Raw genomic sequence first — 72,089 nt, forward strand, 5'->3', positions numbered from 1 at the left:
AACCCTAACCCCTAACCCTAAACCTAACCCCAGTTATCTCTGTGCATCCACTATGTCATTGGAACCCCAGTTATCTCTGTGAGTCCACTATGTCTCCCATTGGAACCCCAGTTATCTCTGTGCGTCCACTATGTCTCCCATTGGAACCCCAGTTATCTCTGTGCGTCCACTATGTCTCCCATTGGAACCCCAGTTATCTCTGTGCATCCACTATGTCTCCCATTAGAACCCCAGTTATCTCTGTGCGTCCACTATGTCTCCCATTGGAACCCCAGTTATCTCTGTGAGTCCACTATGTCTCCCATTAGAACCCCAGTTATCTCTGTGCGCCCACTATGTCTCCCATTGGAACCCCAGTTATCTCTGTGCATCCACTATGTCATTGGAACCCCAGTTATCTCTGTGCGTCCACTATGTCTCCCATTAGAACCCCAGTTATCTCTGTGCGCCCACTATGTCTCCCATTGGAACCCCAGTTATCTCTGTGCGTCCACTATGTCATCGGAACCCCAGTTATATCTGTGCGTCCACTAGGTCTCCCATTGGAACCCCAGTTATCTCTGTGCATCCACTATGTCATTGGAACCCCAGTTATCTCTGTGAGTCCACTATGTCTCCCATTGGAACCCCAGTTATCTCTGTGCGTCCACTATGTCATTGGAACCCAAGTTATCTCTGTGCGTCCACCATGTCTCCCATTAGAACCCCAGTTATCTCTGTGTGTCCACTATGTCTCCCATTAGAACCCCAGTTATCTCTGTGCGTCCACTATGTCTCCCATTGGAACCCCAGTTATCTCTGTGAGTCCACTATGTCTCCCATTGGAACCCCAGTTATCTCTGTGAGTCCACTATGTCTCCCATTAGAACCCCAGTTATCTCTGTGAGTCCACTATGTCTCCCATTAGAACCCCAGTTATCTCTGTGCGTCCACTATGTAATTGGAACCCCAGTTATCTCTGTGCGTCCACTATGTCTCCCATTAGAACCCCAGTTATCTCTTTTTGTCCGCTAAGTCATTAGAACCCCAGTTATCTCTGTGCGTCCACCATTTCATTAGAACCCCAGTTATCTCTGTGCGTCCACTATGTCTCCCATTGGAACCCCAGTTATCTCTGTACGTCCACTATGTCTCCCATTGGAACCCCAGTTATCTCTGTGCGTCCACTATGTAATTGGAACCCCAGTTATCTCTGTGCGTCCACTATGTAATTGGAACCCCAGTTATCTATGTGAGTCCACTATGTCTCCCATTGGAACCCCAGTTATCTCTGTGTGTCCACTATGTCATTAGAACCCCAGTTATCTCTGTGAGTCCACTATGTCTCCCATTGGAACCCCAGTTATCTCTGTGCATCCACTATGTCTCCTATTGGAACCCCAGTTATCTCTGTGCGTCCACTATGTCTCCCATTGGAACCCCAGTTATCTCTGTGAGTCCACTATGTCTCCCATTAGAAACCCAGTTATCTCTGTGCGTCCACTATGTCTCCCATTGGAACCCCAGTTATCTCTTTGCGTCCACTATGTCATTAGAACCCCAGTTATCTCTGAGCCCACTATGTCTCCCATTGGAACCCCAGTTGTCTCTGTGCGTCCACCATGTCATTAGAACCCCAATTATCTCTGGGAGTCCACTATGTCTCCCATTAGAACCCCAGTTATCTCTGGGAGTCCACTATGTCTCCCATTGGAACTCCAGTTATCTCTGTGCGTCCACTATGTCTCCCATTAGAACCCCAGTTATCTCTGTGAGTCCACTGTCTCCCATTAGAACCCCAGTTATCTCTGTGAGTCCACTATGTCATTGGAACCCCAGTTATCTCTGTGCGTCCACTATGTAATTGGAACCCCAGTTATCTCTGTGCGTCCACTATGTAATTGGAACCCCAGTTATCTATGTGAGTCCACTATGTCTCCCATTGGAACCCCAGTTATCTCTGTGTGTCCACTATGTCATTAGAACCCCAGTTATCTCTGTGAGTCCACTATGTCTCCCATTGGAACCCCAGTTATATCTGTGCATCCACTATGTCTCCTATTGGAACCCCAGTTATCTCTGTGCATCCACTACGTCTCCCATTGGAACCCCAGTTATCTCTGTGCGTCCACTAGGTCTCCCATTGGAACCCCAGTTATCTCTGTGAGTCCACTATGTCATTGGAACCCAAGTTATCTCTGTGCGTCCACTATGTCTCCCATTAGAACCCCAGTTATCTCTGTGTGTCCACTATGTCTCCCATTGGAACCCCAGTTATCTCTGTGAGTCCACTATGTCTCCCATTGGAACCCGAGTTATCTCTGTGAGTCCACTATGTCTCCCATTAGAACCCCAGTTATCTCTCTGAGTCCACTATGTCTCCCATTAGAACCCCAGTTATCTCTGTGCGTCCACTATGTCATTGGAACCCAAGTTATCTCTGTGCGTCCACTATGTCTCCCATTAGAACCCCAGTTATCTCCGTGTGTCCACTATGTCTCCCATTAGAACCCCAGTTATCTCTGTGCGTCCGCTATGTCATTAGAACCCCAGTTATCTCTGTCAGTCCACCATGTCATTAGAACCCCAGTTATCTCTGTGCGTCCACTATGTCATTGGAACCCCAGTTATCTCTGTGCGCCCACTATGTCTCCCATTGGAACCCCAGTTATCTCTGTGCGTCCACTATGTCATTGGAACCCTAGTTATCTCTGTGAGTCAACTATGTCTCCCATTGGGACCCCAGTTATCTCTGTGAGTCCACTATGTCTCCCATTAGAACCCCAGTTATCTCTGTGCGTCCACTATGTCTCCCATTAGAACCCCAGTTATCTCTGTGTGTCCACTATGTCTCCCATTAGAACCCCAGTTATCTCTGTGTGTCCACTATGTCTCCCAATTAGAACCCCAGTTATCTCTGTGCGTCCACTATGTCTCCCATTGGAACCCCAGTTATCTCTGTGAGTCCACTATGTCTCCCATTGGAACCCCAGTTATCTCTGTGCGTCCACTATGTCATTGGAACCCCAGTTATCTCTGTGCGTCCACTATGTAATTGGAACCCCAGTTATCTCTGTGTGTCCACTATGTCTCCCATTAGAACCCCAGTTATCTCTGTGCGTCCACCTTGTCTCCCATTGGAACCCCAGTTATCTCTGCGAGTCCACTATGTCTCCCATTAGAACCCCAGTTATATCTGTGTGTCCACTATGTCTCCCAATTAGAACCCCAGTTATCTCTGTGCGTCCACTATGTCTCCCATTGGAACCCCAGTTATCTCTGTGCGTCCACTATGTAATTGGAACCCCAGTTATCTCTGTGAGTCCACTATGTCTCCCATTGGAACCCCAGTTATCTCTGTGCGTCCACTATGTAATTGGAACCCCAGTTATCTCTGTGAGTCCACTATGTCATTTGAACCCTAGTTATCTCTGTGAGTCCACTATGTCATTGGAACCCCAGTTATCTCTGTGAGTCCACTATGTCTCCCATTGGGACCCCAGTTATCTCTGTGAGTCCACTATGTCTCCCATTAGAACCCCAGTTATCTCTGTGCGTCCACTATGTCTCCCATTGGAACCCCAGTTATCTCTGTGCATCCACTATGTCATTGGAACCCCAGTTATCTCTGTGAGTCCACTATGTCTCCCATTATAACCCCAGTTATCTCTGTGCGTCCACTATGTCTCCCAATGGAACCCCAGTTATCTCTGTGCGTCCGCTATGTCATTAGAACCCCAGTTATCTCTGTGCGTCCACCATGTCATTAGAACCCCAGTTATCTCTGTGCTTCCACTATGTCTCCCATTAGAACCCCAGTTATCTCTGTGCGTCCACTATGTCTCCCATTGGAACCCCATTTATCTCTGTGCGTCCACTATGTCATTGGAACCCAAGTTATCTCTGTGCGTCCACTATGTCTCCCATTAGAACCCCAGTTATCTCTGTGTGTCCACTATGTCTCCCATTGGAACCCCAGTTATCTCTGTGAGTCCACTATGTCTCCCATTGGAACCCGAGTTATCTCTGTGAGTCCACTATGTCTCCCATTAGAACCCCAGTTATCTCTCTGAGTCCACTATGTCTCCCATTAGAACCCCAGTTATCTCTGTGCGTCCACTATGTCATTGGAACCCAAGTTATCTCTGTGCGTCCACTATGTCTCCCATTAGAACCCCAGTTATCTCCGTGTGTCCACTATGTCTCCCATTAGAACCCCAGTTATCTCTGTGCGTCCGCTATGTCATTAGAACCCCAGTTATCTCTGTGCGTCCACCATGTCATTAGAACCCCAGTTATCTCTGTGCGTCCACTATGTCATTGGAACCCCAGTTATCTCTGTGCGCCCACTATGTCTCCCATTGGAACCCCAGTTATCTCTGTGCGTCCACTATGTCATTGGAACCCCAGTTATCTCTGTGAGTCAACTATGTCTCCCATTGGGACCCCAGTTATCTCTGTGAGTCCACTATGTCTCCCATTAGAACCCCAGTTATCTCTGTGCGTCCACTATGTCTCCCATTAGAACCCCAGTTATCTCTGTGTGTCCACTATGTCTCCCATTAGAACCCCAGTTATCTCTGTGTGTCCACTATGTCTCCCAATTAGAACCCCAGTTATCTCTGTGCGTCCACTATGTCTCCCATTGGAACCCCAGTTATCTCTGTGCGTCCACTATGTCATTGGAACCCCAGTTATCTCTGTGCGTCCACTATGTAATTGGAACCCCAGTTATCTCTGTGTGTCCACTATGTCTCCCATTAGAACCCCAGTTATCTCTGTGCGTCCACCTTGTCTCCCATTGGAACCCCAGTTATCTCTGCGAGTCCACTATGTCTCCCATTAGAACCCCAGTTATATCTGTGTGTCCACTATGTCTCCCAATTAGAACCCCAGTTATCTCTGTGCGTCCACTATGTCTCCCATTGGAACCCCAGTTATCTCTGTGCGTCCACTATGTAATTGGAACCCCAGTTATCTCTGTGAGTCCACTATGTCTCCCATTGGAACCCCAGTTATCTCTGTGCGTCCACTATGTAATTGGAACCCCAGTTATCTCTGTGAGTCCACTATGTCATTTGAACCCTAGTTATCTCTGTGAGTCCACTATGTCATTGGAACCCCAGTTATCTCTGTGAGTCCACTATGTCTCCCATTGGGACCCCAGTTATCTCTGTGAGTCCACTATGTCTCCCATTAGAACCCCAGTTATCTCTGTGCGTCCACTATGTCTCCCATTGGAACCCCAGTTATCTCTGTGCATCCACTATGTCATTGGAACCCCAGTTATCTCTGTGAGTCCACTATGTCTCCCATTATAACCCCAGTTATCTCTGTGCGTCCACTATGTCTCCCATTGGAACCCCAGTTATCTCTGTGCGTCCGCTATGTCATTAGAACCCCAGTTATCTCTGTGCGTCCACCATGTCATTAGAACCCCAGTTATCTCTGTGCTTCCACTATGTCTCCCATTAGAACCCCAGTTATCTCTGTGCGTCCACTATGTCTCCCATTGGAACCCCATTTATCTCTGTGCGTCCACTATGTCATTGGAACCCCAGTTATCTCTGTGCGTCCACTATGTCTCCCATTAGAACCCCAGTTATCTCTGTGTGCCCACTATGTCTCCCATTGGAACCCCAGTTATCTCTGTGCGTCCACTATGTCATTGGAACCCCAGTTATCTCTGTGAGTCAACTATGTCTCCCATTGGGACCCCAGTTATCTCTGTGAGTCCACTATGTCTCCCATTAGAACCCCAGTTATCTCTGTGCATCCACTATGTCTCCCATTGGAACCCCAGTTATCTCTGTGCGTCCACTATGTCATTGGAACCCAAGTTATCTCTGTGCGTCCACTATGTCTCCCATTAGAACCCCAGTTATCTCTGTGTGTCCACTATGTCTCCCATTAGAACCCCAGTTATCTCTGTGCGTCCACTAGGTCTCCCATTGGAACCCCAGTTATCTCTGTGCGTCCACTATGTCATTGGAACCCAAGTTATCACTGTGCGTCCACTATGTCTCCCATTAGAACCCCAGTTATCTCTGTGCGTCCACTATGTCTCCCATTAGAACCCCAGTTATCTCTGTGCGTCCACTATGTCTCCTATTGGAACCCCAGTTATCTCTGTGCGTCCACTATGTCTCCCATTGGAACCCCAGTTATCTCTGTGCGTCCACTATGTCTCCCATTAGAACCCCAGTTATCTCTGTGAGTCCACTATGGCTCCCATTAGAACCCCAGTTATCTCTGTGAGTCCACTATGTCTCCCATTATAACCCCAGTTATCTCTGTGCGTCCACTATGTCTCCCATTGGAACCCCAGTTATCTCTGTAATTGGGGTTCCAATTACATAGTGGACGCACAGAGATAACTGGGGTTCCAATGACATAGTGGACTCACAGAGATAACTGGGGTTCCAATGGGAGACATAGTGGACGCACAGAGATAACTGGGGTTCCAATGGGAGACATAGTGGACGCACAGAGATAACTGGGGTTCCAATGGGAGACATAGTGGACGCACAGAGATAACTGGGGTTCCAATGGGAGACATAGTGGACGCACAGAGATAACTGGGGTTCCAATGGGAGACATAGTGGACGCACAGAGATAACTGGGGTTCCAATGGGAGACATAGTGGACGCACAGAGATAACTGGTGTTCCAATGACATAGTGGACGCACAGTGATAACTGGGGTTCCAATGGGAGACATAGTGGGCGCACAGAGATAACTGGGGTTCTAATGGGAGACATGGTAGACGCACAGAGATAACTGGGGTTCCAATGGGAGACATAGTGGACATCCTGCTTAAATGTTTGGCTGGTCTTGATTGACTACAGTATGTAGGAAGTGTGTATGTAGTGTTCAAGCCTGTATTTCATGTACACTACAGTATGTAGCCTACTAAGTGTATGTATAGTGTATGTATAGTTGTACTACAAAATGTATAATATGGGGAGTTGGAGGGGATTTGGGGGATGGGGAATGGGGGAGATTTTGTTAGAAGTTAGTAGGGCTCTTTTTTCTTTTTTTCTTAGTACAGGTATGAGGGTTTATTTGTTCTTAATGTTTATTTCGTAATTCAGTCGGTAGGCTGTGATTGACACGCCAATACCATAGATGGCTGCCTTCACCTCTGACGTTTTTTTTTTTTTTTGCAGACTGCCATAATACCATAGAAGAAGACAGTGCTGCCAGGTAGTTAGCTAACATTGGGCGCGTTCGAGCGGGTCACTATTGTCAAGTCGGTGACTGCTCTGTGACCCTCTAGCACTGCCCCGGTAAGAGGGGAATGAGGCGACCTCAAGAGTTACACACAAGGATACAGACAGGGAATCGATGTGGGAAGGATGTGGTTTTCTGCACTAAGTCCATCTCGCAAGTCCACTCAGAGGAGTGAAGAGACCACTGGCCTGCGCTGTCAGAAGAGTTGTCATGTGTCCTGCCCCCTAACCACATGCCCCCTTAGCAACCAATCTGGGCCCAGGTCACACGGTTCAGAGAGAATTTGAAAGGCCAGTTTACGGTACCCCCCCCCCCCGGACTCTCAGGCTCTGGTCGTGGGGGATGGGTAGGGGAGTCTACAGCTTAAAAGGGTTGTGAGACGCTGATAACAGTTATCATGTAACTGGGATGGAACACAGAACTTTCTGAGCCGGAGTCATGAGATAACACTCACTCACCATTCACCATCCACAACGCCCGAGCAAAACCAAAGCCTACTTGATGGTAGCAGCTCTCTCACTGTTACCCCTTAGAGGCCGGTTTTGAAGGCATTTCCCGACGTCTTCAGGACATGAATAAAGGTCAAATTTTCGATGTCAATCTTGAATGACCCGGCTGTAAGTGGAGGCCTCAGATTTTCACTTTATCACATGTAGTCGGGCAGTTGAGGATGGGTTATTATAAATTGTGGGCGGGTGAACAAACTGCTGACCCGTGCACCACTAGTACACACATACTGCTGACCCGTGCACCACCAGTACACACATACTGCTGTCCCGTGCACCACTAGTACACACATACTGCTGACCTGTGCAACACTAGTACACACATACTGCTGACCCGTGCACCACTAGTACACACATACTGCTGTCCCGTGCACCACTAGTACACACATACTGCTGACCCGTTCACCACTAGTACACACATACTGCTGTCCCGTTCACCACTAGTACACACATACTGCTGTCCCGTGCACCACTAGTACACACATACTGCTGCCCGTGCACCACTAGTACACACATACTGCTGACCCGTGCACCACTAGTACACACATACTGCTGACCCGTGCACCACTGGTACACACATACTGCTGACCCGTGCACCACTAGTACACACATACTGCTGACCCGTGCACCACTAGTACACACATACTGCTGACCCGTGCAACACTAGTACACACATACTGCTGACCCGTGCACCACTGGTACACACATACTGCTGACCCGTGCACCACTGGTACACACATACTGCTGACCCGTGCACCACTGGTACACACAAATAGTGTATGATATGGAGGATGGAGATAAAGAACCCATTTTAAAAACAATAGAAACAATGCCATGTTTATTCAATCCCCCCCGTTTCTTGTACCACTCTGCCAGGTCACTGACCTCCTCCCTGTAGGTTGTCTCATCGTCGGCAGTGATCAAGTCTACCACCGTTGTGTCGTCAGCAAACTTGATAATGGTGTTGGAGTCGTGCGGGGCCACACAGTCGTAGGTGAACAGGGAGTAGAGGAGGGGACTATGAATACACCCCTGTGGGGGCCCCTGTGTTGAGGGTCAGCGTGGCAACTGAGAAGAACCTCCCACTGTCCGATATACAGGTCATCGGCCCGTGTTTCCCAAACTAGGGGGTTGCACCCCCAAGTGGGGGTCGCTTGATTTGAAAATAGGGTCGCAGGAGAAAAATCGGAAATTAAAAACTGTGGGCTTGGTTCATAGAACCAGGACTACATCATTAACTTCTAGCTGCAGTTATAATAAAACAACAGAGCTTTGTCTGTTTTCTTTCTACAAATGTGGCTCTATCTTTTGAACAGTTTAAGCTACAAAATATTAGAATTTTTTAACACCATCACTGAAGGAGAAGACTCCCAGGAACACTCATTAGAGTGGACAAGACCAGGCACTAAATCAGCTGTCGAGGATCTTTTCTACACAGAAGATCTTACAACTATATGGTCAGATGCTCTTCTGAACTTCCCATGACCTTTCTGATGCTCTTCTGAACTTCCCATGACCTTTCTGATGCTCTTCTGAACTTCCCATGACCTTTCTGATGCTCTTCTGAACTTCCCATGACCTTTCTGATGCTCTTCTGAACTTCCCATGACCTTTCTGATGCATTTCAGTCACTTCAAACCATACGGATTTCAAATCAAATCAAAGTTTATTTGTCTCGTGCGCCGAATACAACCTTACAGTGAAATGCTTACTTACAGGCTCTAACCAATAGTGCAAAAAAAGGTATTAGGTGAACAATAGGTGAGTAAAGAAATAAAAACAACAGCAAAAAGTCAGGCTATAAACAGTAGCGAGGCTATAAAAGTAGCGAGGTTACATACAGACACCGGTTAGTCAGGCGAATTGAGGTAGTATGTACATGTAGATATGGTTAAAGTGACTATTGAAATTGAAATACTGTCAAAAGTACGATCAGACTGATTTGTAATAGACTGCCATAGCTCCAAATTTAAAACGTGGAGGTGAAACAGAAAGACACAGGCCCTAGTAACGACCCAATATTCTGTCCTTCCTTCCCGAAGTGTGAATATGATCACTTGTATGCGTTGGCGATTTTAGCATGTAGATCTTGGTGGGGCAAACTCAACAACAACAAAAATTGTAGATGCATGCCAGCAAAGCCACTACACAACACAACACTAAACAATACATTCATTGCACTATAACAGTGATAAACGGTGCCCACAAACTGTTAGGGCCTACAGTACATAAAACTGTCCCAACAGCAGAGCTTTCTATTCAGCACCATGGAGTGAATCCTTACCACTGCTACACCTGGTTATCAGCGGAGCCTCGTCTGGCAGCGACACAGTTCATTCAGCCTCATTTATATAACATGATCACATTTCTCAAAAACAGGTTATAGGCTCGATGTGCACCATCGAGTCAGAACAGTAACGTTAGGTGAAATTAAGAGGTGAAAATAGACCAAATTATTAGGGTGAGATACATGGGTTACTAACAGCTTACTAGACAACATACACTTAGCATTACTTTCTTAGCTACAGTATATATATCTCCCTGGCATATTACATCATTTATACAGCAGCATATAAGACATTCTTGGACTCACCTTGTTGTGATGTGCCCACTTGAACAGGAAGGTGGTGGCACGGCGGTCCCTCGTGGGCAAATTTTGTCTACAACGAGAAAGAGGCCGGATTTACCATTCCGAGTTGGATGACCGTTCAAAACGTATTTTCCCAGTCGGAGCTCGTTTATTCCCGACTTCCCAGTTGCAATGCTTGCTGTTAGCCACTGATTCCTTCCAAACCACCCATTGTTGAATTTGCGATTTCCAAATTGTTGTGTAATGTTTATGTCCAATGGCCGATGAGCACCGATACGTTTTATCTATAATTTCTCTTCATTATTTCCCTTCATATGACAAGAATTAAAAAAGGATTTGCCAGTAGATTGTCGACTTGATTCATGATGATGACTGCTAGCTAAGATTGGGTCCATTGAAAGTAAGATGTTGACCAATCAAAGCTATAGTACATATAACGTGATTTGTACGTAATTTTATCTGTGGCTAATGACCTTGAGCCTTCTTGTAATGGAACTGTACGGCAGGACCCAAAGGGCTTACATTTTCGATGTCTACACTTATTAAGGACTTAGACTTGGCGATGACCTAGTGTCCCCATGAGTGACAGAACACTGAGCCAATCACGGCGAAATGTTACAATTTTCTGCTGGCTCGCCCCACCACCACATAAAGCACTGAGCTAGTGTTACGTCCGTCAATGGAAGGATCGGACCAAGGTGCAGCGTGTTAGGCATCATACTTTAACATCGTAACATTTAACATCATCAACATCATACTTTATTAGATGAACACCGAAAACAAAACAAATACAAAATGTAACGTTCAGTAGGGCTACACAGCACAGTACCAAAAACAAGATCCCACAAACTAAAGGTGGGAAAAAAGACTGCCTAAGTATGATCCCCAATCAGAGACAACGATAGACAGTTGCCTCTGATTGGGAACCATACTCGGCAAACAAAAGAAATAGAAAAACTAGAATGCCCACCCAAATCACACCCTGACCTAACCAAATAGAGAAATAAAAAGGCTCTCTAAGGTCAGGGCGTGATAGCTAGGCTGAAACTCCTGCATTTTGGAGCTGCTTTACTCAAGAAAACAACAAAGAGGCCATGTTTGTATGCAGCTTTATTAACTCAATGATATATATATTTACATTGTTTGCGAACTGATATGTGACACGTATTAATGTCAAAATAACATGCTAAACAGGCAAGCCCCTCACTCCCCAAACACATTTTTTTTGTTCAATGTAAAAATGTGGGGCTCAAAACCGGTGGGGCTTTGCTCCACCTGCCCTGGATGACGGGGGCTTTGTTCCACGTGCCCTGGATGACGGGGGCTTTGTTCCACGTGCCCTGGATGACGGGGGCTTTGTTCCACGTGCCCTGGATGACGGGGGCTTTGTTCCACCTGCCCTGGATGACGGGGGCTTTGTTCCACCTGCCCTGGATGACTGGGGCTTTGCTCCACCTGCCCTGGATGACGGGGGCTTTGTTCCACCTGCCCTGGATGACGGGGGCTTTGCTCCACCTGCCCTGGATGATGGGGGCTTTGTTCCACCTGCCCTGGATGACGGGGGCTTTGCTCCACCTGCCCTGGATGATGGGGGCTTTGTTCCACCTGCCCTGGATGATGGGGGCTTTGTTCCACCTGCCCTGGATGACGGGGGCTTTGTTCCACCTGCCCTGGATGACGGGGGCTTTGCTCCACCTGCCCTGGATGACGGGGGCTTTGCTCCACCTGCCCTGGATGACGGGGGCTTTGCTCCACCTGCCCTGGATGACGGGGGCTTTGCTCCACCTGCCCTGGATGACGGGGGCTTTGTTCCACCTGCCCTGGATGATGGGGGCTTTGTTCCACCTGCCCTGGATGACGGGGGCTTTGTTCCACCTGCCCTGGATGACGGGTCGCCACTGCTTGTACGTACAGTGCATTCGGAAAGTATTCAGACCCCTTGATTTTTTTTCTTCACATTTTGTTACATTACAGGCTTATTCTAAAATGGATCAAATCTACCCACAATAACCCATAATGACAAAGCAATAAAAGATATGTGCCTTGACACAATCCTGTCTCCGAGCATTTCCTTCGACCTCATGGCTTGGTTTTTACTCTGACATGCACTGACAATTGTAGGACCTTATATAGACGTGTGTGTGCTTTTCCAAATCATGTCCAATCAATTGAATTGACCACAAGTAGACTCCAATCAAGTTGTAGAAACATCTCAAGGATGATCAATGGAAACAGGATGCACCAGACGTGTGTGTGTGTGTGTGTGTGTGTGTGTGTGTGTTGTAGCTGTATTAGAGTCTGGAAGGTCAGGTTGTGCAGTTGATGGCTCTCCCCAGGACACTGCAGCGGAGGATCACATGGCTGGTGGCCCCCCAGGGAAGAACCGAGACGTGGAGAAGATACTACTGCAGGTGGCCCCTGAATGTGGCTCTGTGGTGCAGCAAGGTCCTGTAAGACCTAACTCTGGTCCTTCTTTGATCCAGTGAAGTGGTGAGGGGGGGGAGAGAGGCTGTGACGTGGTGAGGGGGGGGAAGAGTCTGTGACCTGTGACGTGGTGAGGGGGGAGAGGCTGTGACGTGGTGAGGGGGGGAAGAGAGGTTGTGACATGGTGAGGGGGGGGAAGAGGCTGTGACCTGTGACGTGGTGAGGGGGGAGAGGCTGTGACGTGGTGAGGGGGGGGGGGGAGAGGCTGTGACCTGTGACGTGGTGAGGGGGGAGAGGCTGTGACGTGGTGAGGGGGGGAGAGGCTGTGACGTGGTGAGGGGGGGAAGAGAGGCTGTGACATGGTGAGGGGGGAGAGGCTGTGACGTGGTGAGGGGGGGAAGAGAGGCTGTGACATGGTGAGGGGGGAGAGGCTGTGACATGGTGAGGGGGGGAAGAGAGGCTGTGACATGGTGAGGGGGGAGAGGCTGTGACGTGGTGAGGGGGGGGGAAGAGAGGCTGTGACGTGGTGAGGGGGAGAGAGGCTGTGACGTGGTGAGGGGGGAGGCTGTGACGTGGTGAGGGGGGGAGGCTGTGACGTGGTGAGGGGGGAGAGGCTGTGACGTGGTGAGGGGGGGGCTGTGACGTGGTGAGGGGGAGAGGCTGTGACGTGGTGAGGGGGGGAAGAGAGGCTGTGACGTGGTGAGGGGGGGAGGCTGTGAAGTGGTGAGGGGGAGAGGCTGTGACGTGGTGAGGGGGGGAGGCTGTGACGTGGTGAGGGGGAGAGGCTGTGACGTGGTGAGGGGGAGAGGCTGTGACGTGGTGAGGGGGGGAGGCTGTGACGTGGTGAGGGGGGAGAGGCTGTGACGTGGTGAGGGGGAGAGGCTGTGACGTGGTGAGGGGGGGAGGCTGTGACGTGGTGAGGGGGGAGGCTGTGACGTGGTGAAGGGGGAGAGGCTGTGACGTGGTGAAGGGGGGAGAGGCTGTGACGTGGTGAAGGGGGGGAGGGCTGTGACATGGTGAAGGGGGGGAGAGGCTGTGAGGGGGGGGCTGTGACGTGGTGAGGGGGGAGAGGCTGTGAGGGGGGGAGAGAGGCTGTGACATGGTGAAGGGGGGGAGGCTGTGACGTGGTGAAGGGGGGGAGAGGCTGTGACATGGTGAAGGGGGGGAGAGGCTGTGAGGGGGGGCTGTGACGTGGTGAGGGGGGGAGAGTCTGTGAGGGGGGGGAGAGAGGCTGTGACATGGTGAAGGGGGGGAGAGGCTGTGAGGGGGGGCTGTGACGTGGTGAGGGGGGAGAGGCTGTGAGGGGGGGCTGTGACGTGGTGAGGGGGGGGGAGAGGCTGTGAGGAGGGGGGAGAGGCTGTGACGTGGTGAGGGGGGAGAGGCTGTGACGTGGTGAGGGGGAGAGGCTGTGACGTGGTGAGGGGGGAGAGGCTGTGACGTGGTGAGGGGGGGGGGCTGTGACGTGGTGAGGGGGGGAGGCTGTGAGGGGGGGGGGGAGGCTGCATGATTCCAGCCAACTGGTTTTCTACAGGTAGACTGTATAGGGAAGTCTTCCAGTATAACTGACTGCCAAAGGAATCACCACAGCTGGTCAAATGACCTATTTACTGTGGCGAACAGCAGGTCAGCCACCAGGGGGAGACTCGTCGAGGCCTGGTGACAGACGGAGTAGACATCACGAGGCGATGGCTCCATCTGCTGGACGTGCCAGGTCTCGATGGGCTCTCCGGCCAGGACTAATTGGGGCTAACTGGAATTGGTGAGTAATCAAGGGGCTGATTGCTCACCAGCTGGACAAGGCCCATAAAGCTGCCAGAAGGGCAGCACAGAGGAGGAGACGGGGGAAGAAAGGACTCCTGTATAGTTGGGGACGGTACCAGAGGTAACAGGAGTGAGTTCAGTTTTTGATCCCCACAGGATACAGCAAGACCCAGAGACGGTATCCCGGAGAGGGTCTCTTGGGGGAGACCTATTCTTTTATTTTTGAACTATTATTAGTTTAATAAACACCTTTGAAACTAAGCTAATCCTACACTGTCCGTGTCTGATCTGTGTAAACGTTTTGACCCAACCCCCTGGTCTGCCACATTACATTGTTTTCCATGTGCTTATGTCAAAAACATACGTCGTTGTGGCGGCCGGTAGCCTAGCGATTCAGAGCGTTGGGCCAGTAACTGAAAGGTCACTGGTTTGAATACCAAGGTGGAACAATCTGACATCTTGCACTTGAGGAAGACAGTTAAATCCCGACAACACCTGTTCCCTGGGCACCGATGACATGGACAACACCTGTTCCCCGGGCGCCGATGACATGGACAACACCTGTTCCCCGGGCACCGATGACATGAACAACACCTGTTCCCTGGGGGCCGATGACGTGGACAACACCTGTTCCCTGGGCGCCGATGACGTGGACAACACCTGTTCCCTGGGTGCCGATGATATGTACAACACCTGTTCCCTGGGTGCCGATGATGTGGACAACACCTGTTCCCTGGGCGCTGATGATATGGACAACACCTGTTCCCTGGGCGCTGATGATGTGGACAACACCTGTTCCCCGGGCGCCGATGACATGGACAACACCTGTTCCCCGGGCGCTGATGACATGGACAACACCTGTTCCCCGGGTGCTGATGATATGGACAACACCTGTTCCCCGGGCGCTGATGATATGGACAACACCTGAGGACTGAGGGCTGAAGACGTGGACAACACGTGTTCCCTGGGCGTTGAAAACGTGGATGTCGATTAAGGCAGCCCCCACCACACCTCTCTGATTCAGAGGGGTTGGGTTAAATGCGGAAGACACATTTCAGTTGAACACATTCAGTTGGACGACTGACTAACCCCTTCCCCTTTCTCTACATACAGTGAATGTTTCTCAACGATGATGTTGAGGTTATTTTGTGTAATAGTGGGTCGACAGTTCGAAGAGGAAAGGCTGGAGAAGGAAGACACCTGGATCAGTACCTTTCTGCCCTGATAAACTAACTACTGATTCACTTCTGTACCAACCATCAATAACCCTGTTGTCTCCCTGGGATCATATCTCCATCTATAACCCTGTTGTCTCCCTGGGATCATTACTCCATCTATAACCCTGTTGTCTCCCTGGGATCATATCTCCATCTATAACCCTGTTGTCCCCCTGGGATCATATCTCCATCTATAACCCTGTTGTCCCCCTGGGATCATATCTCCATCTATAACCCTGTTGTCTCCCTGGGATCATATCTCCATCTATAACCCTGTTGTCCCCCTGGGATCACTACTCCATCTATAACCCTGTTGTCTCCCTGGGATCATATCTCCATCTATAACCCTGTTGTCTCCCTGGGATCATTACTCCATCTATAACCCTGTTGTCCCCCTGGGGTCATATCTCCATCTATAACCCTGTTGTCTCCCTGGGATCATATCTCCATCTATAACCCTGTTGTCTCCCTGGGATCATTACTCCATCTATAACCCTGTTGTCCCCCTGGGATCATATCTCCATCTATAACCCTGTTGTCCCCCTGGGGTCATATCTCCATCTATAACCCTGTTGTCTCCCTGGGATCATATCTCCATCTATAACCCTGTTGTCTCCCTGGAATCATTACTCCATCTATAACCCTGTTGTCCCCCTGGGGTCATATCTCCATCTATAACCCTGTTGTCCCCCTGGGATCATATCTCCATCTATAACCCTGTTGTCCCCCTGGGGTCATATCTCCATCTATAACCCTGTTGTCTCCCTGGGATCATATCTCCATCTATAACCCTGTTGTCTCCCTGGGATCATATCTCCATCTATAACCCTGTTGTCCCCCTGGGATCATATCTCCATCTATAACCCTGTTGTCTCCCTGGGATCATATCTCCATCTATAACCCTGTTGTCTCCCTGGGATCATATCTCCATCTATAACCCTTTTGTCTCCCTCCCTGGGATCATTACTCCATCTATAACCCTGTTGTCTCCCTGGGATCATTACTCCATCTATAACCCTGTTGTCCCCCTGGGATCATATCTCCATCTATAACCCTGTTGTCCCCCTGGGATCATTACTCCATCTATTACCCTGTGTTCTCCCTGGGATCATATCTCCATCTATAACCCTGTTGTCTCCCTGGGATCATATCTCCATCTATAACCCTGTTGTCCCCCTGGGATCATTACTCCATCTATAACCCTGTTGTCTCCCTGGGATCATTACTCCATCTATAACCCTGTTGTCTCCCTGGGATCATTACTCCATCTATAACCCTGTTGTCCCCCTGGGATCATTACTCCATCTATAACCCTGTTGTCTCCCTGGGATCATTACTCCATCTATAACCCTGTTGTCTCCCTGGGATCATTACTCCATCTATGACCCTGTTGTCCCCCTGGGATCATTACTCCATCTATAACCCTGTTGTCCCCCTGGGATCATATCTCCATCTATAACCCTGTTGTCTCCCTGGGATCATATCTCCATCTATAACCCTGTTGTCCCCCTGGGATCATATCTCCATCTATAACTCTGTTGTCCCCCTGGGATCATATCTCCATCTATAACCCTGTTGTCTCCCTGGGATCATATCTCCATCTATAACCCTGTTGTCTCCCTGGGATCATATCTCCATCTATAACCCTTTTGTCTCCCTCCCTGGGATCATTACTCCATCTATAACCCTGTTGTCTCCCTGGGATCATTACTCCATCTATAACCCTGTTGTCTCCCTGGGATCATTACTCCATCTATAACCCTGTTGTCTCCCTGGGATCATTACTCCATCTATAACCCTGTTGTCTCCCTGGGATCATATCTCCATCTATAACCCTGTTGTCCCCCTGGGATCATTACTCCATCTATAACCCTGTTGTCCCCCTGGGATCATTACTCCATCTATAACCCTGTTGTCTCCCTGGGATCATTACTCCATCTATAACCCTGTGTTCTCCCTGGGATCATATCTCCATCTATAACCCTGTTGTCTCCCTGGGATCATATCTCCATCTATAACCCTTTTGTCTCCCTCCCAGGGATCATTACTCCATCTATAACCCTGTTGTCTCCCTGGGATCATTACTCCATCTATAACCCTGTTGTCTCCCTGGGATCATATCTCCATCTATAACCCTGTTGTCTCCCTGGGATCATATCTCCATCTATAACCCTGTTGTCCCCCTGGGATCATTACTCCATCTATAACCCTGTTGTCTCCCTGGGATCATATCTCCATCTATAACCCTGTTGTCTCCCTGGGATCATATCTCCATCTATAACCCTGTTGTGTCCCTGGGATCATATCTCCATCTATAAACCTGTTGTCTCCCTGGGATCATTACTCCATCTATAACCCTGTTGTCTCCCTGGGATCATATCTCCATCTATAACCCTGTTGTCTCCCTGGGATCATTACTCCATCTATAACCCTGTTGTCTCCCTGGGATCATTACTCCATCTATAACCCTGTTGTCTCCCTGGGGTCATATCTCCATCTATAACCCTGTTGTCTCCCTGGGATCATATCTCCATCTATAACCCTGTTGTCTCCCTGGGATCATTACTCCATCTATAACCCTGTTGTCTCCCTGGGATCATATCTCCATCTATAACCCTGTTGTCTCCCTGGGATCATATCTCCATCTATAACCCTGTTGTCTCCCTGGGATCATTACTCCATCTATAACCCTGTTGTCTCCCTGGGATCATTACTCCATCTATAACCCTGTTGTCTCCCTGGGATCATTACTCCATCTATAACCCTGTTGTCTCCCTGGGATCATATCTCCATCTATAACCCTGTTGTCCCCCTGGGATCACTACTCCATCTATAACCCTGTTGTCCCCCTGGGATCATTACTCCATCTATAACCCTGTTGTCTCCCTGGGATCATTACTCCATCTATAACCCTGTTGTCTCCCTGGGATCATATCTCCATCTATAACCCTGTTGTCTCCCTGGGATCATATTTCCATCTATAACCCTTTTGTCTCCCTCCCAGGGATCATTACTCCATCTATAACCCTGTTGTCTCCCTGGGATCATTACTCCATCTATAACCCTGTTGTCTCCCTGGGATCATATCTCCATCTATAACCCTGTTGTCTCCCTGGGATCATATCTCCATCTATAACCCTGTTGTCCCCCTGGGATCATTACTCCATCTATAACCCTGTTGTCTCCCTGGGATCATATCTCCATCTATAACCCTGTTGTCTCCCTGGGATCATATCTCCATCTATAACCCTGTTGTGTCCCTGGGATCATATCTCCATCTATAAACCTGTTGTCTCCCTGGGATCATTACTCCATCTATAACCCTGTTGTCTCCCTGGGATCATATCTCCATCTATAACCCTGTTGTCTCCCTGGGATCATTACTCCATCTATAACCCTGTTGTCTCCCTGGGATCATTACTCCATCTATAACCCTGTTGTCTCCCTGGGGTCATATCTCCATCTATAACCCTGTTGTCTCCCTGGAATCATATCTCCATCTATAACCCTGTTGTCTCCCTGGGATCATTACTCCATCTATAACCCTGTTGTCTCCCTGGGATCATATCTCCATCTATAACCCTGTTGTCTCCCTGGGATCATATCTCCATCTATAACCCTGTTGTCCCCCTGGGGTCATATCTCCATCTATAACCCTGTTGTCCCCCTGGGATCATTACTCCATTTATAACCCTGTTGTCCCCCTGGGATCATTACTCCATTTATAACCCTGTTGTCTCCCTGGGGTCATTACTCCATCTATAACCCTGTTGTCTCCCTGGGATCATTACTCCATCTATAACCCTGTTGTCTCCCTGGGATCATTACTCCATCTATAACCCTGTTGTCCCCCTGGGATCATTACTCCATCTATAACCCTGTTGTCCCCCTGGGATCATATCTCCATCTATAACCCTGTTGTCTCTCTTGGATCATATCTCCATCTATAACCCTGTTGTCTCCCTGGGATCATATCTCCATCTATAACCCTGTTGTCTCCCTGGGATCATATCTCCATCTATAACCCTGTTGTCTCCCTGGGATCATATCTCCATCTATAACCCTTTTGTCTCCCTCCCTGGGATCATATCTCCATCTATAACCCTGTTGTCCCCCTGGGGTCATATCTCCATCTATAACCCTGTTGTCCCCCTGGGGTCATATCTCCATCTATAACCCTGTTGTCCCCCTGGGATCATTACTCCATTTATAACCCTGTTGTCCCCCTGGGATCATTACTCCATTTATAACCCTGTTGTCTCCCTGGGGTCATTACTCCATCTATAACCCTGTTGTCTCCCTGGGATCATTACTCCATCTATAACCCTGTTGTCTCCCTGGGATCATTACTCCATCTATAACCCTGTTGTCCCCCTGGGATCATTACTCCATTTATAACCCTGTTGTCTCCCTGGGGTCATTACTCCATCTATAACCCTGTTGTCTCCCTGGGATCATTACTCCATCTATAACCCTGTTGTCTCCCTGGGATCATTACTCCATCTATAACCCTGTTGTCCCCCTGGGATCATTACTCCATCTATAACCCTGTTGTCCCCCTGGGATCATATCTCCATCTATAACCCTGTTGTCTCTCTTGGATCATATCTCCATCTATAACCCTGTTGTCTCCCTGGGATCATATCTCCATCTATAACTCTGTTGTCCCCCTGGGATCATATCTCCATCTATAACCCTGTTGTCTCCCTGGGATCATATCTCCATCTATAACCCTGTTGTCCCCCTGGGATCATATCTCCATCTATAACCCTGTTGTCTCCCTGGGACCATTACTCCATCTATAACCCTGTTGTCTCCCTGGGATCATTACTCCATCTATAACCCTGTTGTCTCCCTGGGATCATATCTCCATCTATAACCCTGTTGTCTCCCCTGGGGTCATATCTCCATCTATAACCCTGTTGTCTCCCTGGGATCATATCTCCATCTATAACCCTGTTGTCCCCCTGGGATCATATCTCCATCTATAACCCTGTTGTCTCCCTGGGGTCATATCTCCATCTATAACCCTCTATAAGCCTTATAGTGTGATCAGTATAACATAGACCTGCCTTCTTCCTGGGTAAATATGTGTGAAACACATCTCACTGACCTAGAAATGCCTTGGACATGATGAAAACAAGCCCAGGGTGAAATTCCTCTTTATATATATATATATATATATATATATATATATATATATATATATTTTAAGAAGCATTTCATGATCTGACATAATGGTAGCTTACCTTTTGGGTTTTACTTGTAAGCCTTTACGTGACCGGAGCGTAAATGAGCCGGCGCAAACAAAAACCCTAGGAATGCCCATCACTAATTGTGGAACCAATCATTGAGGTGTTTTTGTTTGACTCACGCGAATGTTGCCAAAGACATGACTGAAACAGGAAACAACTTTCACATACACACTGAACAACAATTTATAAACGCAACGTGTAAAGTGTTGGTCCCATGGTTCATGAGCTGAAATAAATGATCACAAATTTATTGACATCCCTGTTAGTGAGCATTTCTCCTTTGCCAAGATAATCCATCCACCTGACAGGAAGAATCTGATAAAACAGCGTGATCATTTCACAAGTGCACCTTGTGCTGGAGACAAAAGGTCACTCTAAAAGGTGTAGTTTTGTCACACAACACAATGCCACAGATGTCTCAAGTTTTGAGGGAGTGTGCAATTGGCATGCTGACTGCAGTAATATCCACCAGAGCTGTTAACAGAGAATTGGTATGGACAGGTATAAGTTACGGACAACGAACACAATGTGCGTTTTATCGATGGCAATTTGAATGTACAGAGACACAGTGATGAGATCCTGAGGCCCATTGTTGTGCCATTCATCTGCCACCATCACCTCATGTTTCAGCATGATAATGTCACAAGGGTATGTACACAATTCCTGGAAGCTGAAAATGTCCCAGTTCTTCCATAGCCTGCGTACTCACCAGACATGTCACCCATTGAGCATGTTTGGGATGCTCTGTATAGACGTGTATGACAGACAGCGCATTCCAGTTCCCGCCAGTATCCAGCAACAGATGCATAGCTGTATTCCCAGCAATATGAAAACTCTAGATTAGAGCCTAAAGTAACTCAGTAAAATATATTCAATTGTTGCATGTTGCGTTTACATTTGTTTCTATATATGTTTTGACCATGACAGTTTACAATCTGAGGTAACACCAAGTAATTTAGTCTCCTCAACATGTATGCATTTGTTCAGTAGAGCAGGCTATCTCTCACTAACTGATTGTACACACAGATATATTTTCAGTTTGTGAGTGTGATATAAGGGTTGGACGTGTGTTTATTTTGACATTATAAAGATGTTTTTTTTTATATAAACAGTTGCAACACTGCCTTGTTGACGTTTGATTAGATTCATTAGGATCCCTATTAACCGACGACAATGGAGACATCTAGTCTTACTGGGGTCCGACAGATTACGAAAAGACATTACAGACAAAATACTTTACAATTAACATACATTTTAAAACAGTAACATGTAGTGTGTGTGTGTGCATCTATCAACTACACATACATGTCAGTACATCCACACAACCAGTAGGTAACATGGAGGAGAGGCGCTGTGCCATGAAGTGTTGTTTTATCTGGTTTTTGAAACCATAATTCCGATCTGAGCTTTTTCTGTTGGAAAAACAACATCAGTGTCCGGATTTTCTGCTGTTGCACCATCCCCCGACTTTCACTCCTCGACTTTCATTTCTATGTTCGGTTGCACAGCCTTTACCGCTCAAACTCCCAATAGTTTTCACTTGTTTTTCTCTCTCGGTGTAATAAATAACCGCATCAGGATTAAACTGTAAACAACGTCCCACTTCTCTCTGACTTCACCCTACCTGCAAAGGATGTGATGCAATGTAGCTGTGATAATGTATGCTGATATCATTTCGTGGAGCAGCACCAATGAGAAGTCTCCACTTTCACCACCTGCTAGGAAGAGAATTCTATCATTCCGGACATTCTTCAGCCTTCGTTATTAACAACCAACTTCCCTCAACCATCACTGAGACATTGTTACCGACTGGCATCGGACACGAAACAATTCAGATGGTTCGTTTCGTTTTTTTCTGTGGATTTGAAGTTTCACCAGGATTCTTCATCAAGAATTGTTATCGGCGCGAATAGACTTGCTGAAGGTTTCCAAAGTGGCGCACTAAGAAGGAAGGTGGTATGTACACTGTAGCAACTGGGCTACTGTCCTACTCCGGTTTATTTTGGACGGTTGAAACATTTGTAGCAACCTTGCATGCATGCTTGTGTTGCGTGACAGTTGTTGGGATTTGGATTACGTTGCTGCAATCTACTTTCAGTTGTAAAATAAACGTTGTCCGACGTTAAATGAATTGTGACTAATGATTTCCTGACTGGGCGACTACACAGTACCAATATTTGTTTGTATAACTAAATCGACGTTGAAGAAGCTGCAAAAATAAGTCTTACACTTTATGTAGCCTATAAAGTATTGGCACAAATGTATAAAAATTGACCCTCCTGTGTTTATTAGTTCCATGGGAATTACTCCATTCCTATGATCGACTTTAACCTTCTTTAGTCCCTACTGTGACCTTCTCCCCGGGTAGTTGAGGAACTCCGTTCTCTGATCTGGACGGAGTTGAGTAAGGCAGCTCCAAAATGCAGGTGTTTCAGCCGAGCTCAGTGCTTTCTGTTGTGGTGGGGCAGCCAGCAGAAAATACAGAGCTTAGGGGTTGGTAATGTTCTCTAGTTGTGCCGGGATTGGCTCAGTGTTCTGTCACGGGGACACTACGTCACTGCCAAATCTAAGGGTAGAGCTCGAAAAGTAATAAGCATGCAGTCAGATTTCTTTATGGTCCTTAATTAAAGATAGAAAATTGCAGCAATCTAAATCAATCTGATCTTTCTTCTTCAGGTTGTTGTTAAGAATGGAAACGTCCTTGGATGTACTGTCAAGAGCTGCGTCGTTAGTGTATGCGGATGATGAGAAACGTAAGTTAGCCCTGACTCCCTGGCCCTAGCCCTGACTCCCTGGCCCTGACTCCCTAGCCCTGATTCCCTGGCCCTAGCCCTGACTCCCTGGCCCTAGCCCTGACTCCCTGGCCCTGACTCCCTGGCCCTGACTCCCTGGCCCTGGCCCTGACTCCCTAGTCCTAGCCCTGACTCCCTGGCCCTGACTCCCTGGCCCTGACTCCCTGGCCCTAGCCCTGATTCCCTGGCCCTGGCCCTGACTCCCTGGCCCTGGCCCTGACTCCCTAGCCCTAGCCCTGACTCCCTGGCCCTGACTCCCTGGCCCTGACTCCCTAGCCCTGGCCCTGACTCCCTGGCCCTGACTCCCTGGCCCTGACTCCCTGGCCCTGGCCCTGACTCCCTGGCCCTGACTCCCTAGCCCTGACTCCCTGGCCCTAGCCCTGACTCCCTGGCCCTAGCCCTGACTCCCTGGCCCAAGCCCTGACTCCCTAGCCCTGACTCCCTGACTCCCTAGTCCTGACTCCCTGGCCCTAGCCCTGACTCCCTGGCCCAAGCCCTGACTCCCTGGCCCTGGCTCTAGCTGGAAAATACATAAATGTGACTCTCTTGAAGACAACATATAAGGGCTGTTTTCTTAAAGAAGTTAAATCCGCTTCATGTTTTGGATTCCTTGCCCGATACCAATGAATACCGCAATACTGGTATTGTCCTGGCCCTACCTGTTACCCCTAGCCTACCTTAACCCTACCCTAACCTTTCACCTACCCTAACCTTTCACCTACCCTAACCTTATCCCTACCCTACCTTGGCCCTACCCTAGCCATACCTTTCTCCTAGCCTCTAGACCTACCCTGGCCTTAGCCCTACCCTTCTCCTACCATAGCCTTCTACTACCCTAGCCCAACCCTGGCCTTATCCCTATCCTGGCCTTACCCATACCCTTATCCTGTCCTACCCTGGCCTTAACCCTACCCTTCTACCCTACCCTGGCCTTACCCCTACCCTTCTCCTACCCTACCCTGGCCTTCCCCCTACCCCCTTCCTACCCTGGCCTTCCCCCTACCCTTCTCCAACCCTACCCTGGCCTTATCCCTAGCCTTCTCCTACTCTACCCTGGCCTTCTCCCTACCCTTCTCCAACCCTACCCTGGCCTTATCCCTACCCTTCTCCAACCCTACCCTGGCCTCCCCTACCCTTCTCCAACCCTACCCTGGCCTTATCCCTACCCTTCTCCTACCCTAGCCCTTGGGCCTACAGTCACTCCTCATGGCTGTCTCAACACATAATCAAGCTTTAATTCTGTCTGGTTGAAAATTCCTTCTTATATTAAGCAGCAGCAAATCCTCAGCGGGCATACAGCCTGGCTAGACTGAGTTAGGAGGACAGACGGGCAGTCTGGCTAGACTGAGTTAGGAGGACAGACGGGCAGTCTGGCTAGACTGAGTTAGGAGGACAGACGGGCAGTCTGGCTAGACTGAGTTAGGAGGACAGACGGGCAGTCTGGCTAGACTGAGTTAGGAGGACAGACGGGCAGTCTGGCTAGACTGAGTTAGGAGGACAGACGGGCAGTCTGGCTAGACTGAGTTAGGAGGACAGACGGGCAGTCTGGCTAGACTGAGTTAGGAGGACAGACGGGCAGTCTGGCTAGACTGAGTTAGGAGATGGGCAGTCTGGCTAGACTGAGTTAGGAGTACAGACGGGCAGTCTGGCTAGACTGAGTTAGGAGGACAGACGGGCAGTCTGGCTAGACTGAGTTAGGAGGACAGACGGGCAGTCTGGCTAGACTGAGTTAGGAGGACAGACGGGCAGTCTGGCTAGACTGAGTTAGGAGGACAGACGGGCAGTCTGGCTAGACTGAGTTAGGAGGACAGACGGGCAGTCTGGCTAGACTGAGTTAGGAGGACAGACGGGCAGTCTGGCTAGACTGAGTTAGGAGGACAGACGGGCAGTCTGGCTAGACTGAGTTAGGAGATGGGCAGTCTGGCTAGACTGAGTTAGGAGACGGGAAGTCTGGCTAGACTGAGTTAGGAGACGGGAAGTCTGGCTAGACTGAGTTAGGAGTACAGACGGGCAGTCTGGCTAGACTGAGTTAGGAGACGGGCAGTCTGGCTAGACTGAGTTAGGAGTACAGATGGGCAGTCTGGCTAGACTGAGTTAGGAGTACAGATGGGCAGTCTGGCTAGACTGTGTTAGGAGATGGGCAGTCTGGCTAGACTGTGTTAGGAGATGGGCAGTCTGGCTAGACTGAGTTAGGAGGACAGACGGGCAGTCTGGCTAGACTGAGTTAAGAGGACAGACGGGCAGTCTGGCTAGACTGAGTTAGGAGTACAGATGGGCAGTCTGGCTAGACTGAGTTAGGAGGACAGTAGCTCAACACACTCCCAGCAGGGAGAATATGCTGTTCTTTCTTTCAAAAGTGTTATAATTGAGCTGCTGAAATTAGAGTTGTTTCTTTTTAGTTTTAATTTTATTAACCTCTGCAGGGGGGTTGGTCTGTGTTTCATTTACATTTTAAGGGCTTTATTGGCATGGGAAACATATATATTAACCTAGCCAAAGCAAGTGAACTAGATAATACAATAAATATGGTCTAACAGTAAACGTTACACTCACAAAAGTTCCAAAAGGATAAAGACATTTCAAATGTCATTTTATGTCTATGTACAGTATTGTAACGCTGTGCAAAAAGGGAAAATAAATAAGCATAAATATTATGCTGGGTTGTGTTTGTTCTTCACTGGTTGTGTTTTTTTGTTGTGGCAACAGGTCACACATTTTGGCGCTGTGATGGCACACTGGTATTTAACCCAATAAATATGTGAGTTTTATCAAAAATATAATTGTTACACAAAGAATTCACAATTTTTGATATCTTGTGTAGCCTGAGGGAAATATGTCTGTCTAATATGGTCCTACATTTGGCAGGAGGTTAGGAAGTGCAGCTCAGTTTCCACCTCATTTTGTGGGCAGTGTTCTCTTGCTAGTTGCAACTTGCTAGTTGTTCTGTGTGGAGAGACTGGAGTCTATGGAAGGCTTCAGGGGCCCGTATTCACAAAGATTGTTGGAGTAGGAGTGCTGATCTCGGACCAGTTTTGCCTTTTAGCTCATAATGAATAAGACGTGTGGGACCTGATCTTAGAACAGTACTACCACTCAGACTCTTTGTGAATAGGTATCCTTGTCTTCAGTGGTAAGTGTTTTTATCTGTCAGCTCAGGCCTGGCATTATGTAGCTCGTTTCCACATCCTGTGTTGAGCGTCTGCCATACCATGTTATTCTCTCTGACATGTCCACTGAGCATGGTAGTGTATCGCTGAGCCACTATTCTGGCCTTCAAAAATACATTTAAAATAAAGGCCAAAAGCCTTAAGGAGTTGGTTTTACATTTTAACAATAAATACGCTTTTTATTTGATTCCATGGTCCTCCAAGAGTTGCTGAATGTCCCCTCTACTTATTTCAGTTGTCTCCTCAGTTCATACACCTTGGTTGGAGAGAGAGGTCCTGTAGCAGCAGTGATTCCGTCCCTCATGTCCCCCTGCTCTCTACAATACCATGTGTCTCTCTGGGTCCGTCCCTCATGTCCCCCTGCTCTCTACAATACCATGTCTCTCTGGGTCCGTCCCTCATGTCCCCCTGCTCTCTACAATACCATGTGTCTCTCTGGGTCCGTCCCTCATGTCCCCTGCTCTCTACAGTACCGTGTGTCTCTCTGGGTCCGTCCCTCATGTCTCCCTGCTCTCTACAATACCGTGTGTCTCTCTGGGTCCGTCCCTCATGTCTCCCTGCTCTCTACAGTACCGTGTGTCTCCCTGGGTCCGTCCCTCATGTCCCCCTGCTCTCTACAATACCGTGTGTCTCTCTGGGTCCGTCCCTCATGTCCCCCTGCTCTCTACAATACCGTGTGTCTCTCTGGGTCCGTCCCTCATGTCCCCCTGCTCTCTACAATACCGTGTGTCTCTCTGGGTCCGTCCCTCATGTCCCCCCGCTCTCTACAATACCATCTCTCTCTGGGTCCGTCCCTCATGTCCCCCTGCTCTCTACAATACCATCTCTCTCTGGGTCCGTCCCTCATGTCCCCCTGCTCTCTACAATACCATCTCTCTCTGGGTCCGTCCCTCATGTCCCCCTGCTCTCTACAATACCATGTGTCTCTCTGGGTCCGTCCCTCTGCTCTCTACAATACCATGTCTCTCTGGGTCCGTCCCTCATGTCCCCCTGCTCTCTACAATACCATGTGTCTCTCTGGGTCCGTCCCTCATGTCTCCCTGCTCTCTACAATACCATGTGTCTCTCTGGGTCCGTCCCTCATGTCCCCCTGCTCTCTACAATACCATCTCTCTCTGGGTCCGTCCCTCATGTCCCCCTGCTCTCTACAATACCATCTCTCTCTGGGTCCGTCCCTCATGTCCCCCTGCTCTCTACAATACCATGTCTCTCTGGGTCCGTCCCTCATGTCTCCCTGCTCTCTACAATACCGTGTGTCTCTCTGGGTCCGTCCCTCATGTCCCCCTGCTCTCTACAATACCATGTGTCTCTCTAGGTCCGTCCCTCATGTCCCCCTGCTCTCTACAATACCATCTCTCTCTGGGTCCGTCCCTCATGTCCCCCTGCTCTCTACAATACCATGTGTCTCTCTGGGTCCGTCCCTCATGTCCCCCTGCTCTCTACAATACCATCTCTCTCTGGGTCCGTCCCTCATGTCCCCCTGCTCTCTACAATACCATCTCTCTCTGGGTCCGTCCCTCATGTCCCCCTGCTCTCTACAATACCATCTCTCTCTGGGTCCGTCCCTCATGACTCCCTGCTCTCTACAATACCGTGTGTCTCTCTGGGTCCGTCCCTCATGTCCCCCTGCTCTCTACAATACCGTGTGTCTCTCTGTGTCCGTCCCTCATGTCCCCCTGCTCTCTACAATACCATCTCTCTCTGGGCCCGTCCCTCATGTCCCCCTGCTCTCTACAATACCATCTCTCTCTGGGTCCGTCCCTCATGTCCCTGCTCTCTACAATACCATGTCTCTCTCTGGGTCCGTCCCTCATGTCCCCTGCTCTCTACAATACCGTGTGTCTCTCTGGGTCCGTCCGTCATGTCTCCCTGCTCTCTACAATACCATGTCTCTCTCTGGGTCCGTCCCTCATGTCCCCCTGCTCTCTACAATACCATCTCTCTCTGGGTCCGTCCCTCATGTCCCCCTGCTCTCTACAATACCATGTGTCTCTCTGGGTCCGTCCCTCATGTCCCCCTGCTCTCTACAATACCATGTCTCTCTCTGGGTCCGTCCCTCATGTCCCCTTGCTCTCTACAATACCATCTCTCTCTGGGTCCGTCCCTCATGTCCCCCTGCTCTCTACAATACCATCTCTCTCTGGGTCCGTCCCTCATGTCCCCCTGCTCTCTACAATACCATCTCTCTCTGGGTCCGTCCCTCATGTCCCCCTGCTCTCTACAATACCATCTCTCTCTGGGTCCGTCCCTCATGTCCCCCTGCTCTCTACAATACCGTGTGTCTCTCTGTGTCCGTCCCTCATGTCCCCCTGCTCTCTACAATACCATCTCTCTCTGGGTCCGTCCCTCATGTCCCCCTGCTCTCTACAATACCGTGTGTCTCTCTGTGTCCGTCCCTCATGTCCCCCTGCTCTCTTCAATACCGTGTGTCTCTCTGGGTCCGTCCCTCATGTCCCCCTGCTCTCTACAATACCGTGTGTCTCTCTGGGTCCGTCCCTCTGCTCTCTACAATACCATGTGTCTCTCTGGGTCCGTCCCTCATGTCCCCCTGCTCTCTACAATACCGTGTGTCTATCTGGGTCCGTCCCTCATGTCCCCCTGCTCTCTACAATACCATCTCTCTCTGGGTCCGTCCCTCATGTCCCCCTGCTCTCTACAATACCGTGGTGTCTATCTGGGTCCGTCCCTCATGTCCCCCTGCTCTCTACAATACCATCTCTCTCTGGGTCCGTCCCTCATGTCCCCCTGCTCTCTACAATACCGTGTGTCTCTCTGGGTCCGTCCCTCATGTCTCCCTGCTCTCTACAATACCGTGTGTCTCTCTGGGTCCGTCCCTCATGTCCCCCTGCTCTCTACAATACCATGTGTATCTCTGGGTCCGTCCCTCATGTCCCCCTGCTCTCTACAATACCATGTCTCTCTCTGGGTCCGTCCCTCATGTCCCCCTGCTCTCTACAATACCATCTCTCTCTGGGTCCGTCCCTCATGTCCCCCTGCTCTCTACAATACCGTGTGTCTCTCTGTGTCCGTCCCTCATGTCTCCCTGCTCTCTACAATACATGTCTCTCTCTGGGTCCGTCCCTCATGTCCCACTGCTCTCTACAATACCATGTCTCTCTCTGGGTCCGTCCCTCATGTCCCCCTGCTCTCTACAATACCATCTCTCTCTGGGTCCGTCCCTCATGTCCCACTGCTCTCTACAATACCATGTCTCTCTCTGGGTCCGTCCCTCATGTCCCCCCTGCTCTCTACAATACCATCTCTCTCTGGGTCCGTCCCTCATGTCCCCCTGCTCTCTACAATACCGTGTGTCTCTCTGTGTCCGTCCCTCATGTCTCCCTGCTCTCTACAATACCATCTCTCTCTGGGTCCGTCCCTCATGTCCCCCTGCTCTCTACAATACCATCTCTCTCTGGGTCCGTCCCTCATGTCCCCCTGCTCTCTACAATACCATCTCTCTCTGGGTCCGTCCCTCATGTCCCCCTGCTCTCTACAATACCATCTCTCTCTGGGTCCGTCCCTCATGTCCCCCTGCTCTCTACAATACCGTGTGTCTCTCTGTGTCCGTCCCTCATGTCCCCCTGCTCTCTACAATACCATCTCTCTCTGGGTCCGTCCCTCATGTCCCCTGCTCTCTACAATACCGTGTGTCTCTCTGGGTCCGTCCCTCATGTCCCCCTGCTCTCTTCAATACCGTGTGTCTCTCTGGGTCCGTCCCTCATGTCCCCCTGCTCTCTACAATACCGTGTGTCTCTCTGGGTCCGTCCCTCTGCTCTCTACAATACCATGTGTCTCTCTGGGTCCGTCCCTCATGTCCCCTGCTCTCTACAATACCGTGTGTCTATCTGGGTCCGTCCCTCATGTCCCCCTGCTCTCTACAATACCATCTCTCTCTGGGTCCGTCCCTCATGTCCCCCTGCTCTCTACAATACCGTGTGTCTATCTGGGTCCGTCCCTCATGTCCCCCTGCTCTCTACAATACCATCTCTCTCTGGGTCCGTCCCTCATGTCCCCCTGCTCTCTACAATACCGTGTGTCTCTCTGGGTCCGTCCCTCATGTCTCCCTGCTCTCTACAATACCGTGTGTCTCTCTGGGTCCGTCCCTCATGTCCCCCTGCTCTCTACAATACCATGTGTATCTCTGGGTCCGTCCCTCATGTCCCCCTGCTCTCTACAATACCATGTCTCTCTCTGGGTCCGTCCCTCATGTCCCCCTGCTCTCTACAATACCATCTCTCTCTGGGTCCGTCCCTCATGTCCCCCTGCTCTCTACAATACCGTGTGTCTCTCTGTGTCCGTCCCTCATGTCTCCCTGCTCTCTACAATACCATGTGTCTCTCTGGGTCCGTCCCTCATGTCCCACTGCTCTCTACAATACCATGTCTCTCTCTGGGTCCGTCCCTCATGTCCCCCTGCTCTCTACAATACCATCTCTCTCTGGGTCCGTCCCTCATGTCCCACTGCTCTCTACAATACCATGTCTCTCTCTGGGTCCGTCCCTCATGTCCCCCTGCTCTCTACAATACCATCTCTCTCTGGGTCCGTCCCTCATGTCCCCCTGCTCTCTACAATACCGTGTGTCTCTCTGTGTCCGTCCCTCATGTCTCCCTGCTCTCTACAATACCATCTCTCTCTGGGTCCGTCCCTCATGTCCCCCTGCTCTCTACAATACCATCTCTCTCTGGGTCCGTCCCTCATGTCCCACTGCTCTCTACAATACCATGTCTCTCTCTGGGTCCGTCCCTCATGTCCCCTGCTCTCTACAATACCATCTCTCTCTGGGTCCGTCCCTCATGTCTCCCTGCCTCTCTACAATACCATGTCTCTCTGGGTCCGTCCCCTCATGTCCCCCTGCTCTCTACAATACCGTGTGTCTCTCTGGGTCCGTCCCTCATGTCGCCCTGCTCTCTACAATACCATGTGTCTCTCTGGGTCCGTCTCTCTGGGTCCGTCCCTCATGTCCCCCTGCTCTCTACAATACCATGTGTCTCTCTGGGTCCGTCTCTCTGGGTCCGTCCCTCATGTCCCCCTGCTCTCTACAATACCATGTGTCTCTCTGGGTCCGTCCCTCTGCTCTCTACAATACCGTGTGTCTCTCTGGGTCCGTCCCTCATGTCCCCCTGCTCTCTACAATACCGTGTGTCTCTCTGGGTCCGTCCCTCATGTTCCCCTGCTCTCTACAATACCATCTCTCTCTGGGTCCGTCCCTCATGTCCCCCTGCTCTCTACAATACCGTGTGTCTCTCTGGGTCCGTCCCTCATGTCTCCCTGCTCTCTACAATACCATCTCTCTCTGGGTCCGTCCCTCATGTCCCCCTGCTCTCTACAATACCATGTCTCCTCTGGGTCCGTCCCTCATGTCCCCCTGCTCTCTACAATACCCATGTCTCTCTCTGGGTCCGTCCCTCATGTCCCCCTGCTCTCTACAATACGTGTGTCTCTCTGTGTCCGTCCCTCATGTCTCCCTGCTCTCTACAATACCGTGTCTCTCTCTGGGTCCGTCCCTCATGTCTCCTTGCTCTCTACAATACCGTGTGTCTCTCTGGGTCCGTCCCTCATGTCCCCCTGCTCTCTACAATACCATCTCTCTCTGGGTCCGTCCCTCATGTCCCCCTGCTCTCTACAATACCATCTCTCTCTGGGTCCGTCCCTCATGTCCCCCTGCTCTCTACAATACCGTGTGTCTCTCTGTGTCCGTCCCTCATGTCTCCCTGCTCTCTACAATACCATCTCTCTCTGGGTCCGTCCCTCATGTCCCCCTGCTCTCTACAATACCATGTGTCTCTCTGGGTCCGTCCCTCATGTCTCCCTGCTCTCTACAATACCGTGTGTCTCTCTGGGTCCGTCCCTCTGCTCTCTACAATACCGTGTGTCTCTCTGTGCCCGTCCCTCATGTCTCCCTGCTCTCTACAATACCGTGTGTCTCTCTGGGTCCGTCCCTCATGTCCCCCTGCTCTCTACAATACCATGTCTCTCTGGGTCCGTCCCTCATGTCCCCCTGCTCTCTACAATACCATGTCTCTCTCTGGGTCCGTCCCTCATGTCCCCCTGCTCTCTACAATACCGTGTGTCTCTCTGGGTCCGTCCGTCATGTCCCCCTGCTCTCTACAATACCGTGTGTCTCTCTGGGTCCGTCCCTCATGTCCCCCTGCTCTCTACAATACCATCTCTTTCTGGGCACCACTCTGGTCTTCTCATGTCTCCTGTATTGATGGTGCTGAGGGCACCACTCTGGTCTTCTCATGTCTCCTGTATTGATGGTGCTGAGGGCACCACTCTGGTCTTCTCATGTCTCCTGTATTGGTGGTGCTGAGGGCACCACTATGGTCTTCTCATGTCTCCTGTATTGGTGGTGCTGAGGGCACCACTCTGGTCTTCTCATGTCTCCTGTATTGATGGTGCTGAGGGCACCACTCTGGTCTTCTCATGTCTCCTGTATTGATGGTGCTGAGGGCACCACTCTGGTCTTCTCATGTCTCCTGTATTGATGGTGCTGAGGGCACCACTCTGGTCTTCTCATGTCTTTTGTATTGATGGTGCTGAGGACACCACTCTGGTCTTCTCATGTCTCCTGTATTGATGGTGCTGAGGGCACCACTCTGGTCTTCTCATGTCTCCTGTATTGATGGTGCTGAGTGCACCACTCTGGTCTTCTCATGTCTCCTGTATTGATGGTGCTGAGGGCACCACTCTGGTCTTCTCATGTCTACTGTATTGATGGTGCTGAGGGCACCACTCTGGTCTTCTCATGTCTCCTGTATTGATGGTGCTGAGGGTACCACTCGGTCTTTCTCATGTCTCCTGTATTGATGGTGCTGAGGGCACCACTCTGGTCTTCTCATGTCTCCTGTATTGATGGTGCTGAGGGTACCACTCTGGTCTTCTCATGTCTACTGTATTGATGGTGCTGAGGGCACCACTCTGGTCTTCTCATGTCTCCTGCTGGGGTTTTATTTTTTTCCCTGGGCTGTTGTCACTGGCTGATGTTGTGTGTAGTCTGTCTGTCCCAACACAATACAGACCAACCTGTTTCCACAATAGACTCGGCCCCATGGCCCAACAACCAAGGCACTGGAAGATCCGCCCCCTTGTTTGCATTTAGGAATCTTGGAATGCTCCCGTTTGCAACAACATTCGAGAGGGAGCGGCTCCCTGACTGAGCTACACTATACTGGTAGACTATACTATAATACACTATGCTATGCTACATTGCTACAGTACACTGCTATAACTATAATACGGTACCACTATATTATACTCTTCTACACTGCTACACTGTGCTATACTGCTATACTGCTACGCTATGCTATACTGCTATACTGCTATACTGCTACACTGCTATACTGCTACGCTATGCTATACTGCTACACTGTGCTATACTGTTACACTGTGCTGTACTGGTATACTGCCACACTGTGCTATACTGCCACACTGTGCTATACTGCCACACTGTGCTATACTGCTACGCTGTGCTATATGCTGTACTGCTACACTGCGCTATACTGCTACACTGCGCTGTACTGCTACACTGTGCTATAATGCTATACTGCTGTACTGCTCACTGCGCTGTACTGCTACACTGTGCTATCCTGCTACACTGCGCTATACTGCTATACTGCTACACTGCTATACTGTGCTATTCTGCTACACTGTGCTATGCTGCTATGCTGCTATACTGTGCTATACTGTGCTATACTGCTATACTGCTATCCTGCTATCCTGCTATACTGTGCTATACTGCTACACTGCGCTATACTGCTACACTGCGCTGTACTGCTACACTGTGCTATAATGCTATACTGCTGTACTGCTACACTGCGCTGTACTGCTACACTGTGCTATCCTGCTACACTGTGCTATACTGCTTATACTGCTACACTGCTATACTGTGCTATTCTGCTACCTGTGCTATGCTGCTATACTGTGCTATACTGTGCTATACTGCTATACTGCTATCCTGCTATCCTGCTACACTGTGCTATACTGCTACACTGTGCCATTCTGCTACACTGTGCTGTACTGCTACACTGTGCTGTACTACTACACCGTGCTGTACTGCTACACTGTGCTATACTTCTACACTGTGCTATACTGCTACACTGTCCTGTACTGCTATACTGCTACACTGCTATACTGTGCTATTCTGCTACACTATGCTATACTGTGCTATACTGCTACACTGTGCTATACTGCTATACTGTGCTATGCTGCTGTACTGCTACACTGTGCTATACTGCTATACTGTGCTATGCTGCTGTACTGCTACACTATGCTATACTGCTACACTGTGCTATACTGCTATACTGCTATCCTGCTATACTGCTACACTGTGCTATCCTGCTACACTGTGCTATACTGCTGTACTGCTACACTGCGCTGTACTGCTACACTGCGCTATACTGCTATACTGTGCTATACTGCTGTACTGCTGCTATACTGCTACACTGTGCTATACTGCTATCCTGCTATATTCCTATACTGTGCTATACTGCCACACTATGCTATACTGCTACACTGTGCTGTACTGCTTCACTGTGCTGTACTGCTTCACTGTGCTATCCTGCTACACTGTGCTATACTGCTGTACTGCTACACTGCGCTATACTGCTACACTGCAATACTGTGCTATACTGCTACACTGCTATACTGTTACGCCGTGCTATACTGCTATACTGCTATCCTGCTATACTGCTACACTGTGCTGTACTGCTATAATGTGCTATACTGCTACTCTGTGCTGCACTGCTACACTGTGCTGCTACACTGTGCTATACTGCTACACTGTGCTATACTGCTACACTGTGCTATACTGCTACACTGCTATCCTGCTATACTGCTACACTGTGCTGTACTGCTACACTGTGCTATACTGCTACACTGCTATCCTGCTATCTTGCTATACTGTGCTATACTGCTATACTGTGCTATACTGCTACACTGTGCTGTACTGCTACACTGTGCTGTACTACTACACTGTGCTATACTGCTACACTATGCTGTACTGCTACACTGTGCTATACTGCTACACTGCTATACTGCTATCCTGCTTTACTGGTATACTGTGCTATACTGCTATACTGCTACACCTTGCTATACTGCTATACTGCTACACCTTGCTATTCTGCTATACTGCTACACTGTGCTATCCTGCTATACTGCTACACTGCTATACTGTGCTATACTGCTACACTGCTATACTGGCTATACGCTACACTATGCTATACTGTTACACTGTGCTATACTGCTATCCTGCTATTCTGCCATACTGTGCTGTACTGCTACACTGTGCTATACTGCTACACTGTGCTATACTGCTACACTGCTATACTGCTATCCTGCTTTACTGGTATACTGTGCTATACTGCTACACCTTGCTATACTGCTACACTATGCTATACTGTTACACTGTGCTATACTGCTATCCTGTTATTCTGCTATACTGTGCTATACTGCTACACTGTGCTATACTGCTATACTGCTACACTGCTACACTGCTATACTGCTACACTGTGCTATACTGCTACACTGTGCTATACTGCTACACTGCTACACTGTGCTATACTGCTACACTGCTATACTGTGCTGTACTGCTACACTGCTATACTGTGCCATACCGCTACACTGTGCTATACTGTCCTATACTGCTATCCTGCTATTCTGCTATACTGCTACACTGTGCTATCCTGCTATACTGCTACACTGCTATACTGTGCTATACTGCTACACTGCTATACTGTGCTATACTGCTATACCGTTACACTGTGCTATACTGCTATCCTGCTATTCTGCCATACTGTGCTGTACTGCTACACTGTGCTATACTGCTACATTGTGCTATACTGCTACACGGTGCTATACTGTTACACTATACTACTCTACACTGCTACACTATGCTACACCTACTACACTATACTACACTCGTACACTATACACTATACAATGCTACACTACTACGCTACAGTAGTATACTATGCTACACTATAATACTCTGAAAACTGTTACACTATGCTACACTGCTACACTTTTACTACACTGCTATACTGTTACACTACAGTACCAGTCAAACATTTGGATACACCTACTAATTCAGGGGTTTTTCTTTTCTTTATCAAAACTGTGAAATAACACTTATGGGATCATGTAGTAACCAACAAAGGTTAACAAATGTAAAATATATTTTGATTTGTTTATTCTTTAAGCTGTGATTATTTAGAATTCAAGGCACACTTAACCATCATGGCTACCATAACATTCTGCAGCGATACGCCATCCCATCTGGTTTGGGCTTAGTGGGACTATCATTTGTTTTTCAACAGGACAATGACCCAACACACCTCCAGACTGTGTAAGGGCTATTTTACCAAGAAGGAGAGTGATGGAGAGCTGCATCAGATGACCTGGCCTCCACAATCACCCAACCTCATCCAAATTGAGATGGTTTGGAATAGTTGGACCGCAATGAAGGAAAAGCAGCCACCAAGTGCTCAGCATATGTGGGAACTCCCTCAAGACTGTTGGAAAACCATTCCAGGTGAAGCTGGTTGAGAGAATGCCAAGAGTGTATAAAGCTGTCATCAGGCAAAGCTGTCATCAAGGCTGTCATCAAGGCTACTTTGAAGAAAATATATTTGGTTTCACACTTTATTTGCTTACTACATGATTCCATATATGTTATTTCGTAGTTTTGATGTCTTCACTATTATTCTACAATGTAGACAATAGTAGAAATAAAGAAAAACCCTTGAATGAGTAAGTGTGTCCAAACTTTTGACTGGTACTGTATGCTACACTGTTATGCTGCACTGCTACACTGTTATTCTACACTGCTACACTGTTATTCTACACTGCTACACTGTTATGCTACACTGCTACACTGCTACACTGATATGCTACATTGTTATGCTACACTGCTACACTGATATGCTACATTGTTATGCTACACTGTTATGCTACACTGCTACACTGTTACGCTACACTGCTACACTGTTATTATACTCTGCTACAATGTTATGCTACACTGCTACACTGTTATGCTACACTGTTATGCTACTCTGCTACACTGTTATGCTACACTGCTACACTGTTATGCTACACTGTTAAGCAACTATGCTACATTGTTATGCTACACTGTTACGCTACACTGCTACACTGTTACGCTACACTGCTACACTGTTATGCTACTCTGCTACACTGTTATGCTACACTGCTACACTGTTATGCTACACGTTAAGCAACTATGCTACATTGTTTATGCTACACTGTTATGCTACACTGGCTACACTGTTATGCAACACTGTTATGCTACACTGCTACACTGTTACATTGCTACACTGTTATGCCTCACTGCACTAACTGGATCAGTCAGGCTACTGTCACTATTCCCTATAAGTAAACACATGTGCACAAAAGAAAACGGCATATGTTTTAAAACACAGGAACTTGTATTCTATGATCAGCTTTTACAGTGAGGTTGTTGTATGTGTGCTGGAATCCTCCAATGTTTATCTGTTATCAACTGCGTCATTGAGATTGTATTGTGGAGGGCTATAGTAGGACAATGATCTCAGACCCTGCTGTAGCCAGGCTTTTATCCTTTGTGTGTTTTTTTCTGGACCATCTAGTGCAGGTTTTAACCTGGAAAAATGTGTAGCAGTGGATCATTTTTATGTAGAAGGCCTGAGAAGAAGTTATGGTAACTTTTTTTTTATAAGTACATTCTACTCTTAAATTAATGAAAATAAAATTATGCTGTCAACATCTAAAATATAATGTCCATCTCCAGAAAATATAAATAATTTTTACATATTGGATCATACATATATCCTATGCATGGCCCATTATTATCAGGTATGCTATTAGCAATACGCATGATCACCTGTAGCCCAAGTAATAACAGGCAACCCCAGGTCTATTTATTCCGTTTCTATCTGCATTTACCCTATTGAGCTAATCATTGGCTAGATCCCAAATGTAATATTTTAACTAGTTTGCATCATGTTCAGGATTTTTGTGTCCCTATAAACACATTTGAATATGTTTTTAAATATCAGTTTAAGTTTTAATGTTATGTGGACAAGTACAGTGAAATGCCTTTCTTGCAAGCTCAAAACCCAACAATGCATGAATCAATGTAGTACTAAAAATAACAGGGTAGGAACAAAAAACACAAGGGAAATAACTAAGAAATAAGTAGGCCTACCTTTTTAGGGTTACTAGGGGTAAAATGCCACCCAGGGTAACACACATTTCTCACAGAAACCAATTCATGTCACAAGTTTTTTCCCCAACATTTTCCCTGGTTGCCACTACTCTTGCTCAACTATAAATGTCATGTCTCATCACAATTTAAGTCTCTGTTTTTCTTTTCTTTTTTTTTGGAAGCAATGTGTTTTATCCCGAATTTACCCTACAACTGACACGTTACATTCAGCCCCACTCTCCCCTATTCATTCATAGGGAACGGAAAGTGCTTAACAATGCAGCTGCTAAAAACTCTGGGTTTAAAATGGTGCAGTTTGCGCATATTTAGGAGTTAAATAAAGTAGCAATGTAAAGATCCCTCTCTGTTTAACAACGCCCATTTAAAACAGCTTTTCCCCCGCAGTTTCATTATGAATTGTTGCGCGTGGACTGCTTGTCAGAATGCAGGTTTCCCTCCCTCTGGCATGGAACGTACAACAACGAGCTGACTAGGTAAACGGATCAACGACGAGCCGACTAGGTAAACAGAACAACAACGAGCCGACGAGGTAAACGGATCAACAACGAGCCGACTAGGTAAACGGATCAACAACGAGCCGACTAGGTAAACGGATCAACAACGAGCCGACTAGGTAAACGGATCAACAACGAGCCGACTAGGTAAACGGATCAACAACGAGCCGACTAGCTAAACGGATCAACAATGAGCCGACTAGGTAAACGGATCAACGATGAGCCGACTAGGTAAACGGATCAACGACGAGCCGACTAGGTAAACGGATCAACGACGAGCCGACTAGGTGAACGGATCAACGACGAGCCGACTAGGTGAACGGATCAACGACGAGCCGACTAGGTGAACGGATCAACGACGAGTCGACTAGGTGAACGGATCAACGACGAGCCGACTAGGTAAACGGATCAACGACGAGCCGACTAGGTAAACGGATCAACGACGAGCCGACTAGGTAAACGGATCAACGACGAGCCGACTAGGTAAACCGGATCAACGACGAGCCGACTAGGTAAACGGAAATCAACGACGAGCCGACTAGGTAAACGGATCAACGACGAGCCGACTAGGTAAACGGATTCAACGACGAGCCGACTAGGTAAATGGATCTACTACTATGTAGAGGCTTGTCTGTTTTTTTCCATTCATTACTCGTTTTATTTGGAGAGGAATAGTAAATGTGAAACTGTTCTAGCTATCTTCAAATCAAATGTTATTGGTCAATACACGTGTTTAGCAGATGTTCTTGCAGGTGTAGCGAAATGCTTGTGGTTTCTAGCTCCAACAGTGCAGTAATATCTAACAATTTACCAACAATGCACACAAATCCAAAGGAATGGAATTAAGAATATATAAATATTTGGACAAGCGGCATAGACTAAGATACAGTAATATGCATATGAGATGAGTAATGCAAAATATGTAAATGTGAAAAAGTTTACCTCGGTAGAAATATTTGTTCATGTTCCATATTTTTTTTGGGGGGGGGGCATGGCGGCAGGGATTTTTCTGTGGTGCAGCGTCACAGCTAAACGACTGCAGCGGGAACACTGGTCTAGAGCAATACTGCTACACAACTTCCACCTGCATTGGAGACAAGTGTTCTCAGACCTGGATGTATCCAGGCATAACTTAACATTACAAAATACATGCCATTTAGCAGACACTTTATCCAAAGCGACTTAGTCACGCGTGCCTAATGTTTTACCGATGGGTGGTCCCGGGAATCGAACCCACTATCATGGCAACGGGTGGCTAGTTGAAGAATCTCAATATATATATTTTTTATTTTGTTTAACACGTTTTGGTTACTACATGATTCCATATGTGTTATTTCATAGTTTTGATGTCTTAACGATTATTCTACAATGTAGAAAATAGTAAAATAAAGAAAAACCCTTGAATGAGTAGGTGTTCTAAAACGTTTGACCTGTATAGTATGTGAAGTGGTTTGAAACGGTATGTAATTTGAAGACCAAACAGTGTTGTAGTAGGACGGCTGTGTCAGGCCTTCAGTGCTGTCAGAGAGTGTTGTTGCCAGGCTTTTATCCTTTGTGGTGTGTGTGTGGTTTTTGGCCCACCCAACACTGCTCCAGTTCTTCCAGCTGCAGTTTGACTATAGCCTAACAGTGTTGTCACTTCTGGCTGTATAAGATGGAGGGCTGTAGTGTTGTCAGGGAAAGAACATATCTGTTCCCAAGGAAGTCAGATGTTACTCTTTCCTGTCTAAAACGAAAGGGGAGGTTTTTCTGTTTATTGTTTCCCTGGTTTGACACAACACACAGCAAACCTCCTTCCTGTGTGGAAGTGTCCTAACCAGTCAACCTTCAGTTAGAAATATATTATATAGACAATACATGCCTCTCTGGTATATAGAATAAGGAATCACTTCAGCTCTGTTCATTGGATTTCTATACTGAACAAAAATGCAACATGGTCCCATGTTTCATGTCTCCTTTGCCATTTCTGTCTGGGCCTGGCTCCCCGGTGGGTGGGCCTATGCCCTCCCAGACCCATCCATGGCTGTGCCCCTGCCCAGTCATGTGAAATATATAGATTAGGGCCTAATGAATTTATTTCAATTGACTGATTTCCTTTTATGAAATGTAGCTCAGTAAAATCTTTGACATTGTTGCGTTTTTTATATTTTTTGTTCAATATATAAAATATATTGTACCTCAACTTTTACCTATTGACCGCAGTCCTGTCCTGGCTTGGTATCCCTCTGGCTTGGTATCCCTCTGGCTTGGTATCCCTCTGGCTTGGTATCCCTCTGGCTTGGTATCCCTCTGGCTTGGCATCCTCTGGCTTGGCATCCCTCTGGCTTGGCATCCCTCTGGCTTGGCATCCCTCTGGCTTGGCATCCCTCTGGCTTGGCATCCCTCTGCCATTGAAGTATATCACAACTCTGAGTTGCTGCCCTGCTCATCTACCTGCCAGTCTGCCTGCAGACCTGGATTCATATACATGTGAACTTTAAGTACCAGTATGTGCACTGGAACCCAGGTCTGTCTGATGCCGCTCAGTTTGGGCAATTCAACGGCAGCATGACCCAAAAAATATTTTTGGTATCTCGGAATGTTCTGGCAATTCTCACATAGAAACTTCATTGGGAGGAAGGATGTTTGACAGGCTTTACATTTGTATTTGAAAATCATGATGCAAACATCATTAAGGCTGTTTTTATTTTAACCAAAAATACAGACATCTTGGCATCATTATACTCCTTGTAGTGTGCTTTAGCATTTGGAGTCTGTCTATAATCAGAAATACACTTTCACATTTTTATTCAACATTAAAAGAGACCAGTAAGTGTACATGAAGCCTGTGTAAGGGAGTCAGTATTATTTTAAATATATATATATATTTATTTGAGGTCGACCGATTTTATGTTTTTTCAGCGCCGATACCGATTTATTGGAGGACCAAAGAAGCCGATACCGATTAATCGGCCTTTTTATATATATTTTTTTTTTAATTTGCATTTTTTTTAAATTTGGTATTAGTTTTTTTGTAGTAATAATGACAATTACAACAATACTGAATGAACACTTATTTTAACTTAATACATCAATAAAATCTATTTAGCATCAAATAAATAATTGAAACATGTTCAATTTGGTTTTTAAATAATGCAAAAAACAAAGTGTTGGAGAAGAAAGTAAAGTGCAATATGTGCCATGTAAGAAAGCTAGCGTTTAAGTGCCTTGCTCAGAACATGGTAACATATGAACGTGGTGGTTCCTTTTAACATGAGTCTTCAATATTCCCAGGTAAGAAGTTTTAGGATAAGTATTATAGGAATATTTCTCTCTACGATTTGTATTTCATATACCTTTGAACTATTGGATGTTCTATAGGCACTTTAGTAATTGCCAGTGTAACAGTATAGCTTCCGTCCTCTCCTTGCTCTTACCTGGGCTCGAACCAGGAAACACATCGACAACAGCCACCCTCGACAGCAGCGTTACCCAGCAGAGCAAGGGGAACAACTACTCAAGTCTCAGAGCGAGTGAAGTTTGAAACGCTATTAGCGCGCCACCCGGCTAACTCGCTAGCCATTTCACATCGGTTTAACCAGCCTAATCTCGGGAGTTGATAGGCTTGAAGTCATAAACAGCGCAATGCTTGAAGCATTGCGAAGAGCTGCTGGCAAAACGCACAAAAGTGCTGTTTCAATGAATGCTTACGAGCCTGCTGGTGCCTACCATCGCTCAGTCAGACTGCTCTATCAAATCATAGACTTAATTATAACATAATAACACACAAAAATACGAGCCTTAGTTTCCGATTCGACCATATTATGACCTATCATCTCGAAACAAAACGTTTTATTCTTTCAGTGAAATACGAACCGTTCCGCATTTTATCTAACGGGTGGTATCCCTAAGTCTAAATATTCCTGTTACATTGCACAACCTTCAATGTTATGTCATAATTACGTAAAAGTCTGGCAAATTAGTTCGCAACGAGCCAGGCGGCCCAAACTGTTGCATATACCCTGACTCTGCGTGCAATGAATGCAAGAGAAGTGACACAATTTCACCTGGTTAATATTGCCTGCTAACCTGGATTATTTTAGCTAAATATGCAGGTTTAAAATATATACTTCTGTGTATTGATTTTAAGAAAGGCATTGATGTTTATGGGTAGTACAGTCGTGCAACGATTGTGCTTTTTTTCGCAAAGCGCTTTTGTTAAATCATCCCCTGTTTGGCGAAGTCGGCTGTTCTTTGTTAGGAAGAAATAGTCTTCACACAGTTCGCAACGAGCCAGGCGGCCCCGAACTGCTGCATATACCCTGACTCTGTTTGCAAGAGAAGTGACAGATTTTCCCTAGTGAAAATAAATTAATTTTAGCAGGCAATATAACTAAATATGCAGGTTTTAAAAAGATATACTTGTGTATTGATTTTAAGAAAGGCATTGATGTTTATGGTAGGTACACATTGGAGCAACGCCAGTCCTTTTTCGCGAATGCACACCGCGTCGATTATATGCAACGCAGGACACGCTAGATAAACTAGTAATATCATCAACCATGTGTAGTTAACTAGTGATTATGAGTGATTGTTTTTTATAAGAATAAGTTAATGCTAGCTAGCAACTTAACTTGGCTTCTTACTGCATTGCGTAACAGGCAGGCTCCTCGTGGAGTGCAATGTAAAGCAGGTGGTTAGAGCGTTGGACTAGTTAACCGCAAGTTTGCAAGATTGAATCCCTGAGCTGACAAGGTTAAAATCTGTCGTTCTGCCCCTGAACAAGGCAGTTAACCCACTGTTCCTAGGCCATCATTGAAAATAAGAATGTGTTCTTAACTGACTTAAATAAAAGTGTAAAAAAAAAATAATCGGCCAAATCGGTGTCCAAAAATACCGATGTCCGATTGTTATGAAATCTTGAAATCGGCCATTCTGATTAATCGGTCGACCTCTTTATATATATATATATATATATATATATATGAGGTCAATTCAAATAGCCATTTGATATAGCCAATGCGTTGGCATGCAGTCTTATGGGCTTGGGGGTCTAGAAGCTGTTCAGAAGTCTTATGGCTTTGGGTGGTAGAAGCTGTTCAGCAGTCTATGGCATTGGGGTTTAGATAGAAGCTGTTCAGAAGTCTTATGGCTTGGGGTAGAAGCTGTCAGAAGTCTTATGGCTTGGGGGTAGAAGCTGTTCAGCAGTCTTATGGCTTGGGGGTAGAAGCTGTTCAGAAGTCTTATGGCTTTGGGGGTAGAAGCTGTTCAGCAGTCTTATGGCTTGGGGGTAGAAGCTGTTCAGCAGTCTTATGGCTTGGTGGTAGAAGCTGTTCAGCAGTCTGATGCTTGGGGGTAGAAGATGTTCAGCAGTCCGATGGCTTGGGGGTAGAAGCTGTTCAGCAGTCTGATGGCTTGTGGGTAGAAGCTGTTCAGCAGTCTGATGGCTTGTGGGTAGAAGCTGTTCAGCAGTCTTATGGCTTGGGGGTAGAAGCTGTTCAGCATTCTTATGGCTTGGGGGTAGAAGATGTTCAGCAGTCTGATGGCTTGTGGGTAGAAGCTGTTCAGCAGTCTGATGGCTTGTGGGTAGAAGCTGTTCAGCAGTCTTATGGCTTGGGGTAGAAGATGTTCAGCAGTCTTATGGCTTGGGGGTAGAAGCTGTTCAGCAGTCTTATGGCTTGGGGGTAGAAGCGTTCAGCAGGTCCGATGGTTTGTGGGTAGAAGCTGTTCAGCAGTCGGATGGCTTGTGGGTAGAAGCTGTTCAGCAGTCTTATGGCTTGGGGGTAGAAGCTGTTCAGCAGTCTTATGGCTTGGGGGTAGAAGCGTTCAGCAGTCTTATGGCTTGGGGGTAGAAGCTGTTCAGCAGTCTTATGGCTTGGGGGTAGAAGCTGTTTCAGCAGTCTTATGGCTTGGTGGTAGAAGCTGTCAGCAGTCTGATGGCTTGGGGGTAGAAGCTGTTCAGCAGTTCCGATGGCTTGGGGGTAGAAGCTGTTCAGCAGTCTGATGGCTTGTGGGTAGAAGCTGTTCAGCAGTCTTGGCTTGTGGGTAGAAGCTGTTCAGCAGTCTTATGGCTTGGGGGTAGAAGCTGTTCAGCATTCTTATGGCTTGGGGTAGAAGCTGTTCAGCAGTCTGATGGCTTGTGGGTTAGAAGCTGTTCAGCCAGTCTTATGGCTTGGGGGTAGAAGATGTTCAGCAGTCTTATGGCTTGGGGTAGAAGATGTTCAGCAGTCTTATGGCTTGGGGGTAGAAGCTGTTTAGCAGTCTTATGGCTTGGGGGTAGAAGCTGTTCAGAAGTCTTATGGCTTGGGGGTAGAAGCTGTTCAGCATTCTTATGGCTTGGGAGTAGAAGCTGTTCAGCAGTCTTATGGCTTGGGGGTAGAAGCTGTTCAGCAGTCTTATGGCTTGGGGGTAGAAGCTGTTCAGAAGTCTTATGGCTTGGGGTAGAAGCTGTTCAGCAGTCTTATGGCTTGGGGGTAGAAGCTGTTCAGAAGTCTTATGGCTTGGGGGTAGAAGCTATTCAGCAGTCTTATGGCTTGGGGTAGAAGCTGTTCAGGAGTCTGATGGCTTGGGGGTAGAAGCTGTTCAGCAGTCCGATGGCTTGGGGGTAGAAGCTGTTCAGCAGTCCGATGGCTTGTGGGTTAGAAGCTGTCAGCAGTCTGATGGCTTGTGGGTAGAAGCTGTTCAGCAGTCTATGGCTTGGGGTAGAAGCTGTTCACAGTCTTATGGCTTGGGGGTAGAAGCGTTCAGCATTCTTATGGCTTGGGAGTAGAAGCTGTTCAGCAGTCTTATGGCTTGGGAGTAGAAGCTGTTCAGCAGTCTTTTGGCTTGGGGGTAGAAGCTGTTCAGCAGTCTTTTGGCTTGGGGTAGAAGCTGTTCAGCAGTCTTTTGGCTGGGGGGTAGAAGCTGTTCAGAAGTCTTATGGCTAGGGGGTAGAAGCTGTTCAAAGTCTTATGGCTTGGGGGTAGAAGCTGTTCAGCAGTCTTATGGCTTGGGGGTAGAAGCTGTTCAGGAGTCTGATGGCTTGGGGGTAGAAGCTGTTCAGCAGTCGATGGCTTGGGGGGTAGAAGCTGTTCAGCGTCTGATGGCTTGTGGGTAGAAGCTGTTCAGCAGTCTTATGGTTGGGGGTAGTAAGCTGTTCAGCAGTCTTATGGCTTGGGGTAGAAGCTGTTCAGCAGTCTTATGGCTTGGGGGTAGAAGCTGTTCAGGCAGTCTTATGGCTTGGGGTAGAAGCTGTTCAGCATTTCTTATGCTTGGGGGGTAGAAGCTGTTCAGCAGTCTTTTGGCTTGGGGGTAGAAGCTGTTCAGCAGTCTTATGGCTTGGGGGTAGAAGCTGTTCAGCAGTCTGATGGCTTGTGGGTAGAAGCTGTTCAGCAGTCTTATGGCTTGGGGGTAGAAGCTGTCAGCAGTCTTATGGCTTGGGGGTAGAAGCTGTCAGCAGTCTTATGGCTTGGGGTAGAGTTGAGTAGAGCTGTTTAGCAGTCTTATGGCATTGGGGGTTTAGAAGCTGTTCAGCAGTCTTATGGCTTGGGGGTAGAAGCTGTTCAGCATTCTTATGGCTTGGGGGTTAGAAGCTGTCAGCAGTCTTATGGCTTGGGGGTAGAAGCTGTTCAAGCAGTTTTATGGCTTGGGGGTAGAAGCTGTTCAGCAGTCTTATGCTTGGGGGTAGAAGCTGCTGAGAAGTCTTATGGCTTGGGGGTAGAAGCTGTGTTCAGAAGTCTTATGCTTGGGGGTAGAAGCTGTTCAGCAGTCTTATGGCTTGGGGGTAGAAGCTGTTCAGGAGTCTGATGGCTTGGGGGTAAAGCTGTTCAGCCATCGATGGCTTGGGGGTAGAAGCTGTTCAGCAGTCCGATGGCTTGTGGGTAGAAGCTGTTCAGCAGTCTGATGGCTTGTGGGTAGAAGCTGTTCAGCAGTCTTATGGCTTGGGGGTAGAAGCTGTTCAGCAGTCTTATGGCTTGGGGGTAGAACCTGTTCAGCAGTCTTATGGCTTGGGGGTAGAAGCTGTTTAGCAGTCTTATGGCTTGGGGGTAGAAGCTGGTCAGCAGTCATGGCTTGGGGGTAGAAGCTGTTCAGCAGTCTTATGGCTTGGGAGTAGAAGCTCTTCAGCAGTCTTGGCTTGGGGGTAGAAGCTGTTCAGCAGTCTTTATGGCTTGGGGGTAGAAGCTGTTCAGCAGTCTTATGGCTTGGGGGTAGAAGCTGTTCAGCAGTCTGATGGCTTGGGTAGAAGCTGTTCAGCAGTTCCCGATGGCTTGGGGGTAGAAGCTGTTCAGCAGTCCGATGGCTGTGGGTAGAAGCTGTTCAGCAGTCTGATGGCTTGTGGGTAGAAGCTGTCAGCATTTATGGCTTGTGGGTAGAAGCTGTTCAGCAGTCTTATGGCTTGGGGTAGAAGCTGTTCAGCAGTCTTATGGCTTGGGGGTAAGAAGCTGTTCGCAGTTGATGGCTTGTGGGTAGAAGCTGTTCAGCAGTCTGATGGCTTGTGGGTAGAAGCTGTTCAGCAATCTTATGGCTTGGGGTAGAAGCTGTTCAGCCAGTCTTATGGCTTGGGGGTAGAAGCTGTTCAGCAGTCTGATGGCTTGTGGGTAGAAGCTGTTCAGCAGTCTTATGGCTTGGAGGTAGAAGCTGTTCAGCAGTCTTATGCTTGGGGGTAGAAGCTGTTCAGCATTCTGATGGCTTGGGGTAGAAAGCTGTTCAGCAGTTCTGATGGCTTGTGGGTAGAAGCTGTTCAGCAGTCCTTATGGCTTGGGGGTAGAAGCTGTTCAGCAGTCTTATGGCTTGGGGGTAGAAGCTGTTCAGCAGTCTTATGGCTTGGGGGTAGAAGCTGTTTAGCAGTCTTATGGCTTGGGGGTAGAAGCTGTTCAGCAGTCTTATGGCGTGGGGGGTAGAAGCTGTTCAGCAGTCTTATGGCTTGGGGGTAGAATCTTGTTCAGCATTCTTATGGCTTGGGGGTAGAAGCTGTTCAGCAGTCTTATGGCTTGGGGGTAGAAGCTGTTCAGAAGTCTTATGGCTTGGGGGTAGAAGCTGTTCAGAATTCTTATGGCTTGGGGGTAGAAGCTTTTCAGCAGTCTTATGGCTTGGGGGTAGAAGCTGTTCAGGAGTCTGATGGCTTGGGGGTAGAAGCTGTCAGCAGTCCGATGGCTTGGGGGTAGAAGCTGTTCAGCAGTCCGATGGCTTGTGGGTAGAAGCTGTTCAGCAGTCTTATGGCTTTGGGGTAGAAGCTGTTCAGCAGTCTTATGGCTTGGGGGTAGAAGCTGTTCAGCAGTCTTATGGCTTGGGTGGTAGAAGCTGTTTAGCAGTCTTATGGCTTGGGGGTAGAAGCTGGTCAGCAGTCTTATGGCTTGGGGGTAGAAGCTGTTCAGCAGTCTTATGGCTTGGGAGTAGAAGCTGTTCAGCAGTCTTATGGCTTGGGCGTAGAAGCTGTTCAGCAGTCTTTTGGCTGGGGGTAGAAGCTGTTCAGACAGTCTTATGGCTTGGTGGTAGAAGCTGTTCAGCAGTCTGATGGCTTGAGGGTAGAAGCTGTTCAGCAGTCCGATGGCTTTGGGGGTAGAAGCTGTTCAGCAGTCCGATGGCTTGTGGGTAGAAGCTGTTCAGCAGTCTGATGGCTTGTGGGTAGAAGCTATTCAGCAGTCTTATGGCTTGGGGGTAGAAGCTGTTCAGCAGTCTAATGGCTTGGGGGTAGAAGCTGTTCAGCAGTCTGATGGGTTGTGGGTAGAAGCTGTTCAGCAGTCTGATGGCTTGTGGGTAGTAGCTGTTCAGCAGTCTGATGGCTTGTGGGTAGAAGCTGTTCAGCAGTCTTATGGCTTGGGGGTAGAAGCTGTTCAGCAGTCTTATGGCTTGGGGGTAGAAGCTGTTTAGCAGTCTTATGGCTTGGGGGTAGAAGCTGTTCAGCAGTCTTATGGCTTGGGGGTAGAAGCTGTTCAGCATTCTTATGGCTTGGGAGTAGAAGCTGTTCAGCAGTCTTTTGGCTTGGGTGTAGAAGCTGTTCAGCAGTCATGGCTTGGGGTAGAAGCTGTTCAGCAGTCTTATGGCTTGGGGGTAGAAGCTGTTCAGAAGTCTTATGGCTTGGGGGTAGAAGCTGTTCAGAAGTCTTATGGCTTGGGGGTAGAAAGCTGTTCAGCAGTCTTATGGCTTGGGGTAGAAGCTGTTCAGGAGTCTGATGGCTTGGGGGTAGAAGCTGTTCAGCAGTCCGATGGCTTGGGGGTAGAAGCTGTTCAGCAGTCTGATGGCTTGTGGGTAGAAGCTGTTCAGCAGGTCTGATGGCTTGCGGGTAGAAGCTGTTCAGCAGTCTGATGGCTTGTGGGTAGAAGCTGTTCAGCAGTCTTATGGCTTGGGTGTAGAAGCTGTTCAGCAGTCTTATGGCTTGGGGGTAGAAGCTGTTCAGCAGTCTTATGGCTTGGGGGTAGAAGCTGTTAGCAGTCTTATGGCTTGGGGGTAGAAGCTGTTCAGCAGTCTTATGGCTTGGGGGTAGAAGCTGTTCAGCAGTCTTATGGCTTGGGAGTAGAAGCTGTTCAGCAGTCTTATGGCTTGGGGGTAGAAGCTGTTCAGCAGTCTTATGGCTTGGGGGTAGAAGCTGTTCAGCAGTCTTATGGCTTGGGGGTAGAAGCTGTCAGCAGTCTGATGACATGGGGGTAGAAGCTGTTCAGCAGTCTTATGGCTTGGGGGTAGAAGCTGTTCAGGAGTCTTATAGCTTGGGTGAGAAGCTGTTCAGGAGTCTTATAGCTTGGGGTAGAAGCTGTTCAGCAGTTGTTATGGCTTGGGGTAGAAGCTGTTCAGCAGTCTTATGGCTTGGGGTAGAAGCTGTTGTCAGCAGTCTTATGGCTTGGGGGTAGAAGCTGTTCAGCAGTCTTATGGCTTGGGGTAGAAGCTGTTCGCAGCTTTATGGCTTGGGTAGAAGCTGTTCCGCAGATTGATGGCTTGGGGGTAGAAGCTGTTCAGCAGTCTTATGGCTTGGGGGTTAGAAGCTGTTTACAGCAGTCTTATGGCTTGGGGGTAGAAGCTGTTCAGCAGTCTTATGGCTTGGGGGTAGAAGCTGTTCAGCAGTCTTATTGGCTTGGGGTAGAAGCTGTTCAGCAGTCTTAGGCTTGGGGGTAGAAGCTGTTTAGCAGTCTTATGGCTTGGGGGTAGAAGCTGTTCAGCAGTCTTATGGCTTGGAGGTAGAAGCTGTTCAGCAGTCTTATGGCTTGGGAGTAGAAGCTGTTCGGCAGTCTTATGGCTTGGGGGTAGAAGCTGTTCAGCAGTCTTATGGCTTGGGGGTAGAAGCTGTTCAGCAGTCTTATGGCTTGGGGTTAGAAGCTGTTCAGCAGTCTGATGGCTTGGGGGTAGAAGCTGTTCAGCAGTCTTATGGCTTGGGGGTAGAAGCTGTTCAGGAGTCTTATGGATTGGGGGTAGACGCTGTTCTGGAGTCTTATGGCTTGGTGGTAGAAGCTGTTCAGACTTGGCGCTCCGGTACTGCTTTCTGTGCAGTAGCAGAGAGAACAGTCCTATGACTTCGGTGGCTGGAGTCTTTGACCATTTTTATGGCCTTTTTCTGATGGCAGGAAGCTTGGCCCCAGTGATGTCCTGGGCCGTACACACTACCCTCTGTAGAGCCTTGATGTCGGATGCTGAGCAGTTGCCGTGCCCTCTTCATGACTGTCTTGATGTGTTTGGACCATGATAGATCCTTAGTGATGTCCACTATCAGCTCCTTGGTCTTGCTGACGTTGAGGTAGAGGTTGTTGCACCACATTGCCTCATTTAAATGCAAATCATTTTATAACATTTTTGACATGCGTTTTTCTGGATTTTTTAGTTGTTATTCTGTCTCTCACTGTTCAAATAAACCTACTATTAAAATTATAGACTGATCATTTCTTTGTAAGTGGGCAAACGTACTGTAACGGCTTGTCTGTGGTGTGGCGGAAAGAAGCGCAGGAAGCAGCGAACACGGTGTGGTAATTTTAATCAAACCACAACGTACAAAATAAAGGGCTCCCAACAACAGGGAAAAATACAACTAGCACAGTCGAACAAACTGCAGTCGACACACAGAAAGACAATCCCGCACAATAGGAAGCGGGCCAGCTGAACTAAATAGCCCTCCTAATGACTAACTCAGGGCAGGTGAGAAAATATTAAAAAAGGGAAACAACAAAAGGGACATCGGTGGTAGCTAATAGGCCGGTGACGACGACCGCCGAGCGCCACCCGAGCAGGAGGGGGCGCCACCGTCGGTAGGAATCGTGACAGTACCCCCCTCCTGACGCGCGGCTCCCGCAGCGCGCCGACACCGGCCTCGAGGCCGACCTGGAGGACGAGGCGCAGGGAGATCCGGACGGAGGCGGTGGAACTCCTTCAACATGGATGGGGTCCAGACGTCCTCCGTCGGCACCCAGCACCTCTCCTCCGGACCGTACCCCTCCAGTCCACGAGGTACTGCAGGCCCCCCGCCCGGCGTCTCGAGTCCAGAATGGCCCTTACGCTGTACGCCGGGGACCCCCCGATGTCCAGGGGGGGGTGGAGGGACCTCCGGCACCTCATCTTCTTGTAGGGACCAGCCACCACCCGGCCTGAGGAGAGACACATGAAACGAGGGGTTAATACGGTAATAGGAAGGGAGTTGCAACCGATAACACACCCTCGTTTATCCTCCTCAGGACTTTGAAGGGCCCCACAAACTGCGGCCCCAGCTTCCGGCAGGGCACGCGTAGGGACAGGTTCCGGGTCGAGAGCCAGACCCTGTCACCCGGTGCCGAACACCGGCGCCTCACTGCGGTGGCGGTCAGCACTCCTTTTCTGCCTGGCACTGGCCTCCTTCAGTGAGTCCTGTACTGCTTTCCAGGTCTCCTTGGAGTGCTGAACCCAGTCCTCCACCGCAGGAGCCTCGGTCTGGCTCTGGTGCCATGGGGCCAGGACCGGCTGGTACCCTAACACACACTGGAAGGGTGATATGTTAGTAGAGGAGTGGCGAAGTGAGTTCTGGGCTAACTCTGCCCAGGGAACATACCTCGCCCACTCCCCTGGCCGGTCCCGGCAATACGACCTCAGGAACCTGCCCACCTCCTGGTTCACCCTCTCCGCCTGCCCATTGCTCTCGGGGTGATAACCGGAGGTTAAACTGACCGAGACCCCCAGCCGCTCCATAAACGCCTTCCAGACCCTGGATGTGAACTGGGGAACCCCGATCAGAGACAATATTCTCCGGCACCCCGTAGTGCCGGAAGACGTGGGTAAATAGGGCCTCCGCAGTCTGCAGGGCCGTAGGGAGACCGGGCAAGGGGAGGAGACGGCAGGACTTAGAAAACCGATCCACAACCACCAGGATCGCAGTGTTCCCCTGAGAGGGGGGAAGATCTGTCAGGAAGTCGATAGACAGGTGCGACCATGGTCGTTGCGGAACGGGGAGGGGCTGTAACTTCCCTCTCGGTAAATGCCTAGGAGCCTTACTCTGGGCACACACCGAACAGGAAGAGACATATGACCTCACGTCCTTAGCCAAGGTGGGCCACCAATACTTCCCCCTTAGACTCCGCACTGTCCTCTCTACACCAGGATGACCCGCCGCAGGTAGCGTGTGCGCCCACCGAATCAACCGATCGCGAACATCGAGCGGCACATACATGCGCCCCTCGGGCACCTGCGTCGGCGCAGGTTCCAACACCAGTGCCCGCTCGATGTCCGCAGTCCACCTCCCACACCACTGGTGCCACCAGCCTTGACGCTGGAATGATGGAGTTGGATTGATGGGTCGGTCATCCGTGTCATACAGACGGGACAGCGCGTCGGCTTTAGTATTAAGGGAACCCGGTCTATATGAGATGGTAAACCTAAACCGGGCGAAGAACATGGCCCACCTTGCCTGACGTGGATTCAGTCTCCTCGCGCCCGGATGTACTCCAGGTTTCGGTGGTCGGTCCAGATGAGAAAGGGGTGCTTAGCCCCCTCAAGCCAGTGTCGCCACACCCTCAAGGCTTTGACTACCGCTAGCAACTCCCTGTCCCCCACATCGTAATTTCGCTCCGCCGAACTGAGCTTCCCTTGAGAAGAAAGCACAGGGGCGGAGTTTCGGTGGCGCACCCGAGCGCTGTGATAGCACGGCACCCACCCCAGCCTCGGATGCGTCCACCTCTACTACGAACGCTAAAGACGGGTCCCGGGTTGCGCCAACACGGGCGCGTCGGTGAACAGTGTCTTCAACTTCTTGAAGGCTCCGTCCGCCTCCGTTCGACCATCTCAAACGCGCCGGCCCCCCCTTCAGCAGTGAGGTAATGGGAGCCGCTACCTGGCCAAACCCCCGGATAAACCTCTGGTAGTAGTTGGCAAAGCCCAAGAACCCGCTGCACTTCCTTCACCGTGGTTGGAGTCGGCCAATTACGCACAGCCTTAACGCGGTCACACTCCATCACCACCCCCGTGGTGGAAATGCGATAACCCAGAAAGGAGACGGCTCGTTTGAAAAACTCACACTTCTCAGCCTTAACGTATAGGTCATGCTCCAGCAGTCTACCAAGCACCTTGCGCACCAGGGACACATGCGCGGAGCGGGGGGCGGAATATATCAGAATGTCATCGATATAAACAATCACGCCCTGCCCGTGCAGGTCCCTGAGAATCTCGTCAACAAAGGATTGAAAGACGGCTGGAGCATTTTTCAACCCATACGGCATGACGATGGTACTCATAATGGCCTGATATGGTACTAAAGGCGGTTTTCCACTCATCTCCCTTCTTGATACGCACCAGGTTATACGCGCTCCTGAGATCCAATTTTGTGAAGAGCTGTGCTCCGTGAAATGATTCCACCGCCGTAGCGATAAGAGGTAGTGGGAAACTAAACCCCACCGTGATCGCGTTTAGACCTCTATAATCAATGCACGGACGCAGGACCTCCCTCCTTTTCTTCACAAAAAAGAAACTCGAGGAAGCGGGTGAGATGGAGGGCCGAATGTACCCCTGTCCCAAGGATTCCGTGACGTATGTCTCCATAGCCACCGTCTCCTCTTGTGACAAGGGGTACACGTGACTCCTGGGAAGCGCAGCGTTAACCTGGAGATCTATCGCACAATCCCCTTGTCGATGAGGTGGTAATTTAGTCGCTCTCTTTTTACAAAAAGCGATCGCCAAATCGGCGTATTCAGGGGGAATGCGCACGGTGGACACCTGGTCTGGACTCTCCACCGACGTGGCACCTATGGAAACTCCTAGACACCTCCCTGAACACTCCTCCGACCACCCCTGGAGAACCCCCTGTTTCCATGAAATGAGGGGATTGTGACCAGCCAGCCAGGGGACCCCCAGCACCACCGGAAACGCAGGTGAATCAATAAGGAAAAAGTTAATGCTTTCCTTATGACTCCCCAGCGTTACCATGTCCAGCGGCACCGTAGACTCCCTGACTAGCCCTGACCCTAATGGTCGGCTATCTAAGGAGTGCACGGGGAAGGGGGAATCTATCGGCACCCGTGGAATGCCCAGCTTAATGGCAAGTCCACGGTCCATAAAGTTCCCAGCTGCGCCTGAATCGACTAGCGCCCTATGCTGGGAAGAGGGAAAAAAGTTAGAAAATGAAAACAGGCAAAAACACATGACCAACAGGGGGTTCTGGGCGAGTCTGGTGCTGGCTCACCTGAGGTGACCGAGAAGTGTTCTGCCTGCCTTCTCGACTCCCAGACTGGCTCCTCCAGCACCGGTCGGCCGTGTGTCCTCTCCGACCACAGCTGGTGCAGGAGAAGCCACCTCCTCCGGTGCCCCTTGACACGGCCCCCCCTACCTCCATAGGGGTAGGGGCGGGGGTGCCCGGGGGTGGAACGGGCAGGACCCTCTCCGAACGCCCGCGGGCAGCCAGCAAATTGTCCAACCGTATGGACATATCAATAAGTTCGTCCAGGGATAGATTGGTGTCCCTACAGGCCAGCTCCCTGCGGACGTCCGCCCGGAGACTACACCCGTAGTGGTCTATGAGGGCCCTGTCATTCCACCCCGCTCCAGCAGCCAAGGTCCTAAACTCCAGCGCGAAGTCTTGAGCGCTCCTCGTCTCCTGCCTGAGGTGGAACAGCCGTTCACCCGCCGCTCTACCTTCGGGGGGGTGGTCGAAAACAGCCCGAAAGCGGCGGGGTGAACTCTGGGTAGTGGTCCCTCGCCGAGTCCGGAGCGTTCCAGACCGCATTAGCCCACTCCAGAGCTCGGCCCGTCAGGCAGGAAACGAGGGCACTCACGCTCTCCTCTCCTGTAGGAGCAGGCCTGACGGTGGCCAGGTACAACTCTAACTGGAGAAGAAACCCCTTGCACCCAGCCGCCGTCCCATCGTACTCCCTCGGGAGTGCCAGGCGAAGCGCGCCAGAGCCAGACGTCCGTAGGAGGAGGAGATGGTTGTATCGGGGGGGGTATAGGTGGAGAGAGGATACCACTCCTCTCCCATCGGTCCATCCTCTCCATCACCTGGTCCATGGCGGATCCGATGCGATGCAGGACCGATGTATTTTGTAGGACACGTTCCTCCATCGAGGGTAGTGAAGTGCCCGCTGCTCCGGCTGATTCCATGCTCTTTGAGGTGCGGGATTCTGTAACGGCTTGTCTGTGGTGTGACGGAAAGAAGCGCAGGAAGCAGCGAACACGGTGTGGTAATTTTAATCAAACCACAACGTACAAAATAAAGGGCTCCCAACAACAGGGAAAAATACAACTAACAAGCACAGTCGAACAACTGCAGTCGACACACAGAAAGACAATCCCGCACAATAGGAAGCGGGCCAGCTGAACTAAATAGCCCTCCTAATGACTAACTCAGGGCAGGTGAGAAAACATTAAAAAAGGGAAAAACAAAAAGGGAATCGGTGATAGCTAATAGGCCGGTGACGACGACCGCCGAGCGCCACCCGAGCAGGAGGGGGCGCCACCGTCGGTAGGAATCGTGACACGTACAAAATCAGCAGGGGATCAAATACTTTTTCCCCCCCACTGTATGAGTGCCCAGCTTCAGTGCTTTTTGCAGTTCGTTCCAGTCATTAGCATTAGACTGGAAGGAAAGGTGGCCAAAGGGGGAATTGGCTTTTGGGGGTGACCAGTGAAATATACCTGCTGGAGCGTGTGCTGCTATGGTGACCAGTGAGCTGAGATAAGGCGGGGCTTTACCGAGCAAAGACTTATTGATGACCTGGAACCAGTGGGTTTGGCGACGAATATGAAGCGAGGGCCAGCCAAAGAGAGCATACAGGTTGCAGTGGTGGGTAGAATATGGGGCTTTGGTGACAAAACGGATGGCACTGCATGAGTAGAGTGTTGGAGGCTATTTTGTAAATGACATCGCCGAAGTCAAGGATCGGTAGGATAGTCAATTTTAGGAGGGTATGTTTGGCAGCATGATTGAAGGATGCTTTGTTGCGAAATAGGAAACTGATTCTAGATTTAATTTTGGATTGGAGATGCTTAATGTGAGTCTGGAAGGAGAGTTTACAGTCTAACCAGACACCTAGGTATTTGTACCACATAAGTCAGAACCGTCCAGAGTAGTGATGCGGGCAGGTGTGGGCAGCGATCGGTTGAAGAGCATGCATTTAGTTGTACTTGCATTTAAGAGCAGTTGGAGGCCACGGAAGGAGAGTTGTATGGCATTGAAGCTCGTCTGGAGGGTTGTTAACACAGTGTCCAAAGAAGGCCCAGAAGTATACAGAATGGTGTCGTCTGCGTAGAGGTGGATCAGAGACTCACCAGCAGCAAGAGCGACATCATTGATATATACAGAGAAAAGAGTCGGCCCGAGAATTGAACCCTGTGGTACCCCCATAGAGACTGCCAGAGGTCCGGACAACAGGCCCTCCGATTTTACACACTGAACTCTATGCTCGCTTCGAGGCAAGCAACACTGAACCATGCCGAGAGCACCAACTGTTTCCGGACATTGTGTGATACTGGTACTCCCTGTATATAGCCATGTTACTACCTGGTACCCCTGCACATTGACTCAGTACTCCCTGTATATATACATGTTTACTTTTACTCGTTATTAATTTTGTATTTATTCTTTGTCACTATTATTTTTTATTTATTATGTTTTATCTTTAACTCGGCATTGTTGGGGAAGGGCCCGTAAGTAAGCATTTCACTGTTAGTCTACGCTTGTTGTTTACGAAGCATGTGACCAATAAAATGCATGTGCATGTGTTGTCAGGAGGTATGTCTGACTGAGTTACAAACACCACTTGTATTTTGTTGAACTTGAGTCTCCCACACAATCCAAACAATGCTGTTAAGAATATGCTCTGACTGAAATGCAAGTGCTTTAAAAAAAGTGCTGTCCTTCCATGAGTTGCTGTGTATTGTTAATCTTTGTTTCTGCTCCCCTGTTGTTTCTCAGAGATGTAACTGGCACCCAGGTTCTTTGTTCCTGGGCTTCTTTTGTTCCACCCTCCACCTGGTTTTTGTGAGAGACAGGGCTAGATACATCGCCACCCAACAGTAGGAAATATCAGGTTACCTTATTACAACAATGCCTAGTCCAAACTAACACTGAAGGCCTCGTTCCCCCCTCACTGCTCTCCCCTTCCTCTCTCACCCCTTCCTCTCCCCCTCCCTTAATCCAAACTAAAGAAAAGTGTTCTCATTGTTATCTGAAGAGTCCATTGTCTCATGTTCACACACTGTGCAGAATCTAGAACTCTCCAGCAGGACAGCTGTAGAACACTGATCCCATTCAGACTGCTGGCTGCTTGGACTATTGTCTTCTATGGTGGCTAGGGATAGGAGACGACAACACACTGTCTGTAGGCCTGTAATTGGACTGGCACTGCCCACTATAATAGAACTGGACCAGTCTCAGTGAGTTAGACAGACTAGGCTGATATACAGTTGAAGTCGGAAGTTTACATAAACCGTAGCCAAATACATTTAAACAAAAAAATTTACAATTCCTGACATGTAATCCTAGTAAAAATAACCCGTTTTAGGTCAGTTAGGATCACCACTTTATTTTAAGAATGTGAAATGTCAGAATAATAGTAGAGAGAATTATTTATTTCAGCTTTAATTTTTTACATCACATTCCTAGTGGGTCAGAAGTTTACATACATTCACTTAGCATTTGGTAGCATTGCCTTTTAATTGTTTAACTTGGGTCAAATGTTTCAGGTAGCCTTCCACAAGCTTCCCACAATAAGTTGGGTGAATTTTGGCCCATTCCTCCTGAAAGAGCTGGTGTAACTGAGTCAGGTTTGTAGGCCTACTTGCTCGCACACATTTATTCTGTTCTGCCCACAAATGTTCTATAGGATTGAGGTCAGGGCTTTGTGATGGCCACTCCAATACCTTGACATTGTTGTCCTTAAGCCATTTTGCCACAACTTTGGAAGTATGCTTGGGGTCATTGTCCATTTGGAAGACCCATTTGCAACCAAGCTTTAACTTCCTGACTAATGTCTTGAGATGTTGCTTCAATATATCCACATACTTTTCCAGCCTCATGATGCCATCTATTTTCTGAAGTGCACCAGTCCCTCCTGCAGCAAAGCACCCCCACAACATGATGCTGCCACCCCTGTGCTTCACGGTTGGGATGGTGTTCTTCGGCTTGCAAGCCTCCCCCTTTTTCCTCCAAACATAACGATGGTCACGATGGCCAAACAGTTCTATTTTTATTTCCTCAGACCAGAGGACATTTCTCCAAAAAGTACGATCTTTGTCCCCATGTGCAGTTGCAAACCGTAGTCTGTTTTCTTATGGCAGTTTTGGAGCAGTGGCTTCATCCTTGCTGAGTGGCCATTCAGGTTAAATCGATATAGGACTCGTTTTACTGTGGCTATAGATACTTTTGTACCTGTTTCCTCCAGCATCTTCACAAGGTCCTTTGTTGTTCTGGGATTGATTTTCACTTTTCACACCAAAGTACGTTCATCTCTAGGAGACAGAACGTGTCTCCTTCCTGAGCGGTATGACGGCTGCGTGGTCCCATGGTGTTTATACTTGCGTACTATTGTTTGTACAGATGAACGTGGTACCTTCAGGCGTTTGGAAATTGCTCCCAATGATGGACCAGACTTGTGGAGGTCTACAATTGTTTTTCTGAGGTCTTGGCTGATTTCTTTTGATTTTCCCATGATGTCAAGCAAAGTGGCACTGAGTTTGAAGGTAGGCCTTGAAATACATCCAAAGGTACACCTCAATTGACTCAAATTATGTCAGTTAGCCTATCAGAAGCTTCTAAAGCCATGACATCATTTTCTGGAATTTTCCAAGCTGTTTAAAGGCACAGTCAACTTAGTGTATGTAAACTTCTGACCCACTGGAATTGTGATACAGTGAATTATAAGTGAAATAATCTGTCTGTAAACAATTGTTGGAAAAATTAATTGTGTCCTGCACAAAGTAGATGTCCTGACCGACTTGCCAAAACTATAGTTTGTTAACAATACATTTGTGGAGTGGTTGAAAAATGAGTTTTAATGACTCCAAAATAAGTGTATGTAAACTTCCGACTTCAAATGTATTTATTGTCTGTCTGATCAGCAGGGGCGGCAGGTAGCCAAGTGGTTAGCGCGTTGGGCCGGTCACCAAAAGGTTGCTAGATCAAATCCCCGATATTGTCTGTTGTAGTGTAAACAGGGTGGACTGGACTGTCTGTTGTAGTGTAAACAGGGTGAACTGGACTGTCTGTTGTAGTATAAACAGGGTGGACTAGACTGTCTGTTGTAGTGTAAACAGGGTGGACTGGACTGTCTGTTGTAGTATAAACAGGGTGGACTGGACTGTCTGTTGTAGTGTAACAGGGTGGACTGGACTGTCTGTTGTAGTGTAAACAGGGTGGACTGGACTGTCTGTTGTAGTGTAAACAGGGTGGACTGGACTGTCTGTTGTGGTGTAAACAGGGTGGACTGGACTGTCTGTTGTAGTGTAAACAGGGTGGACTGGACTGTCTGTTGTAGTGTTAACAGGGTGGACTGGACTGTCTGTTGTAGTGTTAACAGGGTGGACTGGACTGTCTGTTGTAGTGGAAAACAGGGTGGACTGGACTGTCTGTTGTAGTGTAAACAGGGTGGACTGGACCTGTCTGTCATAGTGTAAACAGGGTGGACTGGACTGTCTGTTGTAGTGTAAACAGGGTGGACTGGACTGTCTGTCATAGTGTAAACAGGGTGCTCTGGACTGTCTGTTGTAGTGTAAAAAGGGTGCTCTGGACTGTCTGTTGTAGTGTAAACAGGGTGGACTGGACTGTCTGTTGTAGTGTAAACAGGGTGGACTGGACTGTGTGTTGTAGTGGAAACAGGGTGGACTGGACTGTCTGTTGTAGTGTAAACAGGTGTGGACTGGACTGTCTGTTGTAGTGTAAACAGGGTGGACTGGACAGTCTGTGTAGTGTAAACAGGGTGGACTGGACTGTCTGTTGTAGTGTAAACAGGGTGGACTAGACTGTCTGTTGTAGTGTAAACAGGGTGGGCTGGACTGTCTGTTGTAGTGTAAACAGGTGGGGTGGACTGGACTGTCTGTTGTAGTGTAAACAGGGTGGACTGGACTGTCTGTTGTAGTGTAAACAGGGTGGATTGGACTGGACTGTCTGTCTGTTGTAGTATAAACAGGGTGGACTGGACTGTCTGTTGTAGTATAAACAGGGTGGACTGGACTGTCTGTTGTAGTATAAACAGGGTTACTGGACTGTCTGTTGTAGTATAAACAGGGTGAAACTGGACTGTCTTGTAGTGTTAACAGGGTGGACTGGACTGTCTGTTTGTAGTATAAACAGGGTGGACTCGACTGTCTGTTGTAGTGTAAACAGGGTGGACTGGGACTGTCTGTTGTAGTGTAAAACAGGGTAGACTGGACTGTAGACTGGACTGTCTGTTGTAGTATAAACAGGGTGGACTGGACTGGACTGTCTGTTGTAGTGTAAACAGGGTGGACTGGACTGTCTGTTGTAGTATAAACAGGGTGGACTCGACTGTCTGTTGTAGTGTAAACAGGGTGGACTGGACTGTCTGTCATAGTGTAAACAGGGTGTACTGGACTGTCTGTCATAGTGTAAACAGGGTGGACTGGACTGTCTGTTGTAGTATAACAGGGTGACTGGACTGTCTGTTGTAGTGTAAACAGGGTGGACTGGACTGTCTGTTGTAGTGTAAACAGGGTGGGCTGGACTGTCTGTTGTAGTGTAAACAGGGTGGACTGGACTGTCTGTTGTAGTGTAACAGGGTGGACTGGACTGTCTGTTGTTGTATAAACAGGGTGCACTGGACTGGACTGTCTGTTGTAGTGTAAACAGGGTGGACTGGACTGTCTGTCATAGTGTAAACAGCGTGGACTGGACTGTCTGTTTTAGTGTAAACAGGGTGGACTGGACTGGACCGTCTGTCGTAGTGTAAACAAGGTGGACTGGACTGTCTGTTGTAGTGTAAACAGGGTGGACTGGACTGTCTGTTGTAGTGTAAACAGGGTGGAACTGGATTGTCTGTTGTAGTGTTAACAGGGTGGACTGGACTGTCTGTTGTAGTGTTAACAGGGTGGACTGGACTGTCTGTTGTAGTGTAAACAGGGTGGACTGGACTGTCTGTTGTATTGTAAACAGGGTGGCCTGGACTGTCTGTCATAGTGTAAACAGGGTGGACCTGGACTGTCTGTTGTAGTGTAAACAGGGTGGACTGGACTGTCTGTCATAGTGTAAACGGGTGGACTGGACTGTCTGTCATAGTGTAAACTGGGTGCTCTGGACTGTCTGTTGTAGTGTAACAGGGTGGACTGGACTGGACTGTCTGTTGTAGTGTAAACAGGGTGGACTGGACTGGACTGTCTGTTGTAGTGTAAACAGGGTGGGATTGGACTGGACTGTCTGTCTGTTGTAGTATAAACAGGGTGGACTGGACTGTCTGTTGTAGTATAAACAGGGTGCACTGGACTGGACTGTCTGTTGTAGCATAAACAGGGTTACTGGGACTGTCTGTTGTAGTATAAACAGGGTGAACTGGACTGTCTTGTAGTGTTAACAGGGTGGACTGGACTGTCTGTTGTAGTGTAAACAGGGTAGACTGGACTGGACTGTCTGTTGTAGTGTAAACAGGGTAGACTGGATATGTCTGTTGTAGTGTAGACAGGGTAGACTGGACTGTCTGTTGTAGTATAACAGGGTGGACTGGACTGGACCTGTCTGTTGTAGTGTAAACAGGGTGGACTGGACTGTCCTGTTGTAGTATAAACAGGGTGGACTCGACTGTCTGTTGTAGTGTAAACAGGGTGGACTGGACTGTCTGTCATAGTGTAAACAGGGTGCACTGGACTGTCTGTTTTAGTGTAAACAAGGGTGGACTGTACTGGACTGTCTGTCGTAGTGTAAACAGGGGTGGACTGGACTGGCTGTTGTGTGTAAACAGGGGTGACTGGACTGCTGTTGTAATGTAAACAGGGTAGACTGGCCTGTCTGTTGCAGGTATAAACATGGTGGACTGGACTGGACATGTCTGTTGTAGTATAAACAGGGTGGACTGGACTGTCCTGTTGTAGTGTAAACATGGTGGACTGGACTGTCTGTTGTAGTGTAAACAGGGTGGACTGGACTGTCTGTTGTAGTATAAACAGGGTGGACTGGACTGGACTGTCTGTTGTAGTGTAAACAGGGTGAACTGACTGTACTGTTGTAGTGTAAACGGGTGGACTGGACTGTCTGTTGTAGTGTAAACAGGGTGGACTGGACTGTCTGTTGTAGTGTAAACAGGGTGGACTGGACTGTCTGTTGTGGTGTAAACAGGGTGGACTGGACTGTCCTGTTGTAGTGTAACAGGGTGGACTGGACTGTCTGTTTGTAGTGTTAACAGGGTGGACTGGACTGTCTGTTGTAGTGTTAACAGGGTGGACTGGACTGTCTGTTGTAGTGGAAACAGGGTGGACTGGACTGTCTGTTGTAGTGTAAACAGGGTGGACTGGACTGTCTGTCATAGTGTAACAGGGTGGACTGGACTGTCTGTTGTAGTGTAAACAGGGTGGACTGGACTGTCTGTCATAGTGTAAACAGGGGTGGACTGGACTGTCTGTTGTAGTATAAACAGGGTGGACTGGACTGGACTGTCTGCTGTAGTATGAACAGGGCGGACTGGACTGTCTGTTGTAGTATAAACAGGGTGGACTGGACTGTCTGTTGTAGTGTAAACAGGGTGCACTGGACTGTCTGTTGTAGTGTAAACAGGGTGGACTGGTCTGTTGTAGTGTAAACAGGGTGGACTGGACTGTCTGTTGTAGTATAAACAGGGTGGTCTCGACTGTCTGTTGTAGTGTAAACAGGGTGGACTAGACTGTCTGTCATAGTGTAAACAGGGTGGACTGGACTGTCTGTCATAGTGTAAACAGGGTGGACTGGACTGTCTGTTTTAGTGTGAAATGGTGGACTGGACTGGACTGTCTGTCGTAGTGTAAACAGGGTGGACTGGACTGTCTGTTGTAGTGTAAACAGGGTGGACTGGACTGTCTGTTGCAGCATAAACAGGGTGGACTGGACTGCACTGTCTGTTGTAGTATAAACAGGGTGGACTGGACTGGACTGGACTGTCTGTTGTAGTATAAACAGTGTGGACTGGACTGGACTGTCTGTTGTAGTATAAACAGGGTGGACTGGACTGGACTGTCTGTTGTAGTATAAACAGGGTGGCCTGGACTGTCTGTTGTAGTGTAAACAGCGTGAACTGGACTGTCTGTTGTAGTGTAAACAGGGTGGACTGGACTGGACTGTCTGTTGTAGTATAAACAGGGTAGGACTGGACTGGACTGTCTGTTGTAGTGTAAACAGGATGGACTGGACTGTCTGTTGTAGTGTAAACAGGGTGGACTGGACTGTCTGTTGTAGTGTAAACAGGGTGGACTGGACTGTCTGCTGTAGTATAAACAGGGTGGACTGGACTGTCTGTTGTAGTGTAAACAGGGTGGACTGGACTGTCTGCTGTAGTATAAACAGGGTGGACTGGACTGTCTGTTGTAGTGTAAACAGGGTGGACTGGACTGGACTGACTGTCGTAGTGTAAACAGGGTGGACTGGACTGACTGTCATAGTGTAAACAGGGTGGACTGTCTGTTGTAGTGTAAACAGGGTGGACTGGACTGTCTGTCATAGTGTAAACTGGGTGGACTGGACTGTCTGTTGTAGTGTAAACAGGGGGGACTGGACTGTCTGCTGTAGTATAAACAGGGTGGACTGGACTGTCTGTTGTAGTGTAAACAGGGTGGACTGGACTGGACTGACTGTCGTAGTGGTAAACAGGGTGGACTGGACTGACTGTCATAGTGTAAACAGGGTGGACTGTCTGTTGTAGTGTAACAGGGTGGACTGGACTGTTTGTCATAGTGTAAACTGGGTGGACTGGACTGTCTGTTGTAGTGTAAACAGGGGGACTGTACTGTCTGTTGTGTGTAAACAGGGTAGACTGGACTGTCTGTTGTAGTGTAAACAGGGTGGACTGGACTGGACTGTCTGTTATCGTGTAAACAGGGTGCACTGGACTGTCTGTTGTAGTGTAAACAGGGTGGACTGGACTGGACTGTCTGTCATAGTGTAAACAGGGTGGACTGGACTGTACTGTCTGTTGTAGTGTAAACAGGGTGGACTGGACTGGACTGTCTGTTGTAGTATAAACAGAGTGGACTGGACTGTCTGTTGTAGTGTAAACAGGGGTGGACTGGACTGTCTGTTGTAGTGTAAACAGGGTGGACTGGACTGTCTGTTGTAGTGTAAACAGGGTGGACTGGACTGTCTGTCGTAGTGTAAACAGGGTGGACTGGACTGTCTGTTGTAGTGTAAACATGGTGGACTGGACTGTCTGTTGTAGTTTAAACAGGGTGGACTGGACTGGACTGTGTTGTAGTGTAAACAGGGTGGACTGGACTGGACTGTCTATCATAGTGTAAACAGGGTGAACTGGACTGGACTGTCTGTTGTAGTGTAAACAGGGTGGACTGGACTGTCTGTTGTAGTGTAAACAGGGGGGACTGTACTGTCTGTTGTTGTGTAAACAGGGTGGACTGGACTGTCTGTTGTAGTGTAAACAGGGTGACTGGACTGTCTGTTGTAGTGTAAACAGGGTGGACTGGACTGTCTGTTGTAGTGTAAACAGGGTGGACTGGACTTTCTGTCGTAGTGTAAACAGGGTGGACTGGACTGTCTGTTGAAGTGTAAACAGGGTGGACTGGACTGTCTGTTGTAGTTTAAACAGGGTGGACTGGACTGGACTGTGTTGTAGTGTAAACAGGGTGGACTGGACTGGACAGTCTGTTGTAGTGTAAACAGGGTGGACTGGACTGTCTGTTGTAGTATAAACAGGGTGGACTGGACTGTCTGTTGTAGTGTAAACAGGGTGGACTGGACTGTCTGTTGTAGTGTAAACAGTTTGGACTGGACTGGACTGTCTGTTGTAGTGTAAACAGGGTGGACTGGACTGGACTGTCTGTTTTAGTGTAAACAGGGTGGACTGGACTGTCTGTTGTAGTGTAAACAGGGTGGACTGGACTGTCTGTTGTAGTATAAACAGGGTGGACTGGACTGGACTGTCTGTTGTAGTGTAAACAGGGTGGACTGGACTGTCTGTTGTAGTGTAAACAGGGTGGACTGGACTGTCTGTTGTAGTGTAAACAGGGTGGACTGGACTGTCTGTTGTAGTGTAAACAGGGTGGACTGGACTGGACTGTCGTAGTATAAACTCAGTGTTTGGCCCTGTTTCCTCTGGTAGTGTAGACTAAACTGTGCTGGTGTTCATGAGGCACTAATACAATCACAATGGACCTGTAGTGGCAGGCAGCACTAATACAATCACAATGGACCTGTAGTGGCAGGCTGGCAGGCAGCACTAATACAATCACAATGGACCTGTAGTGGCAGGCAGGCAGGCAGCACTAATACAATCACAATGGACCTGTAGTGACATGCTGGCAGGCAGCACTAATACAATCACAATGGACCTGTAGTGGCAGGCAGGCAGGCAGGCAGGCAGCACTAATACAATCACATTGGACCTGTAGTGACAGGCTTGCAGGCAGCACTAATACAATGGACCTGTAGTGGCAGGCAGGCAGCCCTAATACAATCACAATTGACCTGTAGTGGCAGGCAGGCAGGCAGCACTAATACAATCACAATGGACCTGTAGTGGCAGGCAGGCAGGCAGGCAGCACTAATACAATCACAATGGACCTGTAGTGACATGCTGGCAGGCAGCACTAATACAATCACAATGGACCTGTAGTGGCAGGCAGGCAGGCAGCACTAATACAATCACAATGGACCTGTATTGACAGGCTGGCAAGCAGCACTAATACAATGGACCTGTAGTGGCAGGCAGGCAGCACTAATACAATCACAATGGACCTGTAGTGGCAGGCAGGCAGGCAGGCAGCACTAATACAATCACAATGGACCTGTAGTGACATGCTGGCAGGCAGCACTAATACAATGGACCTGTAGTGGCAGGCAGGCAGGGTTAGGAGAGGGGAGGGGGGGGGGGCTCTGGGTTAGGAGGGGGGGGGCTCTGGGTTAGGGGGGGGGGGGGCTGGGTTAGGAGGGGGGGGGCTCTGGGTTAGGAGGAGGGGGGGCTGGGTTAGGAGGGGGGGAGGCTCTGGGTTAGGAGGTGGGGCTCTGGGTTAGGAGGGGGGGGCTCTGGGTTAGGAGGATGGGGGCTGGGTTAGGAGGTGGGGCTCTGGGTTAGGAGGGGGGCTGGGTTAGGAGGAGGGGGGGCTCTGGGTTAGGAGTGGGGGGGCTGTGGGTTAGGAAGGGGGGGCTGTGGGTTAGGAAGGGGGGGCTGTGGGTTAGGAGGGGGGGCTGTGGGTTAGGAAGGGGGGGCTGTGGGTTACGAGTGGGGGGGCTGTGGGTTAGGAAGGGGGGGCTGTGGGTTAGGAAGGGGGGGCTGTGGGTTAGGAGGGGGGGCTGTGGGTTAGGAGGGGGGGGGGCTGTGGGTTAGGAAGGGGGGGCTGTGGGTTAGGAAGGGGGGGCTGTGGGTTAGGAGTGGGGGGTTGTGGGTTAGGAAGGGGGGGCTGTGGGTTAGGAAGGGGGGGCTGTGGGTTAGGAGTGGGGAGTTGTGGGTTAGGAAGGGGGGGGCTGTGGGTTAGGAAGGGGGGGGGCTGTGGGTTAGGAGTGGGGGGGCTGTGGGTTAGGAGGGGGGGCTCTGGGTTAGGAGGGGGGCTCTGGGTTAGGAGGGGGGCTCTGGGTTAGCTACAGGTTTAGTAGTGTTTAGTAGTAATGTAGAGCAGGTCAGGACATCTGCAGGGAAGACGTGTGTCTGAACAGATGGATTGAGTCAATATACATGGGTATGTGTTCGTAGGCACACTTGGCCCGTGTTTTATAGGTTTAAATGAATCGGGGCTCCCAGCTGCTAAGGGGCCCCCACTGACTGTCTTTTAAAGGTGCAATATGCAGAAATAAGCCTTTTTAACATGGGACCAACAACTTTACATGTTACTTTTCTATATTTTTGTTCAATGTAGATTCAATGGTGGTAAAGATAGGGAGAGGTCTCTCCATAATGAAGAGGTACTCCACACTCAACAAAGCAAGTCCTGCAGGCTCTAGTTGTATCTTGATTATTGTCCAGTCATGTGGTCGAGTGCTGAAAGGGAAATACCTAGTTAAGTTGCAGCTGGCCCAGAACAGAGCGGCGCGTCTTGCTCTACATTGTAATCAGAGGGCTGATATAAATACTATGCTGCCAGTCTCTCTTGGTTAAGAGTTGAGGAGAGACTGACTGCATCACTTCTTCTTTTTATAAGAAACATTTATGTGTTGAAAATTCAAAATTGTTTGCATTGTCAACTTACACACAGCACTGACACACACACACTTATCCCACCAGACATGCCACCAGGGGTCTTTTCACAGTCCCCAAATCCAGAACAAATTCAAGAAAGTATATACAGTTTTATATATAGCCACTATTGCATGGAACTCATCTATTCCATCTCATATTTCTGAAGTTATATTAGGTGTGTATCAAATCAAATGTTATTTGTCACATGCGCTGAATACAACAGTGAAACGCTTACTTACAAGCCCTTAACCAACAATGCAGTTTTAAGAAAATACCTACAAAGAATTCAAGAGCAGCAGTAAAATAACAATAGCGAGGCTATATACAGGGAGGTACTGGTACAGAGTCAATGTGTGGGGGCGCCGGTGTCGAGGTCATTGAGGTAATATGTACATGTAGGTAGATTTATTAAAGTGACTATGCATAGTTGATAACCAGAGTAGCAGCAGTGTAGAAGAGGGGGGGGCAATGCACAGTCTGTGTAGCCATTTGATTAGATGTTCAGGAGTCTTATGGCTTGGAGGTAGAAGCTGTTTAGAAGCCTCTTGGACCTAGACTTGGTGCTCCGGTACCGCTTGCCGTGCGGTAGCAGAGAGAACAGTCTATGACTATGGTGGTTGGAGTCTTGGACAATTTTTAGGGCCTTCCTCTGACACCGCCTGGTATAGAGGTCCTGGATGGCCTGGATCCCTTCCTGTGACACCGCCTAGTATAGAGGTCCTGGATGGCCTGGATCCCTTCCTCTGACACCGCCTGGTATAGAGGGCCTGGATCCCTTCCTCTGACACCGCCTGGTATAGAGGTCCTGGATGGCCTGGATCCCTTCCTCTGACACCGCCTGGTATAGAGGTCCTGGATGGCCTGGATCCCTTCCTCTGACACCGCCTGGTATAGAGGTCCTGGATGGCCTGTATCCCTTCCTCTGACACCACCTGGTATAGAGGTCCTGGATGGCCTGGATCCCTTCCTCTGACACCGCCTGGTATAGCCTGATTTTAATGCAGGAAAACTGACATCCGTTTGACCTAGTTTCTATCAGCGTGTCACCATGGCGACTCGAGGAAGAAAATTCTATATTTATCTTCACTCCGCAAACAGAAACTCATACAAGACTTTCCCTCGCCAGCCCTTTGGCAAATCTGACCGTAACTCTATCCTCTTGATTTCTGCTTACAAGCAGAAAATCATATACAGGAAGTACCGGTGACACGCTCAGTACAGAAGTTGTCCGATGATGCGTATGCTAAACTACAGGACTGTTTCGCTAGCACAGACTGGAATATGTTCCCGGGATTTATCCGATATGGAACCAACAGAACCCTGAACCCTGAACAGAACCCTGAACCCTAACCAACAAGCTACCTTGAGTATCTGCATAGACCTGCTTTTACACTACCTCTTTCAACTCATCATATATGCAGCTGCTACTGTTTATTATCTATCGTGAGATAAAATAAAAAAAAATAAAAAAGACAAACTGAACTTAAAAGCGCGCTGAGGAAAAGCAAAGCTAAAAATATATTTTAAGATATCTCTTAAATATGTCCACAGTTTTGAGCCCCCCATCCCCAGGTTCTCTGGCAGGCTATTCCAGAGGCTGGGGGCATAATATCTAAAAGGCTGCTCTCTCCATGCCTCTTGGTCCTAGGCTTTGGGATAGTTAAAAGGCTGTCTCTCCATGCCTCTTGGTCCTAGGCTTTGGGATAGTTAAAAGGCTGTCTCTCCATGCCTCTTGGTCCTAGGCTTTGGGATAGTTAAAAGGCTTTCTCTCCATGCCTCTTGGTCCTAGGCTTTGGGATAGTTAAAAGGCTGTCTCTCCATGCCTCTTGGTCCTAGGCTTTGGGATAGGTAAAAGGCTGTCTCTCCATGCCTCTTGGTCCTAGGCTTTGGGATAGGTAAAAGGCTGCTCTCTCCATGCATCTTGGTCCTAGGCTTTGGGATAGTTAAAAGGCTGTCTCTCCATGCCTCTTGGTCCTAGGCTTTGGGTTAGTTAAAAGGCTGTCTCTTCATGCCTCTTGGTCCTGGGCTTTGGGATAGTTAAAAGGCTGTCTCTCCATGCCTCTTGGTCCTAGGCTTTGGGATAGTTAAAAGGCTGTCTCTCCATGCCTCTTGGTCCTAGGCTTTGGGATAGTTAAAAGGCTGTCTCTCCATACCTCTTGGTCCTAGGCTTTGGGATAGTTAAAAGGCTGTCTCTGCATGCCTCTTGGTCCTAGGCTTTGGGATAGTTAAAAGGCTGTCTCTCCATGCCTCTTGGTCCTGGGCTTTGGGATAGTTAAAAGGCTGTCTCTCCATGCCTCTTGGTCCTAGGCTTTGGGATAGGTAAAAGGCTGTCTCTCCATGCCTCCTGGTCCTAGGCTTTGGGATAGTTAAAAGGCTGTCTCTGCATGCCTCTTGGTCCTAGGCTTTGGGATAGTTAAAAGGCTGTCTCTTCATGCCTCTTGGTCCTAGGCTTTGGGATAGTTAAAAGCCTGTCTCTCCATGCCTCTTGGTCCCAGGCTTTGGGATAGTTAAAAGGCTGTCTCTCCATGCCTCCTGGTCCTAGGCTTTGGGATAGTTAAAAGGCTGTCTCTCCATGCCTCTTGGTCCTAGGCTTTGGGATAGTTAAAAGGCTGTCTCTCCATGCCTCTTGGTCCTAGGCTTTGGGATAGTTAAAAGGCTGTCTGTCCATGCCTCTTGGTCCTAGGCTTTGGGATAGTTAACCTGTTATGGACAGGGGGCAGTATTTTCACGGCCGGATAAAAAACGTACCCGATTTAATCTGGTTATTACTCCTGCCCAGAATAAGCATATAATTAGTAGCTTTGGATAGAAAACACTCCAAAGTTTCTAAAACTGTTTGAATGGTGTCTGTGAGAATAACATAACTCAAATGGCAGGCCAAAACCTGAGAAGATTCTATACAAGAAGTACCCTGTCTGACCATTTCTTTGCCTTCTTTGTCATATCTATCGAAAATAGAGGATCTCTGCTGTAACGTGACACTTTCTAAGGCTTCCATAGGCTCTCAGAAGGGGCCAAAGCATTGAATGAGATCTCTGCTTTCCCTGGCTGAAAAACAGCAGGGGATTTGGATAGTGGTCGATCTGAGAACAATGGCCGTGGTGCGCGCGTGCATCTGAAGACACCATTTTCTATTTTCAGTCTTTTAACGAAAACAACGTCTCCCGGTCGGAATATTATCGCTATTTTACGAGAGAAATCGCATAAAAATTTATTTTAAACAGCGTTTGACATGCTTCGAAGTACGGTAATGGAATATTTTGAAATGTTTTGTCACGAAACGCGCCGGCGTGTCACCGTTCGGATAGTGTCTTGAACACACGATCAAAATGGAGCTATTTGGATATAACTATGGATTATTTGGACCCAAAACAGCATTGGGTATTGAAGTAGAAGTCCTGGGAGTGCATTCTGACGAAGAACAGCAAAGGTAATCCAATTTTTCTTATAGTAAATCTGAGTTTGGTGAGTGCCAAACTCGGTGGGTGTCAAAATAGCTAGCCTGTGATGGCCAGGCTATCTACTCAGAATATTGCAAAATGTGCTTTCACCGAAAAGCTATTTTTAAATCGGACACCGCGATTGCATAAAGGAGTTCTGTATCTATAATTCTTAAAATAATGTATGTTTTTTGTGAACGTTTATCGTAAGTAATTTAGTAAATTCACCAGAAGTGTTCGGTGGGTATGCTAGTTCTGAACGTCACATGCTAATGTAAAAAGCTGTTTTTTTATATAAATATGAACTTG

Source organism: Salmo trutta, chromosome 14 (genome assembly GCF_901001165.1).
Source record: "Salmo trutta chromosome 14, fSalTru1.1, whole genome shotgun sequence".
NCBI classification, from domain to species: Eukaryota; Metazoa; Chordata; class Actinopteri; order Salmoniformes; family Salmonidae; genus Salmo; species Salmo trutta.